The sequence below is a fragment of the Ambystoma mexicanum genome, chromosome 10, assembly GCF_040938575.1.
Source record: "Ambystoma mexicanum isolate Mex_15411 chromosome 10, UKY_AmexF1_1, whole genome shotgun sequence".
NCBI lineage: Eukaryota > Metazoa > Chordata > Amphibia > Caudata > Ambystomatidae > Ambystoma > Ambystoma mexicanum.
In genome coordinates this window covers 1,388,592,693-1,388,664,781 of record NC_090932.1, presented here as the reverse complement: position 1 = coordinate 1,388,664,781, position 72,089 = coordinate 1,388,592,693, and positions in this window count along the sequence as shown.

Below are 72,089 nucleotides of genomic sequence, written 5' to 3'. Positions count from 1 at the left end.
ACAATGAATATGAAATACAACATCATTTCTATTGAATGTATTGACATTGATGTTCATTATACTAATAACTACCCGGCCAGGGACAATCAGATTGCTACAATCAATTGGATTGGCCCTGGCCGGGGTTTTACCCAACTGGGAAACCCTCACCCGGAGTTCCTTTCCTTTGTTCCCAGTGGGGGGGGGGTGAGGGTGGCAACCCCTCAGCCAATGAGGAGGCTCGGAACAGGGTAATCCCCACTCAAGCCACTACACGGCTGGAGGCTGCCATCCTCCCCGTTGGGGATTCAGTTAAATGTTTTCACCCTCCCCCCCATTCAAACAATCTCCTCCCTGCCCTCCGAACACCACTTACCTTCTTTTTCGGGAGTGAACACGGTAGGAACACGTCTGTCTCCAGCGCATCCGCTCCCGGTCCACACAGGCCATCAAGGAAAGGAAGAAGGAACTACGTGTAGTCCTCTCTCTCCTTTACATGACGGCCATTTATTTTGTTTACATTATTACTTTTTGTTTTATCGCCCCCATGGAAAGGGAGAAGGGACTCCATGTAGTCCCTTCTCCCGTTCCATGGTGGCCATTTTCTTTGTTTACTTTTTTACATTGATTTTGAATGGCCACCATGGAAAGGGAAAACAGACTCCATTTTCCCTTCCCTGGCAGACTTTTTTTTCCTTTTTTTTTCTTTTTTTTTCTTTTCCGAAACACAAGAGCATTTGGAACAGAAAAACATTTCTTTTAGTACCCCGGTTTCTGTTTCTTCCACCATTTGTTTTTCATTTTAAATACATTAGAGACAACAATTGTAAACCTTTCTTGATCCTGAAGAAGCACTCACCTTTAGCCAAAAGATTGGATTCCTAGTAGTGTGAAACATGTGTAAGCTGTGCTTGTGTTCATTATTTTTGGCAGCTCCCTTGTTTCCAGGGGTTTGCAACCTTTGCTAACTCAGCTAGGCATAAGCAAACTATATGACGATTAATAAATAAAAATGCAAAATTTTGATCAACTCCACTGCACACGACCGGAAAAAAACACATCCGAAATTGATCCTTTAAGAGAACTATCTGATGGTAGTAAATGAATATAAATATTTAGGACTCAGCACAAATAATCATTCTTCTGATGGTCCATATTATACTGAAATACATAGAAAATGCAAGACAGCCACGGCCCAGGCTCCGATCATCCAAGCCAAATATGGCAACTTTTCCTTGATGCCTACTATATCATTTTACAAGCAGAAATTGGTTCCCACACTAACAAACTGGCAAAATGTCATGAATCTACCCCAATGCCAGTCGATATGTGCCATTAGGCACGATCTGGGGTTGGTACCGCTGAGTACATTGTCCATGTGGAAGATGCTCTCTTTTTATCGTAAATGTCTTTTACCAACTAAGGATAATTCGATCGTGAGCATCATCTCAAAATACTTAACTGGCATGGCTCACAGGAAAATACATGAATGGTTTCTGAAGGTACACGAATATATGAAAGATGCTGGTGTATCTGAAGCTCTGCTAAAATCTAATTTAAATAGGGCCAAACTCAAACTCTACCAGAGAGATTGGATAGTTAACCGGAAGAGTTGTATGACACTGAATTTATTCAAGGAACATGCCTTTCTCCCTAAAAAGGTAAATGTTGCAGAATCCTATCTAGTCAAGTTTCCAACCGTTAATCTGAGAAACAAATACTTGAGGTTCAGGTTAATTTTATGGAGCACTAATGATGTGTTGACAATGCGCAAAATCCTTGACAAATATAACAACTATTGCAGATATTGTAAGATTCATGAACAACCAGAAACTTTGAAACATCTGATGACGGAATGTCGTGCATTGTTGGACTTGAGAGTGAAGTATTACCAGCATGTTTGTTTGTTTGTTTGTTTATTTATTTGTATAGCGCTCTTGACCCAGGGGTATATGAGCACTTTGAACATCAGGTTACAAGTAACAGAAGGGGACAATAGTACAGTAATAATAAGGCATAGGAAGGTTGACAGGAAGGCAGTTAGTGCATAGATAATAATTGGCAAGCAACATTTGAGCATTAGGTATACATACATACATGGTTGGTCGGTTATTTGTTGAGTAACCAGGAGATGACCTTAGTTCTGAAGGGTTGGAAAGTGGGTGTGGATTTGATATCCAGTGGGATAGTGTTCCAAAGTTGTGATGCCAGAACTGGGAAGCTGGATCCACCGGCTCTTTTGAAGGAGTATTTGGGCACTGTTAGTTGTAGTGTGTTAGACGATCTGGTGGTTCTAGTATTCTGTCTTAATGTAAATTTGTTAGAGAGATAGGGCGGGGCAAGATGGTTAAGAGCTTTGTATGTGAGGCATATAGTTTTCAGGTCTATTTTTTGTTGGATGGACAGCCATTTGCAAGCAGTTCTGGTGGCGGAGATGTGTTCTCTTCTGGGAAGATTTAGGGCGGCACGGAGTGCATTGTTTTGTAGGACTTGCAATTTATTGATTACTGTTTTGTTGGCACCTAAATAGAGGCTATTACAGTAGTCGAGTTTGGATTGAATGAGTGCTCTGGCTAGAATGAGGCAGTTGTTAGGGGAGATCAATGGTCTGCAGGCCCTAATTAATTTACCCGTGTAGGCAGTGGCTGAGGCAGTCATATTAATTTCTTTAGCTAGATTGGTATACGTGTCTAGGTAGAAACCGAGGGTTTTTACGCTCTTGGCGATGGGTATGGTGTTACCATCAATAGTAAAGCTAGTGTAGCCGGGACAGAGTTTTCGGATGGTGTTAGGTGAGCCAACAAGGAGCAGTTCAGTCTTATCATCATTCAGGCACAGGCCATGTGTGGCCATCCATGCCTGAATGATGGAAAAGACTTTGTTAATCCATTTGGCGTCCACATTGTAATTACCTGATAGAGTGAGGAGTATCTGGGTGTCATCTGCGTAGTCCGTGTAGGTGACACCCAGATTGTCCAGCTTATCGAATAGGGGCTTTGTGAATATATTGTATAGGGTGGGTGAGACACAGGATCCTTGTGGGACACCACAGGTGATGGGGATGGGGTCAGCCGCTGCAAGGGGAGAGAAGACCCGCATGGTCCTATTGTCCAGGAAAGATTGGATCCATGTGACCGCAGAGTGGGAGAAGTGAGCTGCCAAAGACAAATGGTTGCACAGGATTTTATGGTCGACCAGGTCAAAGGCAGCGGAAAGGTCGAGGAGAAGAAGGATGGCAGCCTTACCTTTGTCTTTGAGTTCGTCTATCTGGCACTTGAGATCAACAAGGGCTGTTTCTGTCCCGTGTTGTGGTCGAAAGCCAGATTGGCGAGTTCCTAGTAAATGATTTGCCTCGAGGTAGTCCTGGATTTGTAAATAGGCCACTCTATCCAAAATTTTTAGTAAGAATGGGACGGTGGTAATGGGTCTATAATTCGTGGGAATGTCAGGGTCGAGAGTAGTTTTTTTAGTAGAGGTAGGACCCAGGATTGTTTCAGATTGCTGGGGACCAGGTTATTGGCGAAAGACAGGTTTATTAGTTTAGTGATGAATGGGGAGAGATCCCTAGCTGCATCTTTTATGATCTGTGCGGGGCAGCTGTCCCCCTTGCAGTTCGACGGTTTCAAGGATGCAATAATTTTCTGAACCTCCAATATGAATACCTTTTTGAAGGTGAAGCCTGAGCTAGTGGCAGTAAGCGGAGGAGGAATGGGACTAGAGGTGGGATCAAGAGTGAGTTGTTGTCGTTTGTTGTTAATTTTGGTTTGGAGCCCTGAGATTTTGTTAGCAAGGGCATTCTGGATCCCTGTGCACCACGGTTTATCCTTAGTGCAAGAGTCAGTGGGAGTAATGGGGTTTTCTAGTTCCTTTAGTATGTTAAAAAGCTCCTTTGTACTGGAGCTTGCCTGGGAGATCCTAGTGTTGAGAGATTCTTACTTGGCACGTGTAATCTCATTTTTGTAGAGAGTGGAAATGTTGGTGAGATTGGTTCTGTTATTTACAGAAGGCACTGATTTCCATAGTGCTTCGAGTTTATTTTTTTGTTGACGGAGAGTTTTGAGCTACGGGGTGTACCATGTGTTCAGGTGCGCTTTAGGTTTCCCTTTGCGCAGTTTCAGTGGGGCGATAATGTCGATGGCTTTGGCCATGGAATCGTTGTAGACGTTGACCAATTGGTTCAAGTCCGTGGTAGCAGGTAGTGCGTTCAAAGTAGGGATCACCAAAGGTATTAAGGCTTCCGCTGTGATGTTGCTCTTTTTTCTGGTTGGGCAGGCAGGTGCAATAATGGGCCTTTTATGCACTAAATTGCTGGTATGAATGTCAAATGGGAGGAGATAATGGTCAGTCCAGATAAGTTGTGTGGGATCTTTCACAGTGATGTTGCAGTTAAGGGCAGTTATCCAGTCAAGGATTCTGCCCTTCGAGTGGGTGGGTTTGGAGCAGAGTTGTTGGAGGCCATGCTCCTCTAATGCCAAGGCCAGGGCGATGGCTGGGGTGTCAAGAGGGTCGTTAAACCCAAGATTAAAGTCTCCAAGTATAATCATTTGTGCTGATGGTTTGGAACTTTCAGCAACTAGTGAGGTGATGTCTTCCTCAAATGAGCCAGGTGGGCCCGGGGGTCGGTAAATTAAATGCAGCGTGATAGTACTTTTAGGGGAGGTTTGTAATTTCACTGTGAGATGCTCACAGGATTGAAGTGGAGGAGAGGAGGCTAGTCTGAAGTCAAGCGTGGACTTAAAAATAATGGCTACACCGCCTCCTCGAGCGTTCAGTCTATCTGCTCTAAGGATGGTGTAGTTATCAGGTAAGGCTAGAGTAAGAGATGGTCCTGCAGCATCGTGCAACCAGGTTTCGGTTACAGCAAGGAAGTCCAGGTTGTTTGTTAGAATAATGTCTGCGACTTCTATGGAATGGGCGACTAATGATCTGACATTTAGGAGAGCTCCTTTGGGAATGGGAGGGATAGTGTTGATGAGTGTTACAGTGTGAGGGTTGGTCTTGTTTGGTGATTTGGCTGGGCTTTTGCTAAATCTGTAGTTGGTCTTATTAGATGGTTTAGCTGGGCCTTTGCTAGATCTGTGGTGGGTTCTGGCGCCAAGTCTAATGTTCCGATCGGAAGGGATGAAGGTAGTGGTTCGAGAGATAGTTGGGTTAGCCATTGTGGAGGTGCTGTAGTCGAGAGTGGGGCATGATGCTCTCGTGTTGATGGGGATCCGCTTGTAGACAGCTGAGTGCGTATTAGCTGGGACATCCGGGGAGTGTGCATAGCTATGGGTAGGATGGGCGGATTTAGGTTCCGGGAGGAAGGCTGGTGTGGTGGGCAGGAATGGTGTGGGGCAGGTGATCGGGTGATGTCTTGGGCAGGCAGGTCTGACTAGACCATTGTTATAGGCTAAGTAACTATTGCTAGTGCATGGTATGTTATTTTGCATGACACAGAAGGGGAACATGATCGCAGTCAGGCAAAGTAGCATGCTAGGGCTAGGGTGATGTACAGAGGAGTGGCGGGTAGGGGGCATTGGTGATATGGGTGGGGCCAACACAATGTGGATGAGGTCTGGGGCGACCATAGGGCACAACACAATGCAGATGAGGTCAGGAGGCGCACAACACAATGCAAATGAGGTCTGGGGCGACCATAGGGCACAACACAATGCAAAGGAGGTCAGGAGGCGCACAGCACAATGCAAATGAGGTCTGGGGCGACCATAGGGCACAACACAAAGCAAATGAGGTCAGGGGCGACCATAGGGCACAACACAATGCAAATGAGGTCAGGAGGCGCACAACGCAATGCAAATGAGGTCTGGGGCGACCATGGGGCACAACACAATGCAAATGAGGTCTGGGGCGACCATAGGGCACAACACAATGCAAATGAGGTCAGGAGGCGCACAACACAATGCAAATGAGGTCTGGGGCGACCATAGGGCACAACACAATGCAAATGAGGTCTGGGGCGACCATAGGGCACAACACAATGCAAATGAGGTCAGGAGGCGCACAACACAATGCAAATGAGGTCTGGGGCGACCATAGGGCACAACACAATGCAAATGAGGTCTGGGGCGACCATAGGGCACAACACAATGCAAATGAGGTCAGGAGGCGCACAACACAATGCAAATGAGGTCTGGGGCGACCATAGGGCACAACACAATGCAAATGAGGTCAGGAAGCGCACAACACAATGCAAATGAGGTCTGGGGCGACCATAGGGCACAACACAATGCAATGCAAGTGAAATTGCAGGTAGGTTGTGGGTTCGGCGGAGCGTTGATATAGCAGGCACAGTGTTACCTTGGCCGGTGAATGCGGTGGACCAGGGGGTCTGGCAGACGGCAGAGTCGGCAGTTAACAGGCAGAGAACAGGCTCCAGCCTTGTTCCCGTGGGCCTTGGAAGGAGGGGGCCGGCTTCGCCTGCCGGCGCCCAATGGCAGGGGTTGTGGACGCTGTAGCCAATCAGGCAGGGCAAGGCTACTGATGTGTGCCTGGTAAGGCACAGAGTGAAGCAGGCCTGAATACGGCGGCCATCTTGGAAAGGGGTACCTCGTGTGCCTCGGTGCAGGATACGGGGCAAAATGAGCTTTGGCAGGTGCGGCGCAGGTGCAGGTTGCCTGGGGCCTTAATGGGGCAACTCAGAGCACTTGCGAGCATTTATGCCGTAATTTAGCAAAATCGAACTTGGATGGATGAAAAATGAGCGCAATTGTGGCAGCGCTTACCGGATAGCAGCAGCTGATCCTGGATGGCTTCCTGGCCCGGCCCGCTGCTCCTGCAGTGTCGGGGCCTTGAGGGATGAGCTCCTGCTCATCAGATGGAGTCCACAGCAACTGATTGATTATTGTATCATGACATTTGTGATGTCATCTTTGATGTCATGGGTGTTAGTCTTAGCAGTACACAGTGGTAGCGCGAGTTATGGTTGCTTAGCTTGCCATAACTGGTAAATTTCTGGGGTTTTTCGGTTTCACGTGTACCCATAATATGGATAGGTTGTTGTTAATCCAAAGTAACTATACGGTTCCTTTAACAAAGGTTTTGCCCTGAATGTGCTACATTTTCCTTAGGGCAACTGAACCATAATATGCCTTTAACAACATTTTTTCACTGAAGTTGATGGGTTTTTAGTAGCGCAACTTAACCATAATGTCCCTTTAACAACGTTCTTTCACTGAATTTCATAGGTTTCTACCAGGATACCCTTAGTTTGTGTAGATGTACCATACAGCATACCAAATGGAGGATTGCATGTCTGTTCGCGGATATCGGGTAACATTCAAACTGCTGAAAAAGGCAGGGGTTCTCTTACATGGTGGCACCATTCGCAAAGACAAGGAACATATATAAAGAGCACCATGTATGTGCATTGCAAGGAAAAATAGAGTAGGTCTGCAAACTTTGTACTTGTGAAACAAACAGAGCATAGGCATAGGGTATACACCATAATGGAATGCACCAACAAGCGACCTAACGTCTGCGTCCAACAATATTACTGTACAGCTGCTTTACATAGGAACAAAGAAGGAAGTGGCAGAGTAAAGTGCGCAAAATATTGAGAGCAGAATGTCACTACAACACGGTAAGTACACTAAAGTTTCTCCTGTAATTGCTAGCTTGTGCAGTGTGCAATAGTAGAAAACCATGATGTTATTTTATGTACGCAGCAATACCAAGCACCCTAGAGTGGTTGGAAGAGAATTTCCCTCATGACGAAGTGAGTAATGATAGTAACCCCATTGGTTCACAGCACAGTCTGAAAAGTAAGACAGTTAGTTTAGTTTATTTATTTTTATAGCGCACTTAACCCTGAGGTATCTTGGCACTTAGGCTTGGTCACAGAGTTACAAATACAGAGTTTACAAATACCAGGAGTTACACAAATGCATGTCGATTCGCAGGCAATGAGTTAAACACACGTACAAAAGTACAGATTCACAAAGTAGAATTTGTGCAGGTACAAATCAACTCACAGCAGAGTTGAGAACAATGTATATTATTTACAATTAGAGCAGGTAATAAACAGCTGGTATGTGTTACAATGCGGGTTATAGGATCGGGATATGGGTACATTGCGGTCAGACATCAGGCCAAATCTACTATTTCTGAGCTAATGTTGAGGTCAGGTATCAGGCCAAGTATACTATTTCAGACCTAATGATGAGGTCAGACATCAGGCCAAGTATACTATTTCAGAGCTAATGATGAGGTCAGACATCAGGCCAAGTATACTATTTCAGAGCTAATGTTGAGTTGCGAGGAGCCAGGTTTTCACTTTTGCTCTGAAGGACCAAAATGAGGGTTTGGCTCTGATGGCGGTAGGAAGGGCGTTCCAACACTTAGCTGCTAGAACTGGGAAACTTGATCCTCCTGCCGCTTTTAGGTTGTACTTGGGTATATTGAGACAGTGTAGGTAAGATGATCTAATATGTCTGGTCGAGGAGTGTCTTGAGAATTTGTCAGTCAAGTATTGGGGGTCTGTGTTGGCCAGGCATTTATGAGTGATGACGAGTGTGTGAAGTGTAATTTTGTCCCGGACTGGTAGCCAGAGAGAGTCATGTTTGAATGATGAGATGAGTCTGGAGCGTGGAATGTTCCGGGCGCAGCGAAGAGCGTTGTTCTGGAGAACTTGTAGTCGTTTCAGGTTTTGCTCATTGGAGCCTAGGAATAGGGTGTTACAGTAATCCAGTTTGGACAAGACCAAGGCCCCTGCTAGTGTGAGGCAACTGTCAGTGGATAAGAATGGTTTGCAGGCGTTGATGAGTTTGTTAGTATATGCAGTTATATAGGCAGTGGAATTTACTTGTTTTTTCAGAGACAGGGTAGAGTCAAGATAGATGCCAAGGGTTTTCATCTCTTTGGCGACTTTGATGATATTGCCATCGATGTTAAAGGATTTGTACCTGGGGTCGAGTTTCTTTAGATGGACCTGAGTGCCGACAATCAGAAGTTCCGTCTTTTTGTCATGAAGGCAGAGGCTATGTGTCACCATCCATGCCTGGATTTCAAGATAGATTTCATTAGTTTTGCAGAATATTTTTTATAGCATCCAGTGAGTGTGATGAGGACCTGGTTGTCATTTGCGTAATTGGTGTAGGTGACATCCAGGTTGTCAAGACGATCAAAAAGGAGCTTAGTAAATATATTATATATTGTTGGAGTAACACAGGATCCTTGAGAGACTCCATAGTGGATGGGGACTGGCTCAGTGGCTACAGTGGCGGCAAAGACTCTGGTGGTTCTATTGGTAAGGAAAGATTGGATCCAATTGGTGGCTTTGGGAGAAAAGGCTGCAGTGGTGGTGAGGTGTTTGGTCAAGATTTGGTGGTTGATGAGGTGGAATGCTGAAAGATCCAATAGTAGCAAGATGGCCAAGTTGCCCTTATCTCTAGTTTCATCCATTTGGATTTTTGAATCTAGAAGGCTGTTTCCGTTCCATGCCTAAGTCTGAAACCGCATTGTCGTAATCCGAGGAGGTTGTTAACTTCAAGGTGATGTTGAATTTGTAGATAAGCTACTCTGTCTAGTGTCTTTAAGAGGAATGGGACCGTTCATATGGGTCGGTAATTTGTCGGAATGTTTCGGTCTAGGTTAGGTTTTTTGAGGAGAGGCATGACTCATGCTTTTTTGATATTGGGGGTAGTAGGCAGTCTTTAAAAGAGGCGTTAATCAAGGTGGTGATGAATGGTGCTAATTCTGCAGCCCCTTCCTTGATAATTGGGAAATCACCCTGAAATCTAGTGGGTTTGAGACCTGCTATTATCTTTACCACTTCTTCAGTAGTGACTGGAGAAAAGTGGAAGGGTGGGAATGAAGGCAGGTGGGTGGTGTTTGTGTTACGTGAGCTGGTATTGGGGGCAAGGCTGCTCTTCTTTATCTCGATTTTGTTTTGAAGTAAAGCTATTTTGTCTGATAGAGCTTGTTGAATGTTAGCGCACCATGCTTTGTCTTTAGTGTAGTGAACAGTGGGCGGCGCAGGCAATTACAGTTCTCTTAAGATAGAGAAAAGCTATTTAGTACCAGATTTGGCATTCATATGTATTGCCTCCTGTACACCTAACAGATATTTTTTATATTTAACAGGACATACTGGAAATGAAAGGTATGCACCACAAGCAGCACCTCTTCCAGAGCAGCATACGGCCACAGTAAATTAAGTAAACTCTGTAAATAACAAACTACACAGCCTGGATGCCAAAATGGAACAAATGCTAAACAAGTATGCCACATTAAAAGATTTTGTACAAGCACACATTATGGAAAAAATGAAATACCAATGCCCCACCTGCACCTATACCCCTACCCCATATCCCAGCCCACCATCCCCACAAATTCCCTGTGATCAGAGACGATACGATGAGACCTCAATCCTAGGCTCCCCTTATGACGAACTTGTACAAATACCCAATTCTCTTGTGTATGTGTCCATTTCTGCTACTTTCCTAATAGTGCCTATGTATGTCAGTAATTAAAGGTTTAGATGTAAAGTGTTGCTGAGTGTGTGAGTGGCTTTTCCTTTTATTTTAAAATTCCATCATGAGTCTGCAGCGCACAGTACTGTCTGGTGATGGCCGCAGTTAAGCATAATGAACGTTTCCTACAGACACTGCACCTGCCCGGCATATGCGCAATCACAATGGAGGTATCCGTACGATGCCACTACTGGCTGCATGTCCGCATCTTGTGATGCACCTTTAATTAGTTGTGGGAGCCTACTTCTTTCCGTTCCACAGCTATGCACATGCGTATGTCATCCTCTGTGTCCAGGTAACACTGCACCTGTCCAGCATGGTGAGACAAAGTTGTAATGTACTTTCAGTAGTTTGAGGCATCCATCCACGTCCTACGGACAGCTGTGCACACAAACATTGCACTTGCTGTAGCCCACACGCCTTGTCCGAAAATGGTCGCCAGACATGTGTCGTACTTTTAATGAATCAGGGGAGCTCAACCCTGTTTGTAGGACACCTATGCACATGCACACAAAGTATTCTGCCCAATACTTGTCCTGCGGACAGCCGTCCCATTTGAGAACATTTGCGTTGTCACTATGTGACTGCACCCATGCTGCGCATGGGCCCTTATATGCCGGACACCATCCGGGCCCTCGGACATCGGAAAAGTACTGTGTTCTGCAATGTAAGGAGTATTATTATGAAAGTAAACACTTATAAATATCCCACACTGTGCCATTGTACATGTAACTAGTTGTTTGAATGATTTAGGGCCGCTTTCCGGTTCCAAGAGCTCCACAGCAGCCCTACAAAAGGCTGCACCCCAGAGCTGCTCGGCATTTTGTTTTTGGCTTTGCAGAGCAGAGTAGTGGGCCACATTGCTTTGTGCTGGAATGGCTTTCTGATCAATTCTGCTGTGCAATATTACCTTTCCAACTAATGGCAACCATGGCTGCTGCCTCTACATCAGCAGAACCCACACCCTCACCCTCACCACCACCACCTCCTTCCGAAGGGCCTGGACAAGAGAACAGGCGTGGTGATGTAGATAGGGAATAAGAGGAGAACGAGGATGAAGTAGAGCAAAACCCCAATGTCTGCAGCCGGCATGACAGCTGGGTGTGAAAACTGTTTACCAGCATAGGAGACGTGCCGAAATGACGTGCTAACCAGGTGAGATGCACTGACTCAGGTGCAGAAAGCCTGGCTTGTACAGCTACAGCACCACCTCCATGCAACTACACCTCAAATTGAAACACAAGGCATCAGTTTGGAGGGTAGTGCCTTTCGAACAAGGCAGTAGGTTACTTTCCTCTACAGAATTCTCCGCATCTGCTCCTGCCAACACCAGGGACACTCCTGTGGGGCAGCAGATCCCCAAAGCATCCTTGCAGGCCATATGCACCGTAGCAGACCCTTACCTGTCAAAGGTCATTGTATTGTGCATGTACTGCAATGCGGTACTCTGCAGGGAGGAGCAACTTCGAAGTGCTTTCGAGGGTTCAGTCCGGGAGCATGAGAATGACTGCCACCTACCTAAGGGAGGGCCACCCAACATCTTCCTCTTTCTGCACTTGCCCTATCTTATCCCTGTGGTTGGTGACCCTTCCATATACTCCATTCCCTTCCTTTCCTTCTGTGTCGTGTGTTACAAGACCAAGAAAGATACAAAACAACAGAAAAAGTAAAAAAAGTGAAAAAAGGCTTCTTTCAAAGCCACCTTTCAGTGTTCAAAAATGGAATTGCCAATGAAAGGATGCATGACGCCGCGCAGCCTATAAGCTCTGCAGACTACGCTGTAAATAATGGGAGACGTGCCTCCCTCAAAAACATTGCAGTCATTTCTGGGAGAAAGGGATGGCTGTAAAAAGAGGCTTTTTGTGGTGTTTGTTTGTGTTTGAAAGGGTTGAAGTGCGCAACGCCTACTAGAAAAATGCTTGCTGTACTTGCAAAAAGGGGAGCAATGCATTTTGGATAGTTCACATAAAAAGCTGATTGCCAGGAGCAGTAAGATGAACGCCATTTGTGGGAAAAGTCTTCGTGCTACTAAACGTAATATTTTCCTTGTGGAAGTAGGACATGGCAACATCTCTAAAAAAAGGCACAAACAGCCTTCTTGAAAATGCACCTCGCTTTCTCCATTTGCAGACCAAATGAGGAAGAATGCAGCCACATCTGTGTCTGCGCAATGTGACAAAAATTATGCAGGAGTTCAGAAATGTACGTATGACCCGGCCAAGTGCCTCCTTCATTGCAAACTGCAGACAAATTCCTGTAACCTGTCCTAAACTGTTCCCTCCACAATGAAGAACAATAATATCTGGATGAACGAGCTTCACCAAAAGTGCACAAAGAGGAACCAAAATCAGCCACTTCATTGCACGTACTCCATACCAGTGCACATCCACATGATAGAATCCAAAATGTGCAGCCACTCCACAGTGTTTTGCATTAACTTTCAACCAATTTATCTAGGAGTTCCACAAAATCCATACACTCTGCCTCCTCAAAGACACAGCCATAACCATACGCTTCTACATTTGTCTCTACAAATAGACCTTCTGCCACAGTCCCTGCCTACACACCACACTCAGAAACCTTATTGAGCAATCCCTTAGCCTCCACAGTCCCATTTCCATGCCTGACATCCTGAAAAACCTTGGATATGGCACATGTAATCCTGGAACTACCGCAGTGTCTGCAAACTCATCGTGCTGTGTGTGTGGGAGTAGGGGAACACATTTCAACCAGGGTAGGGGATTTCATCTTTAGTGGTGGCTCTAAAAAGAGCCTTTTTTGTGGGTTATTTTGTAGGTGCTTGTAAACAAACACCATTTTTGGGGGTTTTTATAGGGGTTTTTGTTTTCTTCTCTGTAGATTGTAAAACAAAACACTATTTCCAATGGTGGACATAGAAATGCCATTTGCATGGAAAAAGTACACATTTCCAGAATTAAGGATGCCATTGTCACAGGAGAACATCCCAAGCAGACAAAAAATCACACATGCTTCTGTTTATAAGACACCTTCCGACCTCTGGCTGGGGACAAAGTACGTTGGGATAGTCCCATACTTTTCTTGGTGGTATGCATGAGAAAACCACCTTGGCAGTGGGAAAAATCTGCATCATTGCTTTCATCAACTTCTTTAGCTGATGGAACAAACATACACAAGGCATGTAACCCAAATGCAGGGCTCCATAATGCACCATGACAAGATATACAGTAGCTACAGTGGCCACATCTCTGTAACTACAAACAGAGCACCGAAACTGCACACAAGGACACTGCACCACAAAGCCTCCACTCCTTCCAAATCAAAATTGTCAGCAAAGCCTCTTTCCGGGGCATACCTGTGCAGATCTTGCACAAAGGCACCACCCACGATCAACACTGTGCATCTCTCCATCTCTGCCACCCTCATTACCCAGAGTAATGAAAACAATGATTACTGCCCTTCCTGTGAAGCACACCCTCAGCAACCGATTGGATAATCCCCTCAGTCCCATTGCCATGCTCAGCATGCTAAGAAGGGCAGGATGTGGCATGTGCGCTTCCCCAACTACCACGAGGGCTGTTCCCCAGTGAAGTAGGGGCAGTCCTTCTTCCTTTCCAACTACTTTTTTTGCAGCACTCCCTCATTGGGTACTGTTAAATAGTCAAACACACATTCACCAATCACACCAAAGACCTCTGAATCTAACATTATCATTTCTGTACAACACTCCATATGTACCGTTAAACATTCAGAGTACAAGTCTTGTGTGATTCAAAAGCACCTCCAGTAGAATGTTCTATAAAACTATCAAAGATTTCTGCATCCTGATTCATCCACATCGGCACCCATCACCAAAAAGTACAGGTATGAATATTTTTTGTACAGTATTTTTGCAACTCTGTTATAAGTGCCTCTGAGCAGAGTATCTGCCACTGAACCTCCATAAAGTACTCAAAAAGCATGCTGTCATTTCTCCCATCACCTACCATCAAATGCCTTTCGCAACTTTTCATTTACCCATGTCAGCCATTGTAATATCCAAATCGTTATTCTGTTCTTTCCTTCCATCAATTGTACGAATGTCTTTCTGCACTAACGCATCTCCTATAAAATTCATACAATTGTTGCAGAAAAGGAGCACTGAATTTATTCTACCAACCTAAACCAATTCTATACATTGCATGCATGACAACAGGGTGGGTGCCTGCCACCTACCTTGCACACTTCACAGAATGTAACATTACTTAGAAAGGCAAAAAAATGTATGTGTGCATTGACAACAGCACCAATCATAAATGGAGATACATAAATCCAACAAGTGAAATGATTGCTGTACTCATGTAGGAAGCATATATGTGCAGAAAAGTTAATGGAATTTCACACACGAAAACATTTTCCTTTTCAAGCTGCACACCTTTCCCAACCTTTTTCTCACCCTTCTACAACAAGGACTAATCCATTTGCAAAGTAAGTACTCCTACACCAATGCACACACTTGCTAAACGGCATGTCAGACGGCACACTTACAAATGAACCATGTACCCCCTTACCAACAATGCTGATGCTCCCAAACCCCATTCATATACAAAGCCATCCAATTACACACACACACTAAGTCTTCCTGCCAACACATCCCCTTACCATTTCATGTAATGTATTTTCCAAATGCAGTCAGTGTGCCATCAACAAACATATTTTCTTACTGTCTTCTTTGACAGTTGCAGTAGCCACCTCTGTCCTGAAAGCCAGTGGCATGTCAACTTGAAAATGCAACCCAGAGGAAGCCTACTCTCGACAGCCAACAAAGTAAGTGCAATGTTATCGTGGAGGTGCACCTCTTACTAAAACAGTGCAGTGTTCTTGTATATTAAGGTCCGCAAATGCATCAATCCACTGGTATTTGCTTCATCATTACTCATTGCACCTCAGCAGGTGCTCACTTTGTGGTATCATGTCGCCGGCATTATATTAACTCCCAAATAGCAATATAGCATTCCCACGGTACACTAACACACCATTACACAATCACACACCTCTATCTGTATTCCTACCCTCATATTAATCCATTTGTGCACAGACGCACACAAATACATAACAAATTGTTCAGACCTACACTTTCCTTTTTTCTCCAACAGCTGCTACAGAATTCCTAGCAAAAAGGAACTCTATAGAAAACAACACAGACACAGACCAGCTCTACCTAAAACCACAGAAAGTAGCCATCCACCCCTAGCAGATCTTGTACAGAAAGTTAAAAGAGGACAGCTAATACAGTCACTATGGAAAACGAAAGCACCTACCAGTAAGGAGACTGTAATGCCTCTGTCAAAATGTAGAAATAAAAAAAGGTAGTGAAAGGTACTGAAAAGACTGCAACTGTCACTACTGGTAATATAGTATGTACAAATGCTAATGTCACCACAAGGAAGAATTCCATAAAAGTACATTTACAAAAATAAATTCCACCACAGAGTCCTGGGAGAATTCACGCTCAACCCTTAAACCGTACAGCAGAAAAGTAATTCTGGAAGCTGTTGTAGACAGTGCAATGCTCTTGAAACGAATATTCTTTCCATTAAATTTAATGAGAATGAAACCACTAACAAAATGAATCTGTAAACTACCACCACTACTTTGAAACAAACGCAATATCAGCATAGATACCTTTGGCAACATCTGTTCAGGTGAGTGGAGGCACACCACCAGCACAGAGGCATACTTCAATGAGGAATCATACAAACAAGTGCAAAGAAACCAAATTGCCATACATAGAACCGTACAAGGGTATGAAAAGGTAAACAATAGCATAATGGATGAAGAAACACTGCTTTTAGAAATATCCCTAGCAAACTTAGATGCCACTGTCCATGGCACCAAACCAATGTGGCGCATCTTCAAATGGCCTTGCACATCAATTTGTAATGGTCGCCACAACTCTATCAAGTCGTTGCAGCAGTTCCTCAAGCACCATGTGAAAGGCAGCGACAAAGGAAAAAGGAAAAAGGAAAATACTACAAACTATGAACTCCTGTCCAGTGTGCAAATGCACAGGAGTACAAAGACATTTGTTAGCCTCCATTTCTGGACCTGCTTGCAAAAGCACCTTCCACCATGTCAAAATGTTAGCAACACACCATTGTAGTTAAGAAATTGTAGTAAGCAAAAAGTACTCGGACACAAAACTGCATGGTCCATTCAAATTTTCCAATGCAAGTGGTGTAAATTACTATGCAAATGTAGCAAGCAATGGTGTATTGCAAATGGCAGCAATTGTTGAAAACATTTATTGAAACGGCTCAGGCCAGCTGTGTTTTGAAATAATAGGCCTGCACAGAAATACTGCACACACTCCTGGAAACAGTTGCAATGTCAGTTCCAGTGTCTCAGGAATAACGCAGGAATTGGACTACTGTGCTTGAATGGTAAATGCATGTTAAACAGACACGGAGATCCACTGGAAGTTGTAATATACTTACTACAAGTATTGGAAAGCAAAAGCATACCCATAAATGAAATCTTTCAGATTTCCTACATGTGGAAACATACATCACTCTCTGCAATCGTGTAATTCAGGAAGAAGTCCCTAACAAATGCTTTCTCTATGTATCAATACATAACTGTGATTCCATTCCATTTCAGCCAGTGGTCCAAATGCAAACCACAGCATATTGTGTAGACCTTGAAATTCCTATAATCGTTCCACCTTCATATACAATCCCATCGGCAATACGTAATATGAATGCTTTCAATGTACAATGAAGATGAAAAAAAAGTAACTGCAAGCTTACTACCTTCACACACGGACAGGTATCACTTGGAAACAAAACCTTCACACCAATAGCCGTAATCTACCACACACACAGCGACACAACCAGGTCAAGTCAATATACTGCATACATTAGAAAGCACTTACAATATTTGAAGAAGTTGTAAAGGAATTTGTTTCCTTTCATGAAGGAGAGGCCCAAAAATCTCCTTCCCCAAAGGCACTAAAGTGCGTAAAATGCCACCCACGTGAAGTGGGAGAATGGAAGAACAGACTCCCGCCCTTCCCCTCTCGCGCCTGGCCTAGAGGATCACGGCCTAGACACCCGCCACGAGAGGAGTTTGCCTATCTACCAGACGACCAAATACCCTGGTACAGGAACATACGGATGTGCCCACCTACCTGCCCAGCAGCCCGCCCTGCCCATGCCGACACCTGCGGCATGGATCAACTCGACTAAACCTACACGTCGTTAGAGATGCCATGACAACCTAGCCAACGGTCAGCACACCTGTGTAAACATGCACACTGGACACTCCCACACCAATCCACACGAAGAACATACTCAGTGCTATGACGTAGGCGACAGACATACCCATGGACGTGCATCTTTATTATTTTTCACATAGACTCTCAAAATGCAGAAACGCAAGACGCATAATGAACTTATCTAAAAAGGCTTGCTCACGCTTCTTCTAAGAACCATGTACCATAATGAAGAATATAACGGAGACACGATACTGGGGATAGAGCCATATGATACCGTAACCTAAAGCGCTCTACATCAAACGGTTCCACCTATGCACCAGGCCCAAGTAGGCCGCAAGCAAAAGCTTCCATGAGCATTGAATAAGCAAGAGCTCGGTTGCTTACCCTGCAGAATGAGCCTGGCGAAAGCACACAGCCAAGGGCACGATGTTGCAATCTCGCACGCCGCAAGCCGACGCCAAGGTCGCACCTGCAAGATAAACCAGGCACACAGTGGGAAAAACACTATTAATTGTGCTGAATTCTGCCTCAAACACGGTCCCACCTCACGTGACAAAGCCAAACCTGACAGGATGCCAAGCCCAGGAGGAAGGAGACGCCTGAATCCCACGTTTCAAGAAACAGGCAGATACAATTAAAAGACTCATTGGACATCTGCAGCAGTGGGAGTAGTCGACCTCCCAACATATGAATAAATCCTCACATTGTTTACACCTACCCATAGTAAAAACATTGTTGCAAATTACAGGTGCACCGCGAGCTGGGAACAGCGATAGTCCCAGACTGGGAGGCTCGCGAGTGGACCAATCAGAACATGGGGCTCTTATCACTGACGCCATTAACATTGACCAATCCTCAGAGGTCTCCATGTAACAATTTTCATTTATCAAATTGAAGGGACAACCCAAGTATATCACCTGACTAACCCTCAACCACTAACACCGTTCTCTATATGTATGCTATACTAACCCTACCACTCGAGTAACCAATCCAGAGTGGAAATAGGTTTTTTGCTAAACTTTGTAAGATGACGCAAGTAGCGCGTCATACTAAGGTAAAAAGGGCCTGCGAGCCCCACGATTGTGTGTGTGTCAGGACGGACGCGTACGTTCCTTGACCCATCCCTGCCGTTTTGTCTAATAAACAGCAGAGTCACCTTGCTTCTTGCGTGTGTCTCATACTCTATTTCTTTTGGGATATACGGGAGGAGTTGGGGCATCCCTGCCCGGAGGTCTACGGACGGCCCGGCCGACCCCGGCAGAATTTCCCCCCGACAAGTTGGAGGCACTGCTGAGATCTGTTTAAGATCTGCGTTTTTATTTTTATTTTTTTCCAGGTACTCCCGTTGCGAGGAGGCCCGGCGGCGCGGCCCCCTCTACCGTTGCCCCCTTCTGAGGACTACAGGACCATCGCGGAACTGCGAGACGACCGGACAGCGCAATCCGGATATTGGCCTTCGGGAGCCGGTTGAGAAGTATCCCGCCCGCGGTTGGCGAGTGTCCAGACGTGGTCCAGACGAGGGGAGGTGGCGAGCCGCTTGGAGGGGTGCACGCAGTCGAGCAGCCCCGCATCAAGAGAACTTGGTGAGCATGCCACGCACAACAAGCAATGTGAAATTGTGAGGGAGGGGGGAGGAATTGAATACGGGAGGTGGGAGGTGTTGCACAGGTGCGCTGCGAAGGTTTGACAATTTAGTGTTGGCAATGAAATGAATGGTAGCCGAACGAGTGCGAGAGCAGTCGGCTACGTTACGCGAGAGAGGGGGGTGGAGCACGAAAACATCACGTGCGGCCGCTCGTAGACACTGATTGGCCTAGGTCGCGACTACGTGTAAGGGTGTGTGTGTGTGGTTTCCTACGATTTGGCATTTATTGATCAATGAGTAGATGAGGATCCCTATTGTTCGAGCAAGAAACTCGATAGGTAGATGACGTTTCCCTGTAGGCGGTAGCTAGTTAGTTGCCTAATACGGAAGATAATTGGCTGGTTAAGCCCTCCTGTCGAGGGGCGTATCACACGCGAGGCGACGCAGCGTGTGCAGTCCGATTATATTATTGATTACCTTGTTCCAGGAGTGACAGGAAGACAGCTGTGAGGTTAACGGGGTTAGATTGCAAGTGTATTTTGGACTTAAAGAATATATGAAGAACTTACCAGTGGTTCGAAGAGATCGGTGACGTCACCAGTAGGGCTTTCATAGGATATCCCGAGCAGAAGGAATCTTTCTTTCTGAGAGTGGTGGGGAAGAGAACTGTGGTAAGGGAGTGGAAACGGAGATAAACGGTAATGAGTTGATCGGGGAAAGGCGAAACGGGGGACGTGGCTGCGCACGGAGAACGCCGGCCACGGCAAGTGTAGAAGAAGGAGGAGGAGCAGATGAAAATAGGACGACTGTATAAGAACGTCACAAGGGGTACGCTGCCGCAGGGGGCTGCGTGCGCATCTGCCGCAGGGGGCCGTAAGGGTGTTGTGTGAAGGAATAAAGAAAGAAGAAAATATACAAATGTAAATACTACATTTTAATAATTTTCCTTAGCGGACTATCGCAAGTCTCCAAATTTACGGGGCCAGGTAAAGGTATAAGACTGTGTATTGTAAGTGTTAGTAAGATAGTAGCTACCAAATAGGGGAAGGATAATAAGTGAAGCGCTACTATGTCATACGGGACAGGATCGGGAGGGTGGGGGAACACCCTCACTACCCCACTACAACACATATGTACAACACTGTCATCCCATAGGGAGAAACTGATCAAGTATAGCATAGAATGGACACAGGGGACGGACAACAAAATGATAACACCATGGCCGCCTAATGGTAGCTTCGATCCATACACCCAACATTCACTATTAAACCATCTGCATAATACATACAAAGGGAAGAAGTTGACACACCACGTGGAGGTGTTTAACTTATGGAGGATGTTCCAAGGGTCCCGACCAGGACCAAATGGAATGTTCACTGTGGGGGAAATACCGGAAGAAAAAGAGATTAAGGAGGAAGGAGAGAATGGGGAAAAGGGGAGTGAAGACCCAAAGAACACGGGGAACGGACAAGAGGGAGGAGAAAAGAATAATACCTCAAAAGAAAATGAAATAAAAAAGGAACAGAGCAACGATACACCCCTAGCAAAGGTAGTGAAAACAGAGGGAGGGGGGTTGTACCCTTTAAGAGAATTAGGAGAAATAGAAAGAGGACAGTTAAGGGCGGCTGAGGGGTACTTGAACCCGGCATACAGACCGCCACCATATGTGGCTCATAGGAAGATGCCAGCAGGGGAGGGGAGGACTGGAGAAGAACAAACTGTGGAAATAGGACATGATGAGTGGGTGGCTGCGCAGATACTATTAAAATTACAAGGTTCATTAACAGGAGAAGAGAAGGAGGTAGTAAGGAAAGTAGACGAGGATAATACCAGGGAGAGCGAAATGAGAGGGGAAGAGCTGTTACGACAAAAGGAAGAGATTTTGGAGGAATGACTAGCAGAGTTAAGGGATGAGCAGAATGAACTGATCAAACAGCTCGAGAGGGAGGAAAGAGAGAGAGTGAGGGAAAGGAAAGAAGGTAAGAACGAATTGGAAAAAATAAGGGAACGAACTGAGGAGCAAAGGAGAGAAGCTGAAAGGGTAAAAGCAGCAGCAGAAAGGGTATCAAGAGCAGTGCTACGAGAGAGTAAAAAGGAAGAAGAAGAGAATGAAAAAGAAATGGCAATGTGGAAGAACAGATTACTATCAGAAACGACTAGGAAATACGAAGAAGGGAGGGTGATAGAGAGTATATTAGAAAGGGAAAGGGTGAGATGGGAAAGGAAGAAAGAGGATGAAAGGATATTGGAAAAGATGAGTAGTGAAGTAATGGAGGAATTAAAAAGGAAAAGGGAGGAAATTGGTAGAGAGATGGAGGAGAGAAATGAAGGGGAAAGAGAAGATAGGAGAGGGGAGAGTGAAGTAAGGGGGTATGTATATAGAGACACAGAAGTAGCAACAACATCAGCGCAGAAGGGAGCGGTTGGTAAAGGAGAAAAGGGAGAACCGGACCTAATAGACTTAAAAACAGTAACAATCAAGGGGAAAAAGACAGAGTGGGGACTGCCATTTATGAATGACTTTTGTAGTGAAGAGGAAGAAGGAATGGAGAAGGAAGGAAGAAACAGTGAAAGGGAAAGCCTAGATAAACTATACACCACCCGGACCAATGCAGACTCACCATGGATCTTTAGGAGAAAGGGTGAACTGGAGAGAAGTGAGGAGGAAGAGGAAGGAATAGCAGAAAGACAGACACATGAAGCCACACCGTCACCATCACACCCTCTCCCATCCCACCCTACATGCTCAACCACCTCTCGCTCATTATGTACAATCAAACTTGCGCCCTTCACAAACGAACTGACACCCTATGCAGGACGGCTTAGAGACCTCCCTAGACGCAGGCAGGAAGGACGAATACACACGCCCACATTAAATACAGGAAATGATGGAAGAAGGGGAAAAGATGGAGAAGAAAGAGTTACGAGCAGGGGAAATACGGACGAAATTGACGATGTAGGAGAGAGGGAAGAAGAGAAGGGGTGTGAGGACTCGATTTTATGGAACCCAAGGGGTAAAACGAGACACAACTTAATGCCACTTCTGGAGAGGGGAGGGGTTAGACCACAATACGTCCCCTGGAAGCATACAGACAAAGAAAATATAAAGTGCAGGCTCCCATCATTAAGTGGAGGTGCGGGTAAATGGATATATGAAATGGAAAAACACACAGCAGGTCAGAAACTGGCAGTGGGAGATGTAAAGGGCCTTCTAATATCGATATTAGGGGATGCAGCGGATGACATTTGGAAGAGAGCGGGGTTCACTGGGGTAACAATAGCAAACACATCGCACGATGGGGCACCATTCGCAAACTGCAGACATGCACTATGGCAGGCACTGAGGGTACAGTACCCTGACACATCAGACATAGGAGCAATTACCTCACGCAAGATGCGTGAGAACGAAGATCCTATTGATTATATCCAGGAAATCCAAGAGAAGTGGCGCATGGAAACTAGGGAACAATGGGACAAAACACCAGCAATATTCTATCATATACTAGTACAAGGGCTCCCAGAAGGAGTTCAGAAACAACTGAAGAAAGTAGTGGGAATGGAAGCAAAAGCATGGCCAGAAATACAACTGACAATAGTGCATCATTGCAGGACATGGCAAGGAAAAATGAAACAAAAGGAAGAGGACAGGAAAACGGAAGAGGCTAAACTAGTACAGAAAAAACTTACTAAATACACAATGGAAGGGGCACTAATAACTACGCCTACAACAATGACCCAAAGCCCCACACAAGTAGTGGCTGCACAAGATCCCTCCCAAATACCACCTTCACAGACTATAACACAACAGGTGCCGCCACTCCAACCATACACGACCAACATGGGAGGAGGATACTCAATGCCAGGAGCTGGGTATTATAATTACAACAGGGGAAGAGGTGGAATTATGAGAGGGAGAGGATACGGATATAACACACAACAGCAGGTGGGAGGACTTAGAAATTCCTACCCCACCGGACAACCAGTATACCAGGACAACCAAGGCCCACACAGGAACAGCAGGGCATACAGCAGCAGCAGACGTTGCAACAGGGAATTGAACAGCAACAACTAATAACATAACAACAGCCACAGACATATTCACTGCCACAACAACAGGTAGCGATAACACCACAACCCCAGGCACAACAAACACAACTGGGTAGGGTGACGGTGCCACAAACAGTGTGGGACACAACCCTTACACAGGAAATGGTCAATCGTTGTACCCTCAATAGGACAGCCCACAGACGGCCTTGGTGTGTCCCATCCTGTCAATAACACCTAATAGTGCGGAGGAACCACGCATAGAGGTAACGATAGGTGACAAAAAATTATCATTCCTTGTTGACACCGGGGCGACCCGGTCTTGCATAAGGGAAGGTAAATTTAAGATGTTGGGCGAAGCCATGAACACCCAAGAATTCTCTGGGGCTAGAGGGTTGGTTCCCTTTACTGATAACATTCCCTTATCTATAGGAGATTATGACATGTCAGTCCCACTTTTATATTATAGTGCCTCACCAGTAAATATACTGGGGAGAGACATCATGAACAGGTTGAATATGACGATCTCCTTTACGGAGGACGGCATAATTTGCTCTACTCCAGGAATTAACATGCTCACAGCACGACAGATTATGCAAGCATACTGCGGACAGACAGCGATTAGGGCTGAGCCAGTAGATGGCGAACTATTCCAGTACGGGACAGACATGGCATTTGCATGGATGCCAGGGATAGAGGGAAAGATCCGGAGGAGGCCAGCAGCCTATTTGTTCAGACCAGAAACACCAGTCAATGAACCAGAAGGGAAGGTGGTTCCAGTGGACATTGAGAGCATTATAGCAACAGCTGATTACATTGCGGTACATGCCCAAGACAGAGAAGGAAGAGCATGGAGGGCAGTGATAGCACTAGCAGAAGGATGTAGACTCACCCAGGTGTCAGACAAGGAGCTGTTCTCAGAAGGAAAGGAGGAAGGTGAAATGGTGTTTATGATGAGTGTGGAAATATGGCTAAGAGTGGCGTACAAACAAGTGGCACAGAAAATTGCAATGGCACTTGAGACACCCACATCCACCCCAGTTCCCTTCTTTGAGGAGGATATGACAAAAGTACCCACATCATTATGGACTACCAGCCCCTATGACGTGGGGTGCATAAAAAGTATAGGGGGAGTAAGGATAAAATTGAAAAAAGGTGCAATCTCCCCAGAGTGAAACAGTACCCACTATCAAAAGAGGCAGATGAGGGCATATATGAAACCATAACGGCCCTTATAAATAATGGCATATTGGTCCCCTCAGAATCACCATGTAACACGGCTGTATACCCAGTGCGCAAGGCTAGAGGGGGATCTTGGCGCTTCATACAGGATCTCAGGCCCTTGAACAACATAGTAGAAGCAGAATACCCCATAACCGCAAACCCGGCCACAATATTGTGTGGCATTCCAGCAGAAGCATCACGATTTACAGTGATCGACCTTAAAAATGCTTTTTTCTCAATACCATTGCACCCAGACTCACAAGATCTGACAAGCTTCACTTACAGAAACACAAAGTGGAAACACACCAGATTGCCACAAGGGTACTGCGAATCACCCTCAATCTTTAACAGAGTAATACAGATGGATTTGGGTAACATTGAAGTGGAAAGGACAGTGTTGCAGTATTTCGACGACATAATAATTTGCAGTACAAATGAAAGAACATGCAGAGAGGACTCATTAAAGATGCTGACAATATTGGCTGAAAAAGGTTACAAGGTAGACATGGAAAAGTTACAGTACTGTCAAGAACAGGTACTTCACATTGGTCAGCTCATATCCCAACATGGAAGAAAGATTGCACCACAAAGAGCACAGGCCATTTAAAAAACGCCAGTGCCACAAACAGTGAGGGAACTGCAGCAGTTCCTGGGTCTGTGCAACTACTGTAGAGCATGGGTATTTGATTACAGCTCATACATAGGACCCCTGCTTGAGGGGTTAAAGGAAGCTAATAAAGGGGAGAAATGGTTGGGGTGGACAATGGAAATGAAAGAGGCTTTTGATGAACTGAAAGATGCGATATCAACTGCTCCGGTACTGGCAACCCCAGACTATGAGTGACAATTCTTTATATTTTCACATTGCGACTCAGCAGTAATGAAAGCAGTGTTGGCTCAAAAAACAAGCATGGGCTACAAACCAGTAGCATTTTACAGCGGCCACTTAGATCCTGTGATGTTAGGTCATTTCCCCTGCGAACAAGGTCTCGCCACAGCTGCTTTTGCGGTAGAGAAAGCATCAACAATCACCATGGGGTGCCCAACTACTCTGTTTGTGGAACATGCATTATTTGCAATATTGAATAAACCTAAGTCCACCCTAACCACGCAAAGGGCATCAGGTTATGAGATCATCTTATCCAGAGCTGAACTATCAATTGTTAGATGTAGCACGGTCAACCCTGCAAGGTTCCTAGCAGAAGTACTTGAGGAAGGAGATTATGCACATGATTGTACGCAAATCACTGAAATGTACTCATGTACTAGAAAGATTGAAGAGAACGCACTAGAGGGAGGTGAGCTCCTGTTCATTGATGGGTCATCAACTATCGACCAAAGGGATGGTATAAGGAGGACTGGGGCAGCAGTGGTAAAAATTATGGAGGTACCGGTGTGCGTGGCAATGAAATGTGTACAACTACCACAGCATTATTCCGCTCAAGCAGCAGAATTGATTGCACTAATCTTGGCGTTGAAGGAAAGCTTTGACAAACGAGTGACCATATATTCCGACAGCGCATATGTTACGTCCACTGTTCACTCAGGGCTGTCGAAATGGAGAAGAAGAGGGTTTAGGAGAGCTGATGGCACTCCAGTGCAACGTGCCCTCCTATTGGCTGAACTAATTGAAGCAATAAATGACCCCCAAGAATTAGCTTTGGTCAAATGCACCGCACACACCAATGGTGAAGACCACATTTCAAAAGGGAATGCAGCAGCAGACGCACATGCGAAGTATGCTGCATATTTTGGTGAGATATGGAACCCCCCAGAGTCAGAGAGAGGGAGAGGGAGGGGAATGGCTAAGGAGATGTTGATAAGAGAAGGGTACACCCATCTCCCAGCCACACAGATAATGGAGCTACAAGCGGCTGCACCAATGACAGAAAAAGAATTATGGGTAAAAAGAGGATGCACAATGTCACCAACTGACGCACTATGGCGCCAGGGTGACACTGGAAAGATTGTAATACCACTGGCACTATTGAACACCGCCCTGAGCCAACTACACCACCCAGCCCACACAGGCAAGGAAGTAATTGCAGCACGAATTAGGGAAGACTGGTTCTGCCCCGAGTTAAATTCTCATGTGTCTAATTTTATCAGCAATTGTCTCACATGTCAACAGTTTACGGCCGGTCACACTCTGAAGGTGATAAGAGGTACTATACCCCGGCCAGAGGGACCCTTCCGACATCTCCATATTGACTATGTTGATATGATCAACGTATGTCAAGGAAATAGGTATATGATTGTAGTAGTATGCCCATTCTCGAGGTGGATTGAAGCAGGGCCCTGTTCACACCCAGATGCATTCAGAGCAGCTAAATTCCTAGTGAGGGAGGTCTTCCCCAGGTGGGGAGTGTGCGAGGTACTGCGGTCAGACAATGGCCCACATTTCGCAAACTAAATGTTCCAGCACATCACATCCTTACTGAATATCAAGCACAAATTTGCATGTGCATACCACCCACAGGCCAACGGTATATGTGATCGCCTGAATGGCCTATTAAAGGAGGCAATTGCAAAAATACAGCAGACAACAAAGAAGAGTTGGTTGTATTGCCTCCCACTAGCCCTATTTGAGCTAAGGAATAGACCAGGTTCCGACCACCACCTCACCCCTCACAAGGTGGTTACCGGACGTCAAATGCGCCTTCCCCTAACGCCAACATCAAGAGCATTTACCGACCATGAGAGTACTGCAAATGTCCTTGGTGATGAAATGTACCAATATGTGTCTTCTTTGATTACTAGTGTAGTGTTTGTGTCTCAACAGCTCGAGCGCACACGGGGCGGGTCTAACAGCGATCAACAAAAAGACGCGGATAAAGAATTGGAAAAGGAAAGACTGTGCAAAGTTGCTAAAGGTGACCACGTACTACTTCGCAATTTCAACAGAAAGTGGAACAGCCCACGCTTCACTGGTCCCCATCTGGTAGAGGAGGTATCAACGAGAGCAGTAAAGCTACAGGACAAACGTGCCTGGAACCACCTACACGACGTAAAGATCTACAAACTCCAGACCCACCCCAGCGCCACCGACAGGGCCACTGGAAGAACAGCAACAGCGTCACCAACGGAGGAGGAGACTTCTACCACAACTAACGGCCTAAGTGTCCCCATACCCTGCCACCCCTCAGATTCCCCAGAGACAACTACTAGAAAAGAAAGGGGTGATCCCCATACCGCCCACCCCATGGTTACACGATTAAAGAGTAAAGAGACTTCCGCCAGTTGAGCCTCAAACCCTCTGCCCATTGACCCCCTACCCACTGCAGTAATAACTGAACTGAAGGACATTGTCTTGCACATATACACATGTAAACACCTGAATGTTCTCTTTCTTTTCTCTCACACATGCAGGTACAGCGTATTATTGTACTACTAAGAAAGTAGATAACTAACAAATTCACTGCCCAGGAGTAGATGGTACCCTCAGACGATAATTACCCGGAAGAATTGTCACACCAATTTGTATATGAAATAAAAAGGCCAACGTACCTGAAAAGAAGGAGGGTACGTGTCTACTACACAGCATTCCTCTTGGCCATAGAACATTCAATGCCCCACCTCCAACCATACTTGCCTGCCCTAAAAGATAGATCGCTTAGATTGGCGTGGGAACAGCTCTTCGCCTGGGCACTGAATGACTACTTGATAGGGAGAGCTTAAAAAAAAACAACAACTAACACTAGTAACGAGCATATTAAGAATTTTCAGGCGGGCAACTGTAACGTCGCAAGAATAAGCTGCCGGACTGCAGGAAGGTAAGAGCAAAATGCAGGTGAAATTAGCATTTGTAATAAAATTGATAGGGATTTTAATGACCACCGGGTTCTTGGCTGCCTCTGTATGGCAGTACAGCTATGCTATCAATATTATTGCTGTACCCAAACCTAATGTACCCCCACCCCCAGCTGCAACAGGTGTTACGTCAGGTGGTACTAGTAAAATCTCACACAAGGAAATTAGAGTTAAACGCAGCACATACTCAGATAATAAAGGTATTGACAACTACATACAAGATTCAGCACACGTCTCAAACAACATATGGTACCAACACATGACCCACATAGGTAAGCAGACAACAGAAGACAGCTGCTACGTTTGCTCGTTAATCCCATACGCCATGAGCGCTTCTCGAACATTTGTTGCCACGGAGATAGATGAAAAAGTAGCACGATGTATAATATACCTGGCACTGTTCCAGACGAAAGGAAGATTTCAAGGGACAGTAGTGCAACTGGTGTGGAAAACACGAGATACATATCCATATGAAAACAACTTCCTCAAGACTTATTTGAGTTACCACAAGAGCAGTTTACATGCTGAAGGATTCAGATACATAACAAGTGGTCCTGAAAAAGGAGAAACAAAGAAAGTAACACTACAGTACCTACCATGTGATTGGTACGCCACTGAAGTCCCTGGTAAAAACGGATGTTGGGAAAGACCACTGGTGATAATAACAGGGAAGGTGTACATGAACAACAAATGGGACATAGGAGTGGTTGGCAGCAACATGGTAACAAGAGAAAATATTTCAACTATTGATGGACACAACCATAGATGTTGGATGTCTTGGGTCAAGTACGTACCCATGCTCACGTGGATGGAGAAGGATGAAGACCCAATAACAATACTGCCGCTAACTGCGCCTAAGGTATGCTACCAACATAAAGGGAAGGTGGACGTAGGATCCAACACCAACTGTGCAAGCGTGATGGAGTTACCTGAGGGGGGAGCAGGAACAGCAGTAGTAATGGACCATTACTGGGCCTGTGGAGAAAAAGCATACCACACACTGCCCCCTCTGTGGAATGGTATATGCACAATGGTGCACGTTAATGTACCATCACTAGTGGTACCCCAGAAACATGTCAATGTGGCGAACTTCCCCAAAATGGATGAAGGGAACAAGAGGAAGAAGAGATCTGTACAACCTCAGAAGGGGCCAGAGAGCAAAACCAACGGCAATAATACTGTCCTGAATAGAAAGAAAAGACAAGGAGAACCTCTGACAGGAAATTACCCATGGGGAAGGTCGGAAACAGCACTCACTTCAATTCCACCAGAGCACAGACTATTCAGCAGAGCAGCAATGTTCTTCTCCTCAATAATACATCCAGGACTACAGGCTTACGCAAACGCAAAATGGCTCCAGACAACTCGATGGGAACTAATGATGACTATTAATTCTATTATTTCAACGCAATAAAAGAGGAACTGCGAGCTGTGAGGATGGTAGCACTTCAGAACAGATATGTACTGGACCTCCTCACAGCAATGGAAGGAGGGGTTTGCGCTAAGATAGGACAATCATGCTGCACATTCATCCCTGCCAACGATGCTGACAATGGTACACTGACAGAAGCAGTTTTACAATTGGCCCAGATGCACTCAAAAATGATGGATGAAAGTAAAGGTGTGAAAAAGGATGAGAGCTGGTTTTCAATATTATGGTCATGGATGCCATCTTGGCTGTCAGACGGACTGAAGATTATAGTTGGATGTACTATTTTGGCTGTAGCTACACTGATCATAATAAGATTTTGGAAGGCCCGGAAGGCACGCACCACAGACGAGATGATCAAAATGGTTGGTATGCACCTCTTGATGCCAACAGATGACGGCCAACACACAGGCACAATCATAAAAGAGAGAGAGAAGTTGCGCAACCAGATCATCACCAACCACCTGGACCCACCATCTGTGAAGCTCGAAAACCCAAGAAACCCAAGGAGCTACATAGGGAAATGGGTATACTGTACTCCTGGAGGAACCTGTGCATATATGTATTGGTCATTTGAAGACCATGTTAACCACTATGGACATTTGGGAGGAATAACTAAAATATGGAGAGTGAGAGGAGATAAAGAAAAGGATATGTTTGTGGACGACAAGTCGACCAGAGGGGGGACTGAAGTGGGAGAATGGAAGAACAGACTCCGCCCTTCCCCTCTCGCGCCTGGCCTAGAGGATCACGGCCTAGACACCCGCCACGAGAGGAGTTTGCCTATCTACCAGACGACCAAATACCCTGGTACAGGAACATACGGATGTGCCCACCTACCTGCCCAGCAGCCCGCCCTGCCCATGCCGACACCTGCGGCATGGATCAACTCGACTAAACCTACACGTTGTTAGAGATGCCATGACGACCTAGCCAACGGTCAGCACACCTGTGTAAACATGCACACTGGACACTCCCACACCAATCCACACGAAGAACATACTCAGTGCTATGACGTAGGCGACAGACATACCCACGGACGTGCATCTTTATTATTTTTCACATAGACTCTCAAATTGCAGAAACGCAAGACGCATAATGAACTTATCTAAAAAGGCTTGCTCACGCTTCTTCTAAGAACCATGTACCATAATGAAGAATATAACGGAGACACGATACTGGGGATAGAGCCATATGATACCGTAACCTAAAGCGCTCTGCATCAAACGGTTCCACCTATGCACCAGGCCCAAGTAGGCCGCAAGCAAAAGCTTCCATGAGCATTGAATAAGCAAGAGCTCGGTTGCTGACCCTGCAGAATGAGCCCGGCGAAAGCACACAGCCAAGGGCACGATGTTGCAATCTCGCACACCGCAAGCCGACGCCAAGGTCGCACCTGCAAGATAAACCAGGCACACAGTGGGAAAAACAATATTAATTGTGCTGAATTCTGCCTCAAACACGGTCCCACCTCACGTGACAAAGCCAAACCTGACAGGATGCCAAGCCGAGGAGGAAGGAGACGCCTGAATCCCACGTTTCAAGACACAGGCAGATACAATTAAAAGACTCATTGGACATCTGCAGCAGTGGGAGTAGTCGACCTCCCAACATATGAATAAATCCTCACATTGTTTACACCTACCCATAGTAAAAAAATTGTTGCAAATTACAGGTGCACCGCGAGCTGGGAACAGCGATAGTCCCAGACTGGGAGGCTTGCGAGTGGACCAATCAGAACATGGGGCTCTTATCACTGACGCCATTAACATTGACCAATCCTCAGAGGTCTCCATGTAACAATTTTCATGTATCAAATTGAAGGGACAGCCCAAGTATATCACCTGACTAACCCTGAACCACTAACACCGTTCTCTATATGTATGCTATACTAACCCTACCACTCGAGTAACCAATCCAGAGTGGAAATAGGTTTTTTGCTAAACTTTGTAAGATGACGCAAGTAGCGCGGCATACTAAGGTAAAAAGGGCCTGCGAGCCCCACGATTTTGTGTGTGTCAGGACGGACGCGTACGTTCCTTGACCCATCCCTGCCGTTTTGTCTAATAAACAGCAGAGTCACCTTGCTTCTTGCATGTGTCTCATACTCTATCTCTTTTGGGATATACGGGAGGAGTTGGGGCCTCCCTGCCCGGAGGTCTACGGACGGCCCAGCCGACCCCGGCAGAATTTCCCCCCGACACACGTATGCACAGCCATTGCACACACAGTTTGCCAACATACACCGTTTATTTGTAAGACACTACACATATAAATAGTAGATAGGGGCCGCAAATATACATTGCACCATGTATACGGTACCAGCTTGTCTCCATGTACGTAAAAGTAAGTTCTATGTAACTGGAGTTCTTAGCATCGGAAATGCACAATGAAATGGTAACACATTGCCGCCTGATTTTGTTTTTGTAGCTGCATGGTGGGCAGAAATGGAAACCTACCATACCTCTCGATCAACAGGGGAAAAGCTCATTGCAAAAAAGGCTTGAGTGGTACGCATGAATTTCTCCAAATGTGGAGATTCCATGCAGTTTAAAAAGAAAATAAAAGGTAAGTTTGTGTCGTCGCAGTGCACAATTTCTGTAAAGGTAGTCTGCAAGTGTGTAGTATACCGTACAGTGCGATTTCCTGGAGACACAGTGTAACCATGGAATTTGAAGCAATTATGTAAGTACAACTGTACATAACATGTGAGTAGGGATTAAAATGTAGTAGGATGCATCTCTGTGTGCATAACTATTAATGTACCGTGCCGTGCACTTTGTCCGTTTACAATGTATTGGGGTTTTTAAGAGTAGTCATGCACGCTGCATTACAGTACCATTTCTGCAGATTTCAGCCTAAATGAGCACTATGATTGGTGTTCGTTTTCCTTCACATGGTTCTCCAGGCCATTCAAACCTATTTATAGAGTACAACAGTGAAAATGAATGCAACTCCTGCACTGAAACAGTACACCGTATGTTCAAGCGTGTGCTAAAAGGTTTTACGTGCCTTCATTGTATTAAAAATAATAATGGTCAGAGGCGCATATAGCACTCGGCTGGCACACAGACGTGGACAGCTATATTTTACTGTTGAATGGTTTGGAAAAACACCTCCTGTGTTGTCCTGCAGTTGGAGCGGTCCTGTAGGAGAATTATTTTGTTTTTTGTTTTGTATATTTGTTTGGGCACACACAAAGAGAAAGTGCCGTAGGTCTGATGACACTCGCTGCCAGTGACATCTGTTGTGAAAAGCAAACACATGAAGAAGAATCTGTTGGAAATGTTTGAAAGCCAAAGGGCATGTGTGTAGCCATGGAAGGAGAGTGCCACCTACAAAACAGACAGAAAACATGTGGTTGAACATCTGATGGTACTCATTAACACACAGTACCTCACCCTAAGGTGCATGAACCGGACATCTAGGGCCCTATGTGACATCCTTCCCTCAGATCTCTTGTCCTTTACGCTGCCACTGAAAATAGCTACTGAAATGTATTCTCATTCTTCTGCATTCACAGATATCTGATACCGTACTGGCCATTTAACACCTTCCACATGCCAGCAAACGGATTGTGGAACAATCTTTACAAGAGTACCATAAGCGGTGTGTAGATGCTCATCGTTATCTGGAGGATCGATGATTGATGATGGGAAAAGAATAACAGCATATGCATGTAGCTGAAAATATTTATATAACCAATTATGTAGTGCAAGGGTAGGTCATTGTGAATTGCTCCTTTTGTTGTAATGGGATATGTTTGTTTCAAAAGTATTTCTATAAAGAACACATCTCATGAATGGGTATGTGAAGTACAACTTCAACTTTATGTGGATGGCTGTGTACATTGTCCATATTTAAAACGTGTGATGCAGAGGAATTCCTTTCATGGCGCAAGTCTTATCAGGAGCAAGCCGTAGCAAACGCAAATTGTGGCAAGTCACTCCCTAATGTGCAACAAGTTCAATAACCTACACCTTATGGTAGTGTACGCATGTCAGCTCACTTCTGGTGCCCTACCAAATCTAAATTCTTTTAAGGTGACCACCCTCGCAGAGATGCAGAGTTAAAACTGTGTACGATACAGCAACATATGGTTGTAACAACTTATCCTAAGGAGCGAAGGGAAATAAGAAATGACCCATAAACATATTTGTGGCATCCATATAGCAGTATCACAGTGTTGGCATGCATGGCTGCATTACGGCCTTTGGCCATGCACCCAAGAGCCTAGGCCTTGGCCACACCCACCGAAACGTAATGCGTACCAGAACACACAAACGTAATATAGCTACCGCCACTCCTACCCAACCCCTGCACCATAATACAGCGATGCATGCAAACATGTAGGCAGTTAGCAGAATCCACAAACATAACACAGCCTCTGGTATCTCTACCCTCTTCCATTCGCATAGTATGTTACTACTGCCAACCAAACCACAAAATCTTCAGAACATTGGCCCTGCTCCAAGCACTTGATTAAGTACACAGAACCAATACATCATAGTACAGTACAGTACTCAGTAATCTGTGCTAAGGCCACAACCCAACCACATAAAACATCCACTGGAACCCGATGCAGTTCTATACACACAGTATTCCAATACTTCACCCAGTGGACACACTGCAGGACTGTTGACTCCATCATGTCCAGCCATGCACCCACAACTGTAGGATGTGCTAACAATCGCCCCACCCATGCAACCAACAATGTGTATAATGCTGACAAAACACACACACAAAGCAACAATGTGAAACCTACTTGCAACCAGTGGACATATTTTCTGGTGCAAGGCCTCCAGCCATGCATCCAAGGCGCTAGGGGCTTACCACACACACCACTGCATAGTGCACCCTATGTGAAAATGCTCATGTTATGTGCAATCCACTCCTCATCTGCAATTGAGCCTGCCAGCATTCACCACAGAAAGAGGTTGCCTCAGGACCTATCGTGCCGTAACGCAGGCTGCCTGCAGTCACCACACAAGGTAGTAACCTCAGGAGGTACCCGCAAATTGGCGCAGTATTTACAGATACATCCCCCACCCTTTGCATCCCCTGGTCCCACCACCAGATGCTGGAAAGCATGTTTTCCAGCCCCTTTCGGCGCTGCTCTATCCTCGGATACACCATGGCAGCGTTACTCGAAATTATGACGCACATCACGCTTCCCTCCAGCCAACCACTGAGCGCTTCCAATCTCCGCCGACATCACACCACACTCCAGGCCAATCAGACTTTTGACCGCAGAGCGAACAAGGAAAAAGGACAGCTTAGCAGAGCCAGATATCAGTCATTTTTTCAGATGTACATTTACCTGCTTTTTTTTAAAAGTACAGGACGGATTATCAACAAAGTTAGAAAAGCACACTATTGGGACCACGCCACAGCTCCTGCTGCAAATTTGAGGAAAACCGTCCAACGGTTTGGGCTGTACACGTGCGCAAAGTTTTTGTCCATTCAGTCTATGAAAAAAAAAATGTTGGGACCACCCTATAATTTTGGACCCCCTGGACAAAACCTCACCAAACTTCCCCAAAATTCAGAGCGGGTCATATACTTTTTTTGCAAAGTTTTTTGTGAATTAGTCCAGGGGGAGCAAAGTTATAAGCCTCCCAAAAAGTGATCTTCCTATGGGTTGAGCAACTTAACCATAACTACACGGCCGCTACCGCAGGCCGTGCAATATATACATATATTCACAGACAATGCTTTAGTTGAAGGGACGTTAATGTGAGAACTTAACACAACAAACCCCCTGAAATTTAGCTAAGTCACCTTAAATTCCGGACTCTGTTGTGCAGTCTATGATCACAATGATGACATCACTGGTGACAACACTAATTACATTGTATATAACAAATTACATCTCAAATGGCAATAGACATGACATCATTAATAAGTTAGCTCATAAAAACGTAGATTATCTTAATTTTAATAACAATTTAGGCCATGGACTCGGCCATGACGAAAGCTGTGGCCACTGGACAACACCAAGGCCCATACCTAGTGGTCGGTTAGTGCTATAAAATATACAGTAGCCATGGCTCAAAGCCATTCCTATTGGCCTGTTACTGTTTTAAAATACACAGTGGCCAAGGTCGAAAGCCGTAACCACTTTCCATGGCTAAAGGTCATTATTAGTGCCCATGACTATGTTAGAATATACAGTTGGCACAGCCAAAGGCCATGGCTTGTATTGTGTTGAAGGCCATGGCTAGTGGCTGGTTAGTGTTGTATAATATACAGTGGGCACGGCTGAAAGCCATAGAATGTGGTATGTAGTATTTTAAAATATACAGTGGGCACAGCCAAAGGTCTGGCCACTGGCCAGTATTGTGTTGAAGGCCATGGCTAGTGGCTAGTTGGTGTATATAATATACAGTGGACACGGCTGAAGGTCGTAGCCACTGGTAAAGTCCAAAGGCAATGGTTGGGGGCCTATTAGTGTTTTAAAATATACAGAGAGCACAACTGAAGTCCATGGCCAGTGTCCATGAGCGAAGACCATGGCTACTAGCCAATTAATGTGTTAAAATATATTTGGTCATGCACACTGACCATGGCTGAAGGCTATGTTTAGTGGCGTTTACTGTTGTAATTTAATTAGTGATGTAATCAGTGATGTCATCTGCATTGTCATCATTGTGGTCATAGGCTGCGCAACAGGGAGCGCAAAGTTAAGATGGCATAAGCTGAATTTGAGGGTTCATTTTGGATAAAGTTCTCAGCTTAATGTCCCTGCAACTAAAGTTTGTTCCTTGAATTTCAAAGGTTTTGTTATTCCATAATTCCCACAACCACTCCCCCCCCACCCCACATAAATATTTGTACTAAAAACTTTGGTTGTATAGTTATTTAATTTTTAAAAATTGTTTATAGTTATATTTATTGTATATGAAGAGAAAGTCATTAAAGTGTTACAGTAATTTTGATCAACTACTACACTCCATATATTTAAAAATAGAATGTTTCAGAACTACCTACACAAAGAAATATACATATGTAAATATGTTATTAAAAACATGTTTTCATAGACACGGATATAGAACATAACATTGATCAACATAGCATAACATAACATTCATGGTTGCCGCAGCTACTGTCATTGTACCTGCAGTTACCATGAAGGCTAACGGTAGCTAAAATAAAAACATGCATATATGTGTTTTTTTTAACAGACACTGTATTAAAAGGACCAATCAAGAATTATTGATCCTTTTATACAATCTTTTGTTATTGTCTACTTTTATAACTGAAAACTGGGTCCTGAAAAGTGTCATTTTGGGGTCGAGAGAAGGAGTATGGAACTGGGAAGGGGAAAGCATTAGGAATGCCACAGGTAACAAAGCGTAAAAAGAGGAACATTTAATTTTCTATGCATATTTTGTTTTCTGAGTTTTTTGTGTTTTTCTTTTTCTTTAAAAAAGGGATAACACGAATATATGCCTAGCGACAGCAATTGGCCTGTTGTTCTCAAATGGCCCTTCACCAACCATCGAGGGTGGCATCTCCCACCGCAATCCAGTTGTGACATTTCAAACACATTACCTGGCTGTTCTCTAGATCGGAGGCCGGAAGGATGGAATGAGGTTGGGTGGTGGTGGATGAAACAAAGGAAGCAACAGAAGTAGAAGGCAGTGGTGCAGAGGTGCTTTTGGCCAGAAGATACCAGAGTGCAGATTGTGGACCATGTGCTCTCACCTAGAGGGTACCTCCACAAAGTCACAATGAACACGGATGAGGTGTTGTATTAAAGTAGAGGTTCCCAAACTCTGTAATGGTTTATTTGATGGTCCTCTCTGCAACACCTTCCCACAGGAAACACACTGAACTTCCTCAACCTACTTCCTACTGTGTTTCTCCTTCACATGAAAATACTTCCAGCTACCAGCCACAGTTATCTCTGCACACTGCTTCTTCCGTGGAGGCAAGGCAATGCCAACCAACACCATCCAGTGTTGCCAATGCTCTCTGAGAGACAATGTTCTTGCCTTTTGCTGAATTGCATTCTGGAATTTGTAGTTTCCCTGTCAGGATGAGGGGAATAATGCCACACGTGTACACATTTTGCCTAATATAGTTCTATAAGGAGATATATATTTGAGTGACACTATGGTATGTGTACTTTTCAAGTTATTTTAATAAGAATATACTGTTGAAACCCAGACATGGGGGGGGGGAGGAGGGGAAATGATGAGAGGGAAAGTTAGTCATGAGTATTTTCCCAGGATGTGGCAAGATAGGTTGCTATCCTGGACACTGGTACACTTACTGTGGCTGCTTTTCAGGGCACAAATAGAGGACACATGTGGGTGGACAGCCTAACATTATTTGAGAGGGTGGACGCAACTGCATGGTTAACTCAACAGTCTATCTAAGTGAGATGCATGGCTAATCTTTACAATCTATCTAAATGTGACAAGTGGCTAATCTTCACAAATCTATCTAAAAGTGCTGCATGGATAATCTTCAAAAATGTATCTAAAAGTGTTGCGTGGCTAAACTTCACAATAGATCTAAGTGTGATGGGTTGCTAATTTTCACAAATCGATCTAAAAGTGCAGCATGGCTAAATTTCACAATCTATCTACGAGTGACTAATCTTTACAAACGTATCTAAAAGTGCTGCATCTTCACAATTCTATCTAAGGGAGACGCGTGGGTGGCCCTTGCAATTGCTAAATGCAGAGTGTGGCTACATGACACAATTGGGCAACAGCAGAGAATTGCTACCTGGCACAATTAGGCTAAAATCAGAATTTGGCCAGCTGACGCAATTGGGCTAACTGTATGTAGGCATATGATATTAGTTAATAGGCGAGGTGAGGTTTTGAAAAAAATAGGGTAAGTGCAAGATATGCGAGGTGAGGCAACCCTACACAATTAGGAAAATTGAAATATATGAATACCTTAGACAGATAGGCTATATTTATAACAGGTAATAAGAGTGGTGGGGTTGTGATGAATAGAATGTATATGCCTCTGGATCCCTATGTTCAATTACTGTGTGTATATTCATGGCTGTCAGCTTTTGATTTTCGCTATAGATGCAAAAGTACCTGGGCATATGCTTTTCTTACAGCCGGTCATTTCTTTCCTTTTCGATGATGCTTAAATGCAGTTAGTTTTGGTCATGTTATGTATCACAACAGTCACCAAGAGACCTGCCATAGAACTAGGGATTTGTAGCACGCTGCTTAACCAAAGTGTGTGATCCTTGGAAAATAATGTAATTTCGTTGCTCATTGCTCATTGCCTAAAAGAATGGTGAGTTCTCAAAACCTGCCATCTTTTATGCATAACAATACCACTATCAAAACAGGTAAAACTCAGTCTGTGTTTGATTAATGTCTTTCAGTGATGGGTTGCAAGTGTTTTAAAATATAGATCAGGCACAGTCAAACGGCGTGCCCACTGGCCATGGCCGCTGGTCTGGAACAAATCCATGGAATAACAAAACCCTTGAAATTCAATGAAACAACTCTAGTAAATGATCAGGTAAGGATCAGAAATGTATCACTGCAAACCCCTGAAATTCAACGCATTGGGGAACTCAGGACTGGTTTAACTTGGCTCATTCCAGTTGCAAAGCCCAAGAGAAGAAATGTATTACAAGAGAAAGGATTCACAATGCCAGAGCCCACTGGCCAGAGCCGAAGGCCATGGGTAGTGGTCTGGTAGTGGTCTAAAATGGTTATTGATCATGGCCAAAGACCATGGCTAGTGTCCTAGTAGTAAGGCTGTGCCCACTGGCCATGGCCAAAGTCCATGGCTAGTGGGCTGGTATTGTTCTAAAACAGACAGTGTGCATGGTCAAAGGCCATGGCTAGTGACCAGGTAGTGATTTTAAAAATACTGTCCGTGCCCACTGCCCATGGCTAGTGGTCTGACAGTGTTCTAAAATGGACAGTGGGCATGGCAGAGGGCCATGGATACTGGTCTGGTAGTGATTTAAAAAATACAGTGGGCACGGCCAAAGGCCATGGCAAGTTGTCTAGTAGGTTTCTAAAATTGACAGTGGTCTGGGAGTGATTTAAAGAATACTGCGGGCATAGCCAGAGGCTGAGTTAAGGCGGCCCTGAGTTTCCCAATACACTGAACTTCCAGGGTGTTGTTGCATTGAGCTTACTCACCTTAACTGTACTTCAACTAAAGCTCTTTCCTTGAACTTTGAGGATTTTGCTATACCATGGTTTATTTTTATGCCCACTGTATATTATCCAGCACCACTAGCAAGGGTGTTTAGCCATAACCACTGTAAAATATTCAGTGCCACTGTCCAGACATGGCCACTGTATATTTTTCAGCACCACTGTCCATGGCCTTTGGCCATGGCCAGTAGCCACGACCTTCGGCCATGCCCACTGAATATTTTTCTGCGCCACAGTCCATGGCCTTCAGCCATGCCCAAGCTATATTTATCAGTGCCACTGGTCACGGCCCTCAGTTGTGCCCCCTGTATATTTTTCAGTGCCACTAGCCATAGCCTTCTGTCATGGTCAGCAGCCAAGGCCTTCGGTCATGACCATTGTATATTTGTATATTTTAAAAGACTAATTGGCCACTAACCATGGGCGTTGGCCATGGCCAGTGGCCACAGATTTTGGCCACTAGATTTTTTAAATGACTCCCTGCTCCCTAGCCATGGCCTTCGGCCATGCCCACTCTCTATTTTTTAACACTGCTGCCTTCAGCCATACCTACTCTATTGTTTTTAACACTAACACACGACCGACCATGGTTTACAACACTGCCAGGCCTTCAGCCATATAAAATGCTACCAAGCCATGATCGACAGTGATTGTTCACCCCCATCGTCACTGTAGCTGTAAACATATATACTTTTTTGTAATACGTTTTTTTCTACTGCCGCAGTAACATTGTAATGAACTATAGTTGTTGTTATTTGTAATCATTATACCAGCAGTTACCTGGAAAAACGGTGGAAAAAATGCTTTTTTTGCCTTCCCAGGCACTCACCTGCCCCACACATATCTGCCTTCTCCTGCCACTACCCTCATAACCTCCCCACCTGCCCTCTCCCATTCCACCCACAACACTGGTTGTTTCAGTTGAAATGGCCGATAGCCATGGTTATACCCAAGGTCATACCTGAGGGTATGTGAGGGTAAGTGAAACATGTTTGAGGATTGTGTTGCAAATGTAGTCCCTACTCCCTCATCTAACTCCCAAATTTCACTTTGTGTCCTCTTGCCTTCCCGCCACCTATTGCCTGATAGCATTTGCATGATTTTTGACCTACAAATGGCTTTTTTCTGTGTTTTATTTTCCGATACCCTGGGGTCTGACCTGGGTTATAACCGCAAGTACCTCTCGGATCAAGAAAAAAAAAGATGGCGGCTGTTTCATTTATAAACCCCTGGATTCTCAGTGTACTGTGGTAGATATAGCTTTTTATTTTGGAGAAGGGGCACCCCCTTCTCCGTCAAATATTTTAAAAAGTACTGGACGAACAACTCCAAACCATAAATGGACTGCAAGTAAATGCTTCATGTCCATGTTTTTTCAAACCTGGTCCAAATCCATCCAGCAGTTTTGACTGTGCAGTGGAGCAAAATCGACCTTTTTTTGTCTAGGGAAAAATTAATGGGGACTAGACCAAAAGTGCTTTTTTTGTTTTCCTAATAACCTTTTTATCTTTTAAAGAATCTTTCCCACACTTTCCAGTCTGGGGGGCGGGGGGATGGAGTCGCAGACGTACAAACGTGTCTGCAATATTGCAGCCAAATCTATCACATGAGTCAAAAGTTATTAGTGATTCAACTTTTTGATTTCCTATGTAACTCAGACTCACCTTAACTATAGAGCGGTGAACACTTCCCTATGAGATATCTGTTATGGCAATAGAAAGCCCTTTTTAACCACAGTCTTAAAACTAGTGCTTTATAACGGGATCTAGTGCGCTCATCTCCCTTTCACCGCCCCCAATATCTCCACGATTCCCTGTGCTCCTTTCCATCCACCCCCTGGGCCCCTTCCTGAATCCAACCGCAGACACTCTTAGCAGTCCCTGGGCTGTATTTCCCTCCAATCCTCTGTGTCAATGGAAAGAGTTCCATGCATTTCTCTGCACTTTGTAATGTGAGATTTTGAGTTGGTTGTGGAGGAATGAATGGACTGTGGTAATGTGCATACCTCTACGTGATGCCACAAAGATCAACATATATATAATATATATATATATATATATATATATATATATATATATATATATATATATATATATATATATATATACATATATATATATATATATATTACAGAGCCTGCGGTAGCTGCCCTTTAGTTATGGTTAAGATGTTTAAGATGTAGAAAAGAACACTTTTTGGGCGACTTATAACTTTACCCCCCACCGAGACGAATCCTCACCAAACTTTGCAAAAACAGTATATGACCCCCTCCAAATGATTCTGCAAAGTGTGGTGCGGTTTCATCATGGGGGGGTGGGCAAAATTAAAGACGGTGTCCCAACATTTTTGAAATCCTCATAGACACAAAGGAAAAACATATTTGCTCACGCTTACAGCCCAAACCGCTGTACAGATTTTCACCAAATATGCACCAGGAGCAGCGGCCTGGCCCCAAAAGCATGCTTTTGTACATTTGGTGTAAATCTGTCCAGTAATTTTTTTAAAAATGGGCAAAAAGTAGGTAAAATAAATGGTGATATCTAGGTCCGGTCCGTGGACTAATTTCCTGATTCGGAGTCCGCTGACACCTCTGTTCCAATCAGGGGGCTGCTCGATGCCCACGGGCACCAAAAATGCACAGTGATTGGATGGTGAAAAACGTGAGGTGCAACATCATTTTTTAAATGATCGCCATGTTTGATCCGCGGACGTCCGCCGCTGGCTGAGGACACTGCAGTGAGCAAAATGTCTGGAAAATACATTTAGCGTTACTAGGTGGATGAAAGAGGGCCTGGAAAGGGTGGGCCAGTGAAATAAAGTTGATACAGAGCTGTTTTATAGGTATAAAAGGTTTGCAGGTGCCGGCAACCTCGCCGGACATCGTCGCAGACAGCGCAGTGAGAAAAAAGTCTAAAAACATATTTGGGGTTATTTGGTGCCCGAAAGAGAGCCTGGAAATGGTGGGGGAGTGGAATAAAGTTGACATGGAGCTGTTTTCATAGGTGTGAAAAGGGTGTGCAGGTGCTGCAGAACCTGCGGTCAGTTCTGCTGTCCACGTACATCATTTGGATTGCAGGGGGCTCTGGGTGAGTCTTGTTATTTGAAGGTGTATTGTACGTACGTTATATGGTTTAATTATATTGTTTAATTATATCGTGGTGGTTGTGACTAGTGGCCAGATTCTTGGCCACACACCCTATAGTAATATGTGTATAGTAATTATAGTAACAGGGCAAAAAGGGAATCAACCCTGTGAACTATTGAACAGTGTTTTCTTGCCCTACATTGGAGAGCCATAATCATAGTTTTCCCCCCTCCCCCTGCTAAGGGTATGATGAGTGTGTTGGAGGGGAGTCTTTCACTGGTCACCTGAATTGTTTAAATGGGTTCACTACATTGACCATAATTCCTAGAGAATGGAATGCATTTATATTGGTTTCACCTGACTTGAATGGCAACTCAGCCTCCCTGATGAGTATTGCAGATACGAAAGCTCTTGGAGGAGTACAACAGTGCAAGAAGGGAATCAACCCTGTGAACTATTGGGCAGCAAATTGGGATTTAACCCTGTGAAAAAAATGTGGACACTTGGAGGAGCACAACAGTGCAAAAAGGGAATCAACCCTGTGAACTATTGGGCAGTAATTGGGATTTAACCCTGTGAATATTTTGGACACTTTGGGATTTAACCCTGCGATTGTTTTTGGATACTTGTTCAGGCAATATATTGGCCAGGAATTGGAGTGCACGCCTCGCCCCTGCTTTTTTTAACTATCTTTTAGACACAGTTACATCAATTGTAAGATCATGGATTCCATCCATGGTAGTACCAAATGCCATCTGGAAAGTAAAGGTGAAGTTGGTCGAGATGGGGTTCTTAATTGCACAGGATCCAGAGCATTTGGCACTCAGAGCAAAGGTGTTTACTCCCGCGCAAGACAACATTTATGTGAGTTCCCGACATGAGAGGCGCTCTGATGTGGCATGAATCCCAACTGTATAACCATCTATAGACTCAGATCCACTGTCTTTTAGAGTGGCGTGTTGGAATACTCGAGGGCATTCCCACTTGAAAGAATCCATCAAAAAATGTCCACAGCAATTCGATATAATTGCCCTCCAAGAGACCTGGCAAACCGAAACCCGGATATGGGATAACTATGATGTGGTACTATTACCTACAAGAGCCGGCCTGAAAGGTCGCCCGTCGTCGGGATTACTAGTTGCTATAAAGTTAAGCCATGGCCTATCTATTGAAGCTTGGGAACATGTGGGCTCATATATCCAATTGGTAATAATAAAATGTCCACATCACACAATTGCACTTGTTAACATATATCGCAACCCCTTGGGACTGACAGATTCAGCATTTTACACAGGATTGACAAAATCTTTGGACCTAATTGCAATAACGGTCGAGATCACTGATACTTTAATAGTTGGTGATCTAAATCTGGATTGCATAAATACATCCTCAAAAAGGAAGGCAAAAGATGTGTCCATTTGGGCCAATTTAATGAGAAATAGAAATGTTTGCATGCTTAATGGAGCTTTGGAGGGAGATATCCCACTGCAACAAACCTGGCACTGAGAAGCGTGTAGAAGCACGATTGACTATATCTATGTTGACCAAATGTTATTTCACAAAACTCGCACATTTGAAGTAATACCTAAAATACAAAGTGGCCATCACCTGCTAGCCTTGCACATACAGTGGACACGAGCTAAGCCAACCCATACGTGGATGTCCCAACAGGTTATTGTTAATACTGCTAAAACGAGATTGAAGTGGGCACAAGCTAAATTGGTTGAATTTTCAAGGCAAATTAACCGGTACAGTAACTCTCCCGCCCTGATCCAATACACACAATTTTTGGAACCTTTCAAAAACACTATTATACCTCTGCAGGGTCGTAAAAATCATATTCATGCCTTTGATGTTGAAATTAAACGTCGAAAGGCGGCTTATCGCAAGGAGAGAAGAATGATAATGGCCACAAATATAAGTAGCATCTCTCAGGCTTTGAGATAGGCCAAATGCAGATATTTTAATTGGATCCGAGGCCGACGGTCGCTGAGCTATCAACGTGACAGTGAACACATGTTGATGGCCATGGCTTCGAAAAACTTGGCAGAGATCTGGGGGCTCTTGAACTATCAAGCTAATTGGAAACAAGCTAATGTGCAGGCATGTGGGGTACAGGAACAACATTGGGTAGACCATTACACAGCTTTATATGAGGATCGAACATTCAACCCAGCAGATTATGTAAAAAAAAATACATCATAGTGGGTAATTGAGTGTTCTTCAGAGATCCTCGAAGACATGATCAAAGAATTGAGCTCTTCCAGAGCAGCGGGTCCCGATGTTCTCCATAATGCCCTGTTTAAAGAATATCCACAAAGTGGCATAGGGCAAAACTGCGGACAATATGCATGACACTTTGACAAATCAAAGGGTAATGGAGCAACTATGGGAAAATGAGAATTACAAGGGACACAACTGGGGAGAGATGAATGAGCAATTCATCTCCAAGAACGAAATTCTGCAATCAATAAGAGTGACATGGGGCAAATTAGGGGAAACTAGGGGGTTCAACTAGGGGGTTCTGTCGGGAATAAGAATGACAGGTTCGCAAATGAGGGAGTAATCAGACGTAGTGTGGCCAACCAGAGTGAACCAGGATAGAATTGGAACAAATGAGTGACATTGGGTAATATCAATGCCATTGGTCATTTCTGAGAGCGACATCGGCCAAAATTACATGTTAGGTCTAGCAGCAATGAGACGGTCATCAGCCAAAACTTTTGTTTGAGAGAAATCGGGTATTAGTTACAAGGGACAAAAGTGGTAGGAAAGGGAGAGATTTGTGGCTTAACTGCAGACAGAAATGGCATTGGCTCAAATGTATTTGTGCATCCAGAAAATAGCATGAAACAAATAACTGATGCATTTTACCCCTGTGGGCCTGCCCCCAGCATCTCCCCCACTCCCTGTACACCTTTCCAGCCACCCCCTGGGCCCCTTCCTAAATCCAACCACAGGCTCTCTGTGCAGTCCCTGAGCTGTATTTCCCTCTGGTCCTCTCCATCAGGAAGTAAGATGTCAACGTATTTCTCTGTACTTTATATATTACATGCAATGCCAAACTTTATGCATTTAAATAAATTAGGCAACTTGGTACAGCATGTATACATATATTTTCAATGGAAAAACGTTGCTACATCTTTGATGTCATGGGTGTTAGTCCTTGCAGTGCACAATGGTTGCAGGAGTAATGGTTGCGTACCGTACCATAACTTTTGAATTTCTGGGTTTTTTAGGTTTTACCTGTAACCATAACGTTCCTGTAGCAATGTTTTTCAATTGAATTTCATAGGTTTGTAGTAGGAGAGTTTAACCATAACGTTGCTGTAGGGTCATTTTTTCAGTAAAGGCAAAAGGTTTTTAGTAGAGCAACTTAACAATAACGTCCTTTTAACAACGTTTTTTGTTAGTGAATTTCATAGGTTTTTAGTCAGGCATTTTAAGCAGGACGTAACTTTAGGAGAGTTTTTTCAGTAAAGGCAAAAGGTTTTTAGTAGTGCAACTTAACCATAACGTTCCTTTAACAACATTTTTTCTTAGTGAATTTCATAGGTTTTTATTAGGGAACTCTAAACATTACGTTGCTTTAGCATACTGTTTTTAGAAATGATGCTATGTTTGTAATATCGCACATGCACCGTAACGTCCCTTTAAGAATGTTTTTTGTGCATGATTATCATAGAAAACTCATTTTAGAGTGTCACAATGTAAGTGGCAATGAAGGGAGTCAGTGTGACATGCATTGTATACCCGCCACACAATTGTATGCTAAATGGAAGGAACGGTGGAACTGTGCAAAACACTGAAGTGGAAACAGGTAGAAATAGGTGGCTTTTGAAAGAGATGGTTATTTGTGTTGCAGTGCGTTTTCAAAGGCGCAAGTGCACAACAGCAAGGAGAAACATTGTATCCCATACTTCCAAAAAGGGCACCAAAGCAATGAGTGTAGAGTGTGCAGAAAAGGAAAATGCAGTAACAGGACAAAGAATGCTATTTGTGAGGAAAAAATGCTTGTGCTGTCAAAGGATAGATTCCCATTTGTACAGTACGACAATGGCACAAGTTGTAAAAAGACAAATACACTTCTTCACAATGTACCGCACATTCTCCATTTCTGCACCAAATAAAAAAATAATGTTTCTACATGGGTGGCTGCATATTGGGAACCACATTTATCCAGGAGATCGGAAACAAAATCATTGCCTGGCCTACTATCCCCTCAGCACAAATGCCACTAAACATCGTGTTACATGGTGTACAATACTCCCTACACAAGCAACAACAATAATGTCGTTGGGAACGAGCGTCACCAAAGTTTCACACAAACAAACCAAAGCAATCGCTTCAGTGTAGGTGCTCCATACGCGTACAAGCCCACATGAACACTGCACACAACTCCCATCGGACAAAGATTTTCATTAAATTACTGTCAAGTAATTTACATGCAATTCACCCACAGAGCATATGCTGTGACTCGTACAACACAAAGGCATAAAGTCACCCTCTACATTAAGGTGAACAAATATACTGTATACCACAGTCTAGGCGTGCACTCCACACCCACAAAATTTATAGCGCAATCCCGTTTCCTCCACAGTCGCAACCAGAATATGTGCATTTGCAAAATGGACGTATGTTACACTTACAACCCTGCAACTGTGGTGATGTCTGCAAATTTTTTGCAGGTGTGCATGGGCGGGAGTAGGGGAATAAATGTCAACCAAGGTACGGGATGTCCTTTGTAGTGGTGTTTTTTTTAAAAAAGAATTTTTTTTATTTATTTTTTAAAACAGCTTCCACAGTAACAACTCCATTTTTGGGCTTTTATAATGGTTTTTATTTGGTGCTCTGTGCCTCACATTCTTACAATAGCGTCTTTAGTGCAGCCTGTACATTGGAAAACCAAATGTCATTGCCACTGGATGACAATGAAATGCTTTTTCCATTGAGTAGGTGCAGATATCGATAACCAATGTTCTCATTCGTACATGAGTACATCCCAGCAGCAGACAAAATGTTACACATGCTCCTGTTGATAAGACGCCTTCCCACTTCTGGCTGCGACAACATTCATTGGAATAGTTATATATTGGACTTGGTGGTATACGTGAGAAAAGCACCTTTGCAGTGGCAAAAATGGCTGCACTTCTTTCATCATCTTTTTGAGTTGACGGTACGCACTTGCACAAGCTATTGAACCCAAAAGCAAGGCTCCATAATGCAGTACCACAATGTCTGCAGTACCTAAAGTGGGCACTCGTCGACATTCTTCAACCAAATGGTCAAAAGTACAGACAAGGACAAGGCAATTTGCATTTATATGTACGACTTTAAACTATATTGCGCAAGCTACCTATGATAGCTATACAGATGCCTTTGTGTTTATGTGTTATGTGTTTCCTGACAAAGTACTTTTATAAAGTTATCTTAATGAATATTTAGGACAATGGCAAATCATGACGTTTGCATGAATCCGTTGCTGTGATTGTGTAGTTACTGTGAGATTAATGTACAGACAAAGGTAAAGAAATCAGAATGATTAGGAAAAAACTGCACCCTATAATATCTGAAACATTGAAAAAGGCAACATCTACAGATTTTAACAATCATGTTATTTCTATAATGTGTACAAAGTCCAACCCAATGGACCATCTAGATACCCACGTACTGAATCATAGCGAACGTGTCCTAACGGAACATTCCTTATTTGTACAGGGTGTGTGTAAAATTGGGGACAACAGGGGGAGCACCTTGAAGAAGTATGCACTCCAAATTTACTTTAATGCAGAACATTTGCAACATTTTATTTGAAATCATTTAAATAATTGCTAGTCACACCTTAGAGAATACTTACAGACGTGCGCAAAGAATTTGACATTGCTTGAGAAATCTTCTTTCAAGTGTGCTCTTTGGGCTGCCTTTTTTGCCAATGCTTTGCAGGGTGCCATGACTCATGTTACAAAGTTTCAATAATGGATTCAACTGATCACCGCAGGACAGAGGCAATGGCTACTGAATAAACATATCAGTAATGCATCTGACTATAGGAAACATGTTTCAACTCTGAAGTGCAATGATGAAATGGTAAAATTGACTAATTCATGATTAGTACATTTATAATACTTTTTTCGAATGATATGCTAGCCCTCTTTCCAACTCTATTTTTCCTTCTCTCTTGTTTTAGGGGGTAATTCATAGAATTCAGCGCACAAGTGGCGCACGCGGCTGGCGCACAGTGTGCGCGTGCAAATCTCTGCGCCAGCCGCGTTCGCCAAAATAAATTTCCGCGCACAGCATATTCATGGATTCCAGCCACCAAAACCAGCCGTGGCGCACAGTGGCGCAGCGACCCTGCAGCAGCGCCAGTTACGCCCCCAAGAACGCCCTTTGCGCAGGGAAAAGCCATCAAAATCCCCAATCCAGCGCAAAGGGCTGCGCTAACCCTGTACCAGCATGGCAAGCGGGGTACGTGTATCACTGGGGTGCGCGGGAAGTTCCTCACGTTATTTCAGCTGGGTACGTGTATTTCAGGGGTGCGCGGGAAGTTCCACACACGATTCCATCAGGGTACGTGTACATCAGGGGTGCGCGGGAAGTTTCACACGTGAATTCAGCAGTGTACGTGTATTTCAGGGGTGCGCAGGAAGTTTCACACGCGATTTCAGCTGGGTACGTGTATATCAGGGGTGCGCTGGAAGTTCCACACGCGGATGTACTGGGTACGTGTATTTCGGGGTGCTCGGGAAGTTACACACGTGAATTCAGCAGGGTACGTGTATTTCAGGGGTGCGCGGAAAGTTCTACACGCGATTCCATCAGGGTACGTGTATATCAGGGGTGCGCTGGAAGTTCCACACGCGAATGTCCTGGGTACGTGTATTTCAGGGTGCGCAGAAAGTTACACATGTGAATTCAGCAGGGTACGTGTATTTCAGGGGTGCGCGCGAAGTTTCACACGCGATTGGCCCTGTGCGAGCGTAGTACGTGTATTACTGGGGTGCGCGGGAAGTTTCACACGCGGATTCAGCAGGGTACGTGTATTTCAGGGGTGCGCGGGAAGTTTCACATGCAATTTCAGCTGGGTACGTGTATTCCAGGGGTGCGCTGGAAGTTCACACGCGAATGTCCTGGGTACGTGTATTTTGGGGTGCGTGGGAAGTTTCACACGCGATATCAGCAGGGTACGTGTATTTCAGGGGTTCCGTGGAGTACTCCACGTGAATTGGCCGTGTGGATCCTCCCAGGTGTTCGCTCCACAACCTCCACGGCCCCTGCAGGCAGCTCACACCACGGGGGACTACGCTGCACACCCACTCATGTCCCCCAGCACCCCCACCCCCCAGCACTGTGGGGCACCCTCCACCAGGCCCCCACACATGTCCCCCAGTACCCCCACCCCCCAGCAGTGCAGGGCACCCTCCACCAGGCCCCCAACTCATTTCCCCCTGCACCCCCACCCCCCAGCACTGTGGGGCACCCTCCACCGGGCCCCCACACATGTCCCCCTGCACCCCTACCCCCCAGCAGTGCAGGGCATCCTCCACCAGGCCCCCAACTCATGTCCCCCTGCACCCCCACCCCCCAGCACTGTGGGGCACCCTCCACCAGGCCCCCACACATGTCCCCCTGCACCCCCACCCCCCAGCAGTGCAGGGCACCCTCCACCAGGCCCCCAACTCATGTCCCCCTGCGCCCCCACCCCCCAGCACTGTGGGGCACCCTCCACCAGGCCCCCACACATGTCCCCCTGCACCCCCACCCCCAGCCGTGCAGGGCACCCTCCACCAGGCCCCCAACTCATGTCTCCCTGCACCCCCACCCCCCAGCACTGTGGGGCACCCTCCACCAGGCCCCCACACATGTCCCCCTGCACCTCCACCCCCCAGCACTGTGGGGCACCTGCCAGCAGGCCCCCACTCATGTCCAACTCATGTCCCCCTGCACCCCCACCCCCCAGCAGTGCAGGGCACCCTCCACCAGGCCCCCAACTCATGTCCCCCTGCACCCACACCCCCAGCACTGTGGGGCACCTGCCAGCAGGCCCCCACTCATGTCCAACTCATTTCCCCCTGCACCCCCACCCCCCAGCAGTGCAGGGCACCCTCCACCAGGCCCCCAACTCATGTCCCCCTGCACCCCCACCCCCCAGCACTGTGGGGCACCTGCCAGCAAGCCCCCACTCATGTCCAACTCATGTCCCCCTGCACCCCCACCCCCCAGCACTGTGGGGCACCCTCCACCAGGTCCCCACACATGTCTCCCTGCACCCCCACCCCCCAGCAGTGCAGGGCACCCTCCACCAGGCCCCCAACTCATGTCCCCTTGCACCCCCACCCCCCAGCACTGTGGGGCACCCTCCACCAGGCCCCCACAAATGTCCCCCTGCACCCCCACCCCCCAGCACTGTGGGGCACCTGCCAGCAGGCCCCCACTCATGTCCAACTCATGTCCCCCTGCAGCCTCACCCCCCAGCACTGTGGGGCACCCTCCACCAGGCCCCCACACATGTCCCCCTGCACCCCCACCCCCCAGCAGTGCAGGGCACCCTCCACCAGGCCCCCACACATGTCCCCCTGCACCCCCACCCCCCAGCAGTGCAGGGCACCCTCCACCAGGCACCCAACTCATGTCCCCCTGCACCACCACCCCCCAGCACTGTGGGGCACCCTCCACCAGGCCCCCACACATGTCCCCTTGCACCCCCACCCCCCAGCACTGTGGGGCACCTGCCAGCAGGCCCCCACTCATGTCCAACGCATGTCCCCCTGCACCCCCACACCCAGCACTGTGGGGCACCCTCCACCAGGCCACCACACATGTCCCCCTGCACCCCCACCCCCCAGCAGTGCAGGGCACCCTCCACCAGGCCCCCAACTCATGTCCCCCTGCACCCCCACCCCCAGCACTGTGGGGAACCTGCCAGCAGGCCCCCGCTCATGTCCAACTCATGTCCCCCTGCATCCCCACCCCCCGGCACTGTGGGGCACACTCCACCAGGCCCCCACACATGTCCCCCTGCACCCCCACCCCCCAGCAGTGCAGGGCACCCTCCACCAGGCCCCCAACTCATGTCCCCCTGCACCCCCATCCCCCAGCACTGTGGGGCACCCTCCACCAGGCCCCCACACATGTCCCCCTGCACCCCCACCCCCCAGCACTGTGGGGCACCCTCCACCAGGCCCCCACACATGTCCCCCTACACCCCCACCCCCCAGCACTGTGGGGCACCTGCCAGCAGGCCCCCACTCATGTCCAACTCATGTCCCCCTGCACCCCCACCCCCCAGCACTGTGGGGCATGCTCCACCAGGCCCCCACACATGTCCCCCTGCACCCCCACCCCCCAGCAGTGCAGGGCACCCTCCACCAGGCCCCAACTCATGTCCCCCTGCCCCCCACCCCCCAGCACTGTGGGGCACCCTCCACCAGGCCCCCACACATGTCCCCCTGCACCCCCACCCCCCCAGCACTGTGGGGCACCCTCCACCAGGCCCCCACACATGTCCCCTTGCACCCCCACCCCCCAGCACTGTGGGGCACCTGCCAGCAGGCCCCCACTCATGACCAACTCATGTCCCCCTGCACCCCCACCCCCAGCACTGTGGGGCACCCTCCACCAGGCCCCCACACATGTCCCCCTGCACCCCCACCCCCCAGCAGTGCAGGGCACCCTCCACCAGGCCCCCAACTCATGTCCCCCTGTACCGCCACCCCCCAGCACTGTGGGGCACCTGGCAGCAGGCCCCCACCATGTCCAACTCATGTCCCCCTGCACCCCCACCCCCCCAGCAGTGCAGGTCACCCTCCACCAGGCCCCCAACTCATGCCCCCCTGTACCCCACCCCCCAGCACTGTGGGGCACCTGCCAGCATGCCCCCACTCATGTCCAACTCATGTCCCCCTGCACCCCCACCCCCCAGCACTGTGGGGCACACTCCACCAGGCCCCATGTCCCCCTGCACCCCCACCCCCCAGCAGTGCAGGGCACCCTCCACCAGGCCCCCAACTCATGTCCCCCTGCACCCCCACCCCCCAGCACTGTGGGGCTCCCTCCACCAGGCCCCCACACATGTCCCCCTGCATCCCCACCCCCCCAGCACTGTGGGGCACCCTCCACCAGGCCCCCACACATGTCCCCCTGCACCCCCACCCCCCAGCACTGTGGGGCACCCTCCACCAGGCCCCCACACATGTCCCCCTGCACCCCCACCCCCCAGCAGTACAGGGCACCCTCCACCAGGCCCCCAACTCACGTCCCCTGCACCCCCACCCCCCAGCACTGTGGGGCACCCTCCACCAGGCCCCCACACATGTCCCCCTGCACCCCCACCCCCAGCACTGTGGGGCACCTGCCAGCAGGCCCCCACTCATGTCCAACTCATGTCCCCCTGCACCCCCACCCCCCAGCAGTGCAAGGCACCCTCCACCAGGCCCCCAACTAATGTCCCCCTGCACCCACACCCCCCAGCACTGTGGGGCACCTGCCAGCAGGCCCCCACTCATGTCCAACTCATGTCCCCCTGCACCCCCACCCCCCAGCACTGTGGGGCACCTGCCAGCAGGCCCCCATTCATGTCCAACTCATGTCCCCCTGCACCGCCACCCCCCCAGCAGTGCAGGGCACCCTCCACCAGGCCCCCAACTCATGTCCCGCTGCACCTCCACCCCCCAGCACTGTGGGGCACCTGCCAGCATGCCTCCACTCATGTCCAACTCATGTCCCCCTGCACCCCCACCCCCCAGCACTGTGGGGCACACTCCACCAGGCCCCCACACATGTTCCCCTGCACCCCCACCCCCCTAGCACTGTGGGGCTCCCTCCACTAGGCCCCCACACATGTCCCCCTGCACCCCCACCCCCCAGCACTGTGGGGAACCTGCAAGCAGGCCCCCACTCATGTCCAACTCATGTCCCCCTACACCCCCCAGCACTGTGGGGCACCCTCCACCAGGCCCCCACACATGTCCCCCTGCACCCCCACCCCCCAGCAGTGCAGGGCACCCTCCACCAGGCCCCCAACTCATGTCTCCCTTCCCCCCACCCCCCAGCACTGTGGGGCACCCTCCACCAGGACCCCACACATGTCCCCCTGCACCCCCACCCCCCAGCACTGTGGGGCACCCTCCACCAGGCCCCCACACATGTCCCCTTGCACCCCCACCCCCCAGCACTGTGGGGCACCTGCCAGCAGGCCCCCACTCATGTCCAACTCATGTCCCCCTGCACCCCCACCCCCAGCACTGTGGGGCACCCTCCACAAGGCCCCCACACATGTCCCCCTGCACCCCCACCCCCCAGCAGTGCAGGGCACCCTCCACCAGGCCCCCAACTCATGTCCCCCTGCACCCCCACCCCCCAGCACTGTGGGGCACCTGCCAGCAGGCCCCCGCTCATGTCCAACTCATGTCCCCCTGCACCCCCACCCCCCAGCACTGTGGGGCACCCTCCACCAGGCCCCCACACATGTCCCCCTGCACCCCCACCCCCCAGCAGTGCAGGGCACCCTCCACCAGGCCCCCAACTCATGTCCCCCTGCACCCCCACCCCCCAGCACTGTGGGGCACCCTCCACCAGGCCCCCACACATGTCCCCCTGCACCCCCACCCCCCAGCACTGTGGGGCACCTGCCAGCAGGCCCCCACTCATGTCCAACTCATGTCCCCCTGCACCCCCACCCCCCAGCAGTGCAGGGCACCCTCCACCAGGCCCCCAACTAATGTCCCCCTGCACCCACACCCCCCAGCACTGTGGGGCACCTGCCAGCAGGCCCCCACTCATGTCCAACTCATGTCCCCCTGCACCCCCACCCCCCAGCACTGTGGGGCACCTGCCAGCAGGCCCCCATTCATGTCCAACTCATGTCCCCCTGCACCGCCACCCCCCCCAGCAGTGCAGGGCACCCTCCACCAGGCCCCCAACTCATGTCCCCCTGCACCTCCACCCCCCAGCACTGTGGGGCACCTGCCAGCATGCCTCCACTCATGTCCAACTCATGTCCCCCTGCACCCCCACCCCCCAGCACTGTAGGGCACACTCCACCAGGCCCCCACACATGTCCCCCGGCACCGCCACCCCCCCAGCAGTGCAGGGCACCCTCCACCAGGCCCCCAACTCATGTCCCCCTGCACCCCCACCCCCCAGCACTGTGGGGCACCTGCCAGCATGCCTCCACTCATGTCCAACTCATGTCCTCCTGCACCCCCACCCCCCAGCACTGTGGGGCACCCTCCACCAGGCCCCCACACATGTTCCCCTGCACCCCCACCCCCCCAGCACTGTGGGGCTCCCTCCACTAGGCCCCCACACATGTCCCCCTGCACCCCCACCCCCCAGCACTGTGGGGCACCTGCAAGCAGGCCCCCACTCATGTCCAACTCATGTCCCCCTACACCCCCACCCCCCAGCACTGTGGGCACCCTCCACCAGGCCCCCACACATGTCCCCCTGCACCCCCACCCCCCAGCAGTGCAGGGCACCCTCCACCAGGCCCCCAACTCATGTCTCCCTGCCCCCCACCCCCCAGCACTGTGGGGCACCCTCCACCAGGACCCCACACATGTCCCCCTACACCCCCACCCCCCAGCACTGTGGGGCACCCTCCACCAGGCCCCCACACATGTCCCCTTGCACCCCCACCCCCCAGCACTGTATGGCACCTGCCAGCAGGCCCCCACTCATGTCCAACTCATGTCCCCCTGCACCCCCACCCCCAGCACTGTGGGGCACCCTCCACAAGGCCCCCACACATGTCCCCCTGCACCCCCACCCCCAGCAGTGCAGGGCACCCTCCACCCGGCCCCCAACTCATGTCCCCCTGCACCCCCACCCCCCAGCACTGTGGGGCACCTGCCAGCAGGCCCCCGCTCATGTCCAACTCATGTCCCCCTGCACCCCCACCCCCCCACCAGTGCAGGGCACCCTCCACCAGGCCCCCAACTCATGTCCCCCTGCACCCCCACCCCCAAGCACTGTGGGGCACCTGCCAGCATGCCCCCACTCATGTCCAACTCATGTCCCCCTGCACCCCTACCCCCCAGCACTGTGGGGCACACTCCACCAGGCCCCCACACATGTCCCCCTGCACCCCCACCCCCAGCAGTGCAGGGCACCCTCCACCAGGCCCCCAACTCATGTCCCCCTGCACCCCCACCCCCCCAGCACTGTGGGGCACCCTCCACCAGGCCCCCACACATGTCCCCCTGCACCCCCACCCCCCCAGCACTGTGGGGCACCCTCCACCAGGCCCCACACATGTCCCCCTGCACCCCCACCCCCAGCACTGTGGGGCACCTGCCAGCAGGCCCCCACTCTGTCCCAACTCATGTCCCCCTGCACCCCCACCCCCCAGCACTGTGGGGCACCCTCCACCAGGCCCCCACACATGTCCCCCTGCACCCCCACCCCCCAGCAGTGCAGGGCACCCTCCACCAGGCCCCCAACTAATGTCCCCCTGCACCCACACCCCCCAGCACTGTGGGGCACCTGCCAGCAGGCCCCCACTCATGTCCAACTCATGTCCCCCTGCACCCCCACCCCCCAGCACTGTGGGGCACCTGCCAGCAGGCCCCCATTCATGTCCAACTCATGTCCCCCTGCACCGCCACCCCCCCCAGCAGTGCAGGGCACCCTCCACCAGGCCCCCAACTCATGTCCCCCTGCACCTCCACCCCCCAGCACTGTGGGGCACCTGCCAGCATGCCTCCACTCATGTCCAACTCATGTCCCCCTGCACCCCCACCCCCCAGCACTGTAGGGCACACTCCACCAGGCCCCCACACATGTCCCCCGGCACCGCCACCCCCCCAGCAGTGCAGGGCACCCTCCACCAGGCCCCCAACTCATGTCCCCCTGCACCCCCACCCCCCAGCACTGTGGGGCACCTGCCAGCATGCCTCCACTCATGTCCAACTCATGTCCTCCTGCACCCCCACCCCCCAGCACTGTGGGGCACCCTCCACCAGGCCCCCACACATGTTCCCCTGCACCCCCACCCCCCCAGCACTGTGGGGCTCCCTCCACTAGGCCCCCACACATGTCCCCCTGCACCCCCACCCCCCAGCACTGTGGGGCACCTGCAAGCAGGCCCCCACTCATGTCCAACTCATGTCCCCCTACACCCCCACCCCCCAGCACTGTGGGCACCCTCCACCAGGCCCCCACACATGTCCCCCTGCACCCCCACCCCCCAGCAGTGCAGGGCACCCTCCACCAGGCCCCCAACTCATGTCTCCCTGCCCCCCACCCCCCAGCACTGTGGGGCACCCTCCACCAGGACCCCACACATGTCCCCCTACACCCCCACCCCCCAGCACTGTGGGGCACCCTCCACCAGGCCCCCACACATGTCCCCTTGCACCCCCACCCCCCAGCACTGTATGGCACCTGCCAGCAGGCCCCCACTCATGTCCAACTCATGTCCCCCTGCACCCCCACCCCCAGCACTGTGGGGCACCCTCCACAAGGCCCCCACACATGTCCCCCTGCACCCCCACCCCCAGCAGTGCAGGGCACCCTCCACCCGGCCCCCAACTCATGTCCCCCTGCACCCCCACCCCCCAGCACTGTGGGGCACCTGCCAGCAGGCCCCCGCTCATGTCCAACTCATGTCCCCCTGCACCCCCACCCCCCCACCAGTGCAGGGCACCCTCCACCAGGCCCCCAACTCATGTCCCCCTGCACCCCCACCCCCAAGCACTGTGGGGCACCTGCCAGCATGCCCCCACTCATGTCCAACTCATGTCCCCCTGCACCCCTACCCCCCAGCACTGTGGGGCACACTCCACCAGGCCCCCACACATGTCCCCCTGCACCCCCACCCCCCAGCAGTGCAGGGCACCCTCCACCAGGCCCCCAACTCATGTCCCCCTGCACCCCCACCCCCCCAGCACTGTGGGGCACCCTCCACCAGGCCCCCACACATGTCCCCCTGCACCCCCACCCCCCCAGCACTGTGGGGCACCCTCCACCAGGCCCCCACACATGTCCCCCTGCACCCCCACCCCCAGCACTGTGGGGCACCTGCCAGCAGGCCCCCACTCATGTCCAACTCATGTCCCCCTGCACCCCCACCCCCCAGCACTGTGGGGCACCCTCCACCAGGCCCCCACACATGTCCCCCTGCACCCCCACCCCCCAGCAGTGCAGGGCACCCTCCACCAGGCCCCCAACTAATGTCCCCCTGCACCCACACCCCCCAGCACTGTGGGGCACCTGCCAGCAGGCCCCCACTCATGTCCAACTCATGTCCCCCTGCACCCCCACCCCCCAGCACTGTGGGGCACCTGCCAGCAGGCCCCCATTCATGTCCAACTCATGTCCCCCTGCACCGCCACCCCCCCCCAGCAGTGCAGGGCACCCTCCACCAGGCCCCCAACTCATGTCCCCCTGCACCTCCACCCCCCAGCACTGTGGGGCACCTGCCAGCATGCCTCCACTCATGTCCAACTCATGTCCCCCTGCACCCCCACCCCCCAGCACTGTAGGGCACACTCCACCAGGCCCCCACACATGTCCCCCGGCACCGCCACCCCCCCAGCAGTGCAGGGCACCCTCCAACAGGCCCCCAACTCATGTCCCCCTGCACCCCACCCCCCAGCACTGTGGGGCACCTGCCAGCATGCCTCCACTCATGTCCAACTCATGTCCTCCTGCACCCCCACCCCCCAGCACTGTGGGGCACCCTCCACCAGGCCCCCACACATGTTCCCCTGCACCCCCACCCCCCCAGCACTGTGGGGCTCCCTCCACTAGGCCCCCACACATGTCCCCCTGCACCCCCACCCCCCAGCACTGTGGGGCACCTGCAAGCAGGCCCCCACTCATGTCCAACTCATGTCCCCCTACACCCCCACCCCCCAGCACTGTGGGCACCCTCCACCAGGCCCCCACACATGTCCCCCTGCACCCCCACCCCCCAGCAGTGCAGGGCACCCTCCACCAGGCCCCCAACTCATGTCTCCCTGCCCCCCACCCCCCAGCACTGTGGGGCACCCTCCACCAGGACCCCACACATGTCCCCCTACACCCCCACCCCCCAGCACTGTGGGGCACCCTCCACCAGGCCCCCACACATGTCCCCTTGCACCCCCACCCCCCAGCACTGTATGGCACCTGCCAGCAGGCCCCCACTCATGTCCAACTCATGTCCCCCTGCACCCCCACCCCCAGCACTGTGGGGCACCCTCCACAAGGCCCCCACACATGTCCCCCTGCACCCCCACCCCCAGCAGTGCAGGGCACCCTCCACCCGGCCCCCAACTCATGTCCCCCTGCACCCCCACCCCCCAGCACTGTGGGGCACCTGCCAGCAGGCCCCCGCTCATGTCCAACTCATGTCCCCCTGCACCCCCACCCCCCCACCAGTGCAGGGCACCCTCCACCAGGCCCCCAACTCATGTCCCCCTGCACCCCCACCCCCAAGCACTGTGGGGCACCTGCCAGCATGCCCCCACTCATGTCCAACTCATGTCCCCCTGCACCCCTACCCCCCAGCACTGTGGGGCACACTCCACCAGGCCCCCACACATGTCCCCCTGCACCCCCACCCCCCAGCAGTGCAGGGCACCCTCCACCAGGCCCCCAACTCATGTCCCCCTGCACCCCCACCCCCCCAGCACTGTGGGGCACCCTCCACCAGGCCCCCACACATGTCCCCCTGCACCCCCACCCCCCCAGCACTGTGGGGCACCCTCCACCAGGCCCCCACACATGTCCCCCTGCACCCCCACCCCCAGCACTGTGGGGCACCTGCCAGCAGGCCCCCACTCATGTCCAACTCATGTCCCCCTGCACCCCCACCCCCCAGCACTGTGGGGCACCCTCCACCAGGCCCCCACACATGTCCCCCTGCACCCCCACCCCCCAGCAGTGCAGGGCACCCTCCACCAGGCCCCCAACTCATGTCCCCCTGCACCCCCACCCCCCAGCACTGTGGGGCACCCTCCACCAGGCCCCCACACATGTCCCCCTGGACCCCCACCCCCCAGCACTGTGGGGCACCTGCCAGCAGGCCCCCACTCATGTCCAACTCATGTCCCCCTGCACCCCCACCCTCCAGCAGTTCAGGGCACCCTCCACCAGGCCCACAACTAATGTCCCCCTGCACCCCCACCCCCCAGCACTGTGGGGCACCCTCCACCAGGCCCCCGCACTTGTCCCCCAGACAACATGTCATCACAATCTAGATCCCTGGCCCTTATGGTCAGCCTCCAAATGCCAAACACCCACCCGAGTATTGCATCCACCCACTTAGAAATGGCAATAACATGATAGAACCCCAATTGCAATTTTGGAAATGAACACATGTCCCTCACATACACCCAATGGGTGTCAGTGAATCTCAAAACCCATATCATGATATGCATGAAACCAATGAGATGATACTACACATTGAACATTGAAGTTTGAACAAAAAATATGTATTAAAAGCAACATAAATTGAATCAAAAATAAACAAACAAAAATGGGAATTTAAAAAAATAAAAACCAGCATGTCCGTGAAATAATGCAAAACCACAAATCATAATCCAAAGGAAAGGTGTCCAAAGTCACAGTCCACAAAAGTAAATCCAATAGAAAATTAAAATCGAAAACCATTGCTCCATGGGTAAATCATAAAAAAAAAATGAAAATCCAACAGTCAACTATATACCGATAAACAATCCAGGGTCCATGATCCCAACAGAAGAAATGAAGCCTATCTAATAACACTACCTAATAAAAAAAAAACTATATACAAAAATGTGGCCCATTGTCCAAAAGGTCCAAAAAAAATGCAAAACCAAAGGAAACCTAACACTAACTACAGAACTATTTACAAGGGCAGCGTGCTAGTCTGAGGGCTCACTTTTGGATGTCCCGGGCCTGGGCATCATCGAACTCCTGCTCAATGTCCCGGAGGCGGTCCTCCTCCATGGCCCCAAGGGTATGCAGGGCCGTCGTCGTGTCCACCTCCAACCCCCTGCGGATTGCCTCAAGGCACTCGGCCCACCTCAGGGCCCTCTGCATGGAGTTCTCTGCCCTGACCATCGTGAGCCGTGCCTCTTCTGCCCGCTGCCGCTCCGCATCTATGGCGTGGCCCAACCGCTGTCACACAGAAGACACTTCCGGTCCTGGGTCCTCCTGCCCTCTGGCCAATGCCTGCCCCTCCGATGTCGAAGGCCCCAAGCCATCATGGCTTCCACGACGTTGCTGCTGCTGCTGTGCCTCTGCCCGTGCACTGCCTCCTGCTGCCTGCACATCCTCCGCTGGCTGGGGTGCAGTCGTTGATGTGGCCACCCCTGCTGGACATCCGACTCCCGACTGTGGCAGGGGTGCCTCCTCCACCAGCCTGGCTGCACCATCAGAGGCAGCTCCACAGGGCACCCAGGTGACTGATGGGTGGGAAGATGGCACGGAGGACGACTGGCGCATAGGGGGTTCAGTTGAGGAGGGGTTCATAGCAAGCCCCATCAAACGGAGGAATCCGGCCTGGGTGACCTGTCCCAGTAGGCCGACGCGGTCAACGAGCCAATCGAGATGACGTGCAGTCTCCTCACGAAAAGACTGCAGGTCACCTCGCATGGCCCGTTGACGCAACGCCACACCAGTCAGGACAGGCTCAACCCGGACCCGGATAGCCACGTCCGCAGGCAGAGGAAGGCCAGTTGTCGTGAGCTCATCCCCTGCCTGAAAACGGGTCTGGACGTAGGTATCCCTGCTGGTGCAAGATGATGCAGTGACAGGATCAGGGACAGGATTGCACACAGGCACCTCCGTGGCAGCCTGTGCTGCCTCCTGTCCCTGGTCCTGCACTGCACCACTAGCACTAGTGGAATCCCCACCCCCAGACCCCGTCTCTGTTGCTTGCACGGCCTCCTCCTCCACCAAACCTCCCACCAACATGGGTGACTCCGTGCCATCTTCCCCCGTTGGGCCCTGTGGGGTTCCAGCAGCCCCTTCTGCTGCCGAGGAGTCCAACTCCAACCTCCGCCTCTTGGACCTCCCCCCGGCAGCTGTGGCCTGGGACGCGGCACCGGACTCCTCACTCCCCGACGAGATCACAACCTGGGAGGGGAGCCGGGCCTTGCGTCTCCGGCTGGCGGTGCGATCCCCGCCGCTGTGCTCCACAGCACCTTCTCCGCCCTCTTCATCAGTTGACGCTGCAGACAGGGAGAAATAAAACACAGGCATCAAGGCACTGTACAATGGACACATACACACATGACAGTTGTACATGAGTGGCATTGGCAAACCTCAGACATGCCATCACAATCCCCAACACACATGTCAATTCAACTTGCACACATGAGCCATACCACAGCCATATCGCAACTGCCAGCACCATCCATACACATACAACAGCATGAGCAGGCAAAGGTGAGCCAGACATCACATGCAACACAGGGAGTGCACTACACATGTAGACACACCACCACACTTGCATGCATGTGTACACCTCTGCCAACTGTCGCAGTGTTCAGATGGGCATCCTTGTCACATCTGCCAATCAGGCTTCCACATCCCGCTGTCACATGCATCCATGTTGCATCACTGTTGCACCCTTGTCAAATACACACACATGCACATGTACACAGTGCTGATACATGCAGCTGAAAACAACATACATGCGTGACATCACGAACATGCCTACTTACATACACATTCATCCAAACATGTGTGCCCACACAACTGCATTTGGCATGCAAGCCTACACACACAAGCACCATCCATGTCTCACACATGACAGCCTTCGCATGTGTTAGCCTCACGGCCCTGTACACCCCCACCCATAATCGGCCCCATACAAACAGATGTGCAACCTGCACACTACTGGCACATCACCACACGCACAGTTTACAATCAGGATGCATGTACACTTACCGCTCGACTCCAGATGGGCCTGCCTCTCAAGGACCTGGACATGGAGCGCAGGGGATATGCGTTCCAGGACCCTCATCTGATCTTCCGACAAGTGTGGGTCCTGGACCTGAAGTCCTCCCAGCGCTTCTTGACATGTTGGAAGTCGCGGACTGCCACCCCCTCAGCGTTGATGGCAGTCACGATGTCCGGCCAGATGTTGAAGTGCCTGACATGACAACCCCAGAGGCAGGAGTGGGTGGGTAACTGGGTCCTGGGGCCAGGCTTTGGAGCGATGGAATCCCAGTCGGGAGTCTTTGGTTCCAGCAGGGGTGGTCACAGCAACAGCACCCCTGGCTGATGTGCAGGCAGCAAATGGCAGGGCACGTGGGCAGCAGGCAGTCAGGCAGCAGCAGATGGCAAGTGGGAGCGTGCTCGGGGCTCTGGGGGGCAGTAATTCGGCCTTCTGGGCAGGAGCGTGGTCTTCCGTGTGCTTACACGTGGCCAGCTTGATACGGAGTGATTTGGCATGTGAAAATTCTGCACGTCAGCGTGTAATTCGAGGAAAGGCCCTTAGCGCGTAAGCGTGTCTGCACGCATACTCAATTTCATTGGACAGAAGGCCCTTCAAGCGCTAGCGCCTCTGTGCATGGGCGTTTCAGCGCGTGTGAAAAACTGCACGTCCACGTGTAATGCGAGGAAAGGGCCCATACGCGTAAGTGACGTGACGCGCGCGGGCGTTTCCCTCAGTACGGGTTAAAGGTGAGCGGGGCCAGCAGTTCGCTGTACGTGCCTTTCGTGGAGACCGACGTGTGTTGCTGCTTCCTGTTGTTTCGCGCGCCATCACAACTTCACAGCTATCAAGGACGTATCTCTTCTTTTGGCGGGGGTATTGGCTACGCGTGTTTTTCTGCATCGCGCTAGTCAGACGGTGAGTCGCACACGCTATTTTCCCCACTGCGGGTGCCCCTGTGTATCGCACCCATTTTCGATGTAATAGTAGCCTGTGTGTCCCACGCGTACGCGTTATTCGTGTTACTGGGTGCCACCGCGTACTGCGGGAGGTTGAATCCACGCACGTAGGCTGCAGGGTTGCGTGCACGGTTTTACTGCAGTTTTGGGGTGCCTGAGCGTTGCCTGACCCGTCACTACCTCACCGGGGTCACATACAGCCTTGCAGGTGCAGGGGGGCTGTTAACATCTTGCTTCCCACCCCCTTCACCCCAATTGCCCAGGTCAATTGTGGTATACACCTCCCATTGGCACTACTCCATCTGTGCCGGCACTACTACATCTGTGCCATGGTTGGGAGGACACCAAAGGTGAGGGGCGCCTCAGCTGGGCGTACTCCTCGTGGTGGGCGAGGTCAGGGACGTGGCCGTGGTGACCAGGGAGTAGGGGGACTCCAGGGTGTCCAGGGCAGCCACAGAGGGGGAAGAGGCAGGGGTGCGCCACTTGAGCACAATGTTGTGCCATGTGTCGGTGCAGTCATGCCACCACCCCCTGTGTTTCCGGGGGATGCAGCTTCTGCATCTGGCACTGGCACTGCGTGTGACCCGGCAGTCCGTTCCATCAACTGCCACGGGCCCAAGGGTAGTGGTAGCTGCAGGTGCAGCTGTGGACACCGCCACCCAGGCTCAGGGTCTGCCAGCGCAGGCTGCGTTGGCACTTGAGGAGCCCTTGGTAGATTTCTAACAGGCCAGAAGGGAAACCATAGGGGCAGGCTGGGCTGCTCAGACCAAGACATGTGTCCCTGGGGCAGTTATGTCATCTGCTGCCCCGAACAGCCGGGTGTTGGCAAGTGCAGGGGCAGATGCACCCAACAACACCCCGGTTGTGAGTCTGCCACCCAGGACCGTTGCGGTCAATGACCCTGCCACAGCTGATGTTGCTGCGCAGGGTCCATAAGAGGGCACCCAGATGCCACTGAAACAAGTCAGGCCTTTGGTTGTCCCTCCACCTGCCACTCCCTTGGCTCAATCCACCGAACCCACTGGCCATACTGGTCAGGGCGGCATTAGCCAGCCAGGGTCTGCACCACAGTCCAAGAGGAGGAAGGTTGCACCTGCAGCACAGGCTGGGACCCCACACACAGCCACGACCTCCTGCATGTCGAGGAAGAAGCCTTTCTGCAAGCAGGAACTGGACTTCCTCGTGGGCTACGTGCGGGGCCACAGCCGTGACATGCTAGTGGGTGCCAATAGTCAGACTACGGCTGCCCAACGTGACACCCACTGGAAGCATGTTGCGGAACATGTCAGTTCATTCGGCCATGAGCCATGAGGTGCGCAGGGCGCAAGAGTGCAAAAAGCGTTGGAATGACGCAGCACTAAGGCTAAGCGTGCCTTTAATTAAAACTTGACTCTGGTGACTGGCGGTGGGCCTGCACCAGAGGAGGAAGAGCTCACTCCGCATGAGGCACTCGTTGCAGAGTTCATACCACCTGAATTGGTCGAAGGAGTGGGAGAGATGCTGGACTTTGATGCCCAGTCCAGTGAGTGTTGATGCGTGTTTGTTGAGGACGTGTGTGTTTCACTTGTGGGATGTGTTGTGCATGATTGCCACTACATGTGATGTGTACATGGTTCTGATGTGTAAGTAATGCAATGCTTCCGTGATGCATCGCTCCTCTGCCTGCTGGGACTCCATGTAGGCATGCTCCCTTGCCCCTCCTCCGCCACTCTGCACCCCAGTTCCACCTTTGCACTGGTCTGCTTCAATCTTGCCAATGTGTACTTTCCTGTTCATGCGTCCTGTGTAGATGCTAACTTCCAACGTAGAATCTGCCAGACATATGCCGTGTGGTACAGCCTTAGTACTTAATGCAGGGTATCTCACTTGTACTGTGCATAGGTCAGATGTCCCGCAGGGACATGAGTGCCCATTCATGCTCCATGTGCATTGCAGGCATGCCCCTATGTGTCCTTGACAGGATGATCACTGTAATACAAGTCCTGGGTGACATACATTGCATGGCATCTCATCAGCCTTCCCATGTCAACTGTGGCTCAGTACTGCGTTGCACACATGTTTAGGGTCTGACAATCTGTGTGGCCCACAGGCCTCAGCCTGTTCAATGGCCAATGACTCTGTCCAACTGTTGTTGTGTCTTCTTCACATGTGGGCGGCCTCTAGAGTTTTCATCATGTGTCCTGTTTGCTGTCCCATCATCATTTGCAGTGTTGTCACTTGAATCACATTAAGCTGTTGATGCCAGTCAACACTGCCTGTCAATACACAGGTGTATGGTCAGTCTTTTGATACCATGCTAGGCATCCCTGCTTTTGTACTGGGGTGGAGGGGTGCTTGGCTTCTAGATATGGTACACATTGAATGCACAATGCACGTGATGCCTGAATTTGACCTTGCACTGCCTTCACATTTCCTGGCACACACCATGGAGTCCTTGTACATGTAGGTAGTGAGTGGCGTACACATTTTCTGCACTGCATAGACCCACTTCCATGGAAACTGCCACCTTTCAACAGGTCTGATCACAGAAGCAATTCAAAGTTGACCCAGCATGCATGCCAGGTTATATGTTGTGTGTCACATGTCTGCCTGATGCGTTTGTTGTCGATATGTGTGTGTGTTGTGTGCTTCTGACATATGTAGTGACCTTTTTTCTCTCTATTTTTCAGGTGATGACGCAATGGAGGCAGAGGATGGTGTTGTCATGCCAAACACAGGGTTGTTACCACTACATCAACCCGGCACAAGTGGGGGTCGTGGGGTGGTAGGCCACGAACACCCCCAAGTGCTACAGTCCATCTTGTCTCTGGCTGCCTATGAGTCCAGCCTTGATGACGACTCTGACGTCCATGTTGAGTTGGATGAGCATCAAGTCCATGTGTCAGGGGTGAGTGATTCTGATGTGGACACTCCTCTGTCTGCGACACCTGCACTGAGGGATCAGACAGTCTTGGTTCCTCCGCCCGTGGTGGATCGGGACACAGGGTCACCCTCCACACCAGTCACTGATGTGCCTGGGACATCACGTCGACGGGGGCATGTAGTCGTGCAGCCGCGGGCGGTGCCAACACAGCGAGGACCCCCGGTCCTTGGGTCCCGCAGGGGTCAAACCCGGCAACGCGGTCGCCGCACGCAACCGCAGTATACTGAGTGGGAGCAAGACATGACTGCCAATTCAGAACGGCAGGGGGCAGCAATGGAGAACATCGCTGAGAGCATGGAGCGTGTGGCCCGATCTGTGCTCCCCCCTGCTAGGCAGGTGCTTCTCCAGCAGCAGACGGCACGGTCCACGGCCCGCTCGCTCAGGCTGGGCATGGCGGCCTCAGACAGGGCACGCCAGGCTGAAATGTCGTCTCTGCGTCAAGCAATTGCTGCTCATGCAGAGGCGCACATGGATGCCATGAGGGAGGAGTATGCTTCCCTCAAATCCACTCTGGGTGTCCTTATGATGTCCCAGAGGCAGCGGGCAGAGGAGAGGTTTGCACAGCTTCAGCGTACCATCTCGGCTGAGCTACAGGTTTGCCGGGAGGTGCAGCGGTTGTCAAGCCAGGCCTTGCAGGAGGAACTCCGTGTTACACGTGCTACCTTGCAAGAGGAAGCACGTGTATCACGTGAGGTTCTGCATGCAGACCTACGTCACATCGCCACACAGAACCAGGCACACCCGTCCAGAAGACTTGCTGCCGACGAGGGGCAAGCTGCGGCTAGGCGTGGCCAGGCTACTGTGCCACGTCCCCCTTTCCAGGATGAGACAGACTTGGACGACCATCTATCTCCCACATAGGTCGGGCTGTGCAGGCGTTGAGCCCATGGAGTTTTTTTTTTGGCTCAGCATCATCGCATGTGGGTGTTGAGCAGCACCCTGTACCTCCCCCCTCCTGGGTGCCTCCCCTCCCCCCGGGTTGTATGTGGCAATTTTTGATTTTTCTTTTAGTTTAGTTAGTTAAGTTTCTGTTTGATAGTTAGTTTAATTAGGTAATGTAGGTTTTTCATAGTTAGTGTAATTAGTCAATATAGTTTAAAATTGCTTGTCTATTGTGCTTTCATGTGACGGTGCGGTGCTTTGTGGCTTTTGAAGGCATCCACTGTCTGTTCCAGCTGGGCCCTTCAGGCTTGTCTTGTGTATGTGTTTGCTGCTTTGGGTCCTTGACTCACATATGCCACTGCTGCCTCCCTTATCCATGGGCTCGCAAGGATGGTTCGGTGTGACAACCTATTACACAAGGGCTTTGGACTGTCATGTGGCATGTCTGGTGCTGTGTGACTTGTGTTGACACCCCTAGTGGGGATGATTGCGGTGTTATTGTCCACTGTTCAGCTTTTGCTAGATGGGGTGTTTCATGATTAATGTGTACATTCATTGCTATGCATTGTGTAGTATGTTTCTTATCTTTACTGTACACGTGCTTGTTGCAATTCATGCCGTAGATAGTGTGTTCCAGACTTTGGATGTGAAAGACGGACTGATGGTGTGATTTCTGATGTAAGTCTCTGACATGGTCCAGTAATGAGATGCCTGAAGAGACACACACAGATGACTTTAAAGCATTAATCATGTGTTTCATGCCCTTTCTGCAGGGGGATGAGCCTCCAGAGCACCTTTTCCAGCAGACATGGCCCACTGGACGTCTGAATTCTGGACACGTTTGTTGGTGCCCACATGCACATGTGTGCACAAGCAGAGGCACAGGGATTGCAGACCTACATCTTAGAACTGCTGACGTGTTCCTAGGAACTCCAGGCAAGGTGAGCAGCACAGGGGGACCACAACACAGCAAAGCTTGCACCAGGCGAGTTGCACATGCAGGCTTAGTCACAGCACTGAGGGTGAGCTTGGACGAATATTGGTGTTGAAGCACACAATGCTGCTCAGATGTGTTGGTGGTGGACTGATGGCTGTTGATTGTAAGGTTGTCTGGGACACCTGCAGGGGCAGTGGCACATACCCTCCGGTACACCAAGGTCCATTGAGGCACTTGTATCAACCATCTAGCCTTTGGAGACATGGAAAGGGGCAGCTCACAGGGACATACAGCAAGGGACATACTCGGGTGCAGTGCATTTCATTTCCATGTACATTTTGATACATGCACTGCCAACTTTGTTTCGGTCTTGGTGGAACACGACTTGTTCTGAAGTCATGCCTTGCTATATGGGTCTGTCTGCTTACCCAGGGAACATTGCATGTTGTGTGAATTGTGACACATTGGTGTTCCATTTGCCACGCAACCACCGGCGGCTGACTTACTGCATTGACTGTGTATGACCCATCACAGGGGTAATGTTATATATGGGTACGAAACATCTACACCAGATTGTCTGTTTGTAGAGTAGTTTGTTGCTATGGGGCATGTTTGGTGGTGTGTTTTTGTGTAATGGGCACATACAGATTATTGAATGTGGCTCTCTTTGCAGCATTGCAGTGCTCCTGTAACCGGACCTGAGAGTGCGCAGGCAGGAGGCCAGCACTCAAAACCAGAGCTAAGTGTCTTGTTGTTTTTCTTTCAAACTGCTCTGCATAGGCTTGCTGAGGGGTGCACTAATGCATGGATGAATGTGTAATTCAATTTGGTATGTTTTTTTCCCCTAATCACCCGGAGTCCTATCCAATTTTAAACCCTGTACCCTCTAACCTGTGTTCCTGCTTCCCGTACCTATCCAAGCAACATTCCCTAACCCTCTTTCCCCGCTGGGGTTGCGGATGCCTGTGTAAGCCCCAATCTTGCAGGCGCCAAAACCCTAGAGGGGGTGGTTGGTTCGTGCCACTCCTAAGCCTGGACTACAGAAGGCCATGACAATGATGTCCAAGTTTGTTCGGATTGTGTATGTGTTCATGCAGGTAGTACATTTTCGTGCATTCCCTACTTTCATGTGTCATTCCTCCTCCCCTCTCCTGCCACTCATTCCAGTTATCCAGTGTGCCAACACCTGTCCCGACTGCATATCCCTGACCCTCCTTCCCCACCAGGGTCTCAGAGGCCTGTGTGAGTTTGATCTTGCAGGCACCCGGGACACGGTGGGGGTGGTTGTTTCGTGACACTGCCACGCCTGTACACGGGACCTGTGACAGTATACATCCGTTCATGGTGCATCATTCTATGTTATGTACCACACATGGTTCACATCCTGTTGTGACATTGTTTTACTGTGCTACCTTGGTTGTTACATCATTGTGGTAGTACTTGGCCTTTGTGAGGTACTGCTACGTCAAGACATCTACTGGAGGGTGTTCTGGTTCGTTTTTCTGGCTTGGATTTTGTGATTTTGCGAATGAGGGTGGACTCTGAGGGTGCAGGCACCTTTTTACACACAAGGTGGGAGATGGTGACGAAGGGGAAGGGTGATCCTGTGGCCAGGTGAAATTGAGGGTTGAAGGCTCCATGACCCAGGTGCAGTTGTTCAGTAGGTCATGGTCATTTGTGAGGGAGGGGGTTGTTCTTAATAGTTGCCTTGCCCTGCAGTGTGATGGGAACCCTGACATTGTAATGGTGGTATCCTATGTACATGTTGTGTTCTGCTGATCAATGCCTGTTCATGTGTTGTGTTTACCTTTCAGGTGTGAGGGGATAGTTGTGGTTTGACATGCTGGGGTGTACACATGGTGAATGTTCACATGTGATCTGTAGAGGACACTGATGGTCACTTGATTGCACATGCATATGTTGAGTGCATGTTCTTACTGACCCACACACTTGCACTATGATGCACTACATGTACAACCACCCTTGCATATCCACGTGTACACTGTTTGCCTTCTGGTGCCCACTGTGTCCCTGCAGAACATGTTCTGTGACCAATTATGAATCCTGTACATGCCTAATTTGCTTTTTGATGTGGTCTGTCGCTTAGATGTGATGCTCAGGGTGTGCATCACACACAATGGCTGTTCACTGTGCTGTGCGCTGAGCAGTGTGTTGCAGGAGTTGGACACAGCACAGAGAAGCTGCAGTGTTTATTTTGCAATGCACAATGTGCATGTATACAGGCATTCATTTTATGTTACGTCTACAACTCTTGTAATGCATTTGGAAATGACTTATTTTGGGTGGGAGGTTGTTGGTCAGTCATTTCATCTGATTCCATGTCAGGCATCATTGTCTGATGCCACTGTACATTTTTGACATGGCAATGTGTACCTTATTGTTACTGTGTTGGTGTATGGGTATAACTTGCCATGTCATGTTGGGGTTTGGGAGGGTTTGAGTGACATAACAGTGATGACCATGGCCTGTTTTGCAGGTGTGTGTGATTCACACCTTGCATGTCAGGGTCATCCGCTTCTCAAAGCAACTAGCTGGGGGTAGATCTCTCTCCGCGGCAGGGGCCTCCCTCTGGAACAGCCTTCCTGCCTCACTGGAACTTGAGGAGAACCATCTCCAGTTCCGGAAGCACCTCAAGACCTTCCTCTTTGCTTCTGCTTTCTCTCTGCCTTTCCCTTGCAAAATTCTTCGCTGGAACTGCACTGGATCTGCAACTGGGCCACTCTCACCGACCTCGGTCCCTGGCCCAGCCACTCTCCACTTGCACTGCCTCCCTGGCAACCCCTGCACTGCGGGACTGTCTCTCTATCCCTACAGCCCCCCCTTCCCAGCACTTGTCTGCACTTACCTTTGCAGTTGCCACCAGCTGGCCTATTTATTTGTTTTTTAGTCTACTTACCCTGTACTGCACTCCCCCCCTCCCCTTCCCCTTGCACTTTTCCCTTCCCCCTACCCCTGAACTTGCACAATCTAAATGACACCTGGCCTAGTAGTATCGTTGTCTGTCTTCCCTTGTTCCCCCTCCCTGCCTCATCGCACCTTGAAATACTTGTATATAGGCACGTTACAAATGCCATATCATGTCATGTCATATGTGTGCCTTTTGGTCACACAGGATAGCTTGTGTTTAAGTAGCTAGGGATGCAGACAATGTGGCACTTCCATGGCAACTATCTCAGGGTGGTAGGGTTGTGACAGTTGACTGTCTCTTTGTCATCATCGATTGTCACCTGTTATGTGCCAGGCCTGTGTGCACTCTGCAGGGGTGGGAGTTTAGGTGAAAAATGTGGCCACAAGCTGGGTTCGGGCTTCCTCGCCACGTGCCCTGTCCCCTCCCATGGGCAGCGCCTGTGCCTGTGGTTGGGGATGTGGGGGCACCACCATGTCCACCGGTACACCCTGCCGTGTTGCAACATTGTGCAGGACACATGCTGCCACAATGATCCTGCACACTACTGGGGGTTGCATAGAGTAGCTGTCCGCCAGAGCGGTCAAGGGA